This window comes from Anoplopoma fimbria, chromosome 17, assembly GCF_027596085.1.
Source record: "Anoplopoma fimbria isolate UVic2021 breed Golden Eagle Sablefish chromosome 17, Afim_UVic_2022, whole genome shotgun sequence".
NCBI classification, from domain to species: Eukaryota; Metazoa; Chordata; class Actinopteri; order Perciformes; family Anoplopomatidae; genus Anoplopoma; species Anoplopoma fimbria.
Genome location: NC_072465.1, coordinates 22,785,330 through 22,850,233, shown reverse-complemented (window position 1 = coordinate 22,850,233; position 64,904 = coordinate 22,785,330). Strand labels below are relative to the sequence as shown.

General features: G+C 38.2%; 3 protein-coding genes and 1 pseudogene across 3 annotated transcripts; 3 read left to right on the top strand and 1 right to left on the bottom strand.

The window, feature by feature from the left end:
* The first annotated feature begins 6,852 nt into the window (after positions 1–6,852).
* Positions 6,853–15,396, top strand: LOC129106373 (immunoglobulin-like and fibronectin type III domain-containing protein 1; annotated as a pseudogene).
* Positions 15,397–21,312: 5,916 nt separating this feature from the next.
* LOC129106369 (immunoglobulin-like and fibronectin type III domain-containing protein 1) lies at positions 21,313–32,397 on the top strand (the record flags this gene model as incomplete). The annotated part of the gene is made up of 22 exons (XM_054617757.1): positions 21,313–21,439; positions 21,543–21,682; positions 21,967–22,066; positions 22,177–22,203; positions 22,531–22,576; positions 22,666–22,861; positions 23,890–24,003; positions 24,412–24,574; positions 24,703–24,975; positions 25,196–25,564; positions 26,425–26,549; positions 26,718–26,859; positions 26,948–27,241; positions 27,357–27,656; positions 28,323–28,499; positions 29,143–29,271; positions 29,438–29,746; positions 30,342–30,427; positions 30,511–30,703; positions 30,825–31,121; positions 31,982–32,308; positions 32,393–32,397. Coding segments are annotated over 22 exons (3,939 nt in total), but the record flags the coding sequence as incomplete, so codon positions are not given.
* Positions 32,398–40,172: 7,775 nt separating this feature from the next.
* On the top strand, positions 40,173–48,128 carry LOC129106133 (protein phosphatase 1 regulatory subunit 12B-like). Its single transcript, XM_054617469.1, has 7 exons — positions 40,173–40,503; positions 44,538–44,554; positions 44,704–44,842; positions 45,768–45,869; positions 46,273–46,320; positions 46,429–46,479; positions 47,728–48,128. The coding sequence occupies exons 1-7, from the start codon at positions 40,375–40,377 to the stop codon at positions 47,812–47,814; spliced, it is 573 nt and encodes a 190-aa protein (XP_054473444.1). The 5' UTR covers positions 40,173–40,374; the 3' UTR covers positions 47,815–48,128.
* Positions 48,129–49,403: 1,275 nt separating this feature from the next.
* LOC129105990 (synaptotagmin-2-like) lies at positions 49,404–64,683 on the bottom strand. The gene is made up of 9 exons (XM_054617278.1): positions 64,529–64,683; positions 60,494–60,722; positions 60,254–60,411; positions 58,203–58,337; positions 56,953–57,120; positions 55,768–55,935; positions 55,251–55,368; positions 54,034–54,167; positions 49,404–53,903 (listed from the first exon to the last, which is right to left on the bottom strand). Exons 2-9 carry the CDS (start codon positions 60,696–60,698, stop codon positions 53,688–53,690), a joined length of 1,302 nt encoding a protein of 433 aa, XP_054473253.1. The 5' UTR covers positions 60,699–60,722; positions 64,529–64,683; the 3' UTR covers positions 49,404–53,687.
* Between the last annotated feature and the right edge of the window lie 221 nt (positions 64,684–64,904).

Sequence of the window (64,904 nt, the reverse complement as noted above, 5' to 3'; positions counted from 1 at the left end):
ATGGCGGCGCCGCTCTAACAATAGACGAACGACCGCTAACACAGGCTAACAAACAGGCACAACACTAATATACATCTTTCGGTCACATTTAACCAACATACTCAGTGTGACACAACTCATTGAACATACAGATTTATATCACTTCATTATTTACAAATATTATGATGTGCAGGAGCCAGAAAACCCAGGGGAATGTACTGCTATGCTATCATTCAGCTAAGCTAACGTTAGCATCCGACAGTCAGTCTTAATACCGAACTCACGTTGCTTCTAAACAAATAAATGAAACACAAATTTTAACAATTGTTCTATAAACATTGGTCTCTATTTAAATCGTGTTTATTTTGTATTTACATATATTACTAACCTGTGAAAACAGGAATAAATGAAGAAGGAGGCAGTTCTGTGGCGTCTCCATTGGTAGTTTTCCCGGGCTATGGGAAGACGTTAAGCGCTGCACTGCCACCTACTGGCCATAGGGTGAAATATACTTCTGAGGAAGTTAGTATAATAGATTATTCTATTATATTTGGCTATTTTAACTAACAGTACATTACATCATATATTAATCAAATAAACAAAAATGTGACCATACATTTTGTGTGCGTCACAGTGGCAAATCCAATAAATCAAGAAACTAACAAGTGTGTAGCGTTCTTTTTGGTCTTGTTTTGTCGCTGAATTATTCCTTTATTAATAACTTTGCATACATTTTTCACTTACTTCACTGACAAAAATAAAACTCGGTGGACGTCATTAGAGCAACAGTTGTTTGCACATGGCTCCAATATCTAAGCCCACATCATCACGGCCATCACATTAAGCCCTTATGAACCAAGTGGACGTTTCTATTGCATTTCCATAAATATCCTACTGAGCCTCCCAGTAAATTGTCTATAAGAAGATCCTCAGCTGCAAACCTTGAATCAGTCCAGTTAATATCTACAGTCAAATAACCATTAAAGGAAGAGGTTTAATGGATACCATTGTTTAGCCGCTTGTAAGTGTATCTTAAAGAACCACTTCATTTACATTACATACTTACAAGGCCATTCTGACAAGGCCAACACAAAGAACAGTCCATACTGCACATGATGTGATATCTATAAAACATAGGATCACTGCTGGATAAAACTTTCTGACTAAACAAATACAGCCAAGATGCTTATTTCATCGGATGGATCAAACTCACTGATAAGAGCAATATAATGCAGGATTGTTCTTTCCATAATATTTGATGCATTTGTTTTGTCCTCACCTTGTTTCCTCTGCCAGGTCAGAGGTGATATTTGTGACAATTCTCCACTCGTGTCATCAGGCTTTTCTTGCAGTTATGCCACAAGTCTCTTTTATGATGTCGGCGTTACTATTCAAACGGTCTTGATAAGTCATGCTTGTTTAACCTCTGACAATGTGAACCCCAAAGCCGGCTCAGTGCAATGAGTCCATCACACCACCACACCATCACCAACCATCTTTTTTATAATGCTACCAGAGGTCCAGTGTGACTCACCGAGTACCGCAGGCACGCTATGAGAATGGCCAATTCATTCATATCAATGAGAGATTATTTTACCAAATGAAATGTCTCGAATGTTTATTGGCCAATGAAGTCCATAGGACGGTGATCCTATTACCAGAGACCTTGTGAAGCTGCCAGTCGAGAGCTTTTGGTTCGAGGCATTGAGGCTTACATGGCTATTGTGGATCCATAAATCATAAAGCATTAACCATCAAGCACAGATGTACAGTAATAACTATCACTAATTCGTAATATTTTTAAGTGTGAACCTTGATATTAGAATATAATGTGCACCTGGCGTTTTTATATTGTCACCAGTTATGGTGGAAAAACTGTTGACTGGATGTGTCCAATACAAGACTGAATGAACAGTCATAATGTATTTCCAGTGCGAACTGCAAAGTGATCGCTTTCATAGGGATTGGTAAGACGAACCTCCACCCTTTAGCACTGCTGTAATATGGGTTTTTAGCAACTACATTTTACCCATATATGGGTTTCTACGCGCTCCAAAACTTTTATCACCGAACAAAAAGGGGTGTCACCACAGAAATATTGGACAGTGCGAAGAGTTCACGAGTTGAAGACAGATAGCGGAACTTAGACGAAGAACTGAAAGTAAGTAAAAAAATGTTTTGGTGCTAAATTTCTTGTGTCAATAATTTTCTTCGAATTAACACCCAAAATGGACAAACGCAACAACGTAATTTTATATGGTGTACCCTCATGCAGGACAGTTTTAGTCAACAAAGGTATATGTCAGGGCAATTGTATGATTATCTAAATATGGGATAACAGAAAGGTATCATTTGTTGAGAGAGGACATGTCATGACCAGCAGACCTGCTTTAATTTGTGACACTAGTTTACTTAAGAACACATAGTGATATAAGTGATGAGGAGGGTTTTTAAATGTTGTCATTTTTTGTACATTCTTTTATAAATGTATGTACAAGGATTTGTTTATCATAGCTAATCATTCGATTGGGTTTATGGCTATCAAAGTATTTGATTCTGCTGTTGCAAAAATCTACTAATCCTGAAGAAAAGCAAAGATCCGATTAGCATTTTTAAACTTTTTTTTTCATTTAATGACCTGCAGACAAAGACATGGTGCTATTTTATATAACCATTTGAAATGATATGGCTGGTATGTTAGCATAGCATCACTAACATGGGCCATAACAACAAGAACCGCCAAAATATACTTTACTGCTGGTACTGCCACAGGCACAGTGGCATAAAAATAAACCCTAAAATGTTATCGTGCTATATATCAAGAATGACGGCAGCGGAATTTTGATGCCCTGTCAAGAAAGAAAAAAAAATATGAATGGACCTGAGATCATGCTGTAATACGGATGTTAAAAATTTAAACCGTGTACCATATTTCAGACACGAATGTGACCTTACCAACTGGCTACCTATGACTGACAAAAGGATTGAGCAGGAGACTGTGATTAGTTTGCACTACAGGATGTGTTACAAATTAAAACCTTAATATGAATATCTTGCAGGCTTGTAGATGATCAAGGTCTTTTATTCTTTGTCACATTTTTCAGTTTTCCTCTTATTGTCCTTAAAATGAAAAGGCCATGTTAAAAGCCTTACGGCCATTATCTTGGTATACAGCCCCTTTTAGTTCTAATTCAAATAACCTCAGCACCAAAGTAATTAAAATGATTAAAATTACCATACATTAACAGTTTTTATGTCATTGCCATCAACTGGTACTTGACCTAAAGCTCTTGTCAAAGTAGGTTTATGTCACCACAAGTGTCTTTCTATAGGATTGGTTAAAATTAATCTGTATCTCATTAACTCTCCAGAGAGAGTTTGTTATTTAATTAATAAATCAAGTTTCACAATCTGTGCTTTCTCACCATCCAACACAAACAAATCTGATCGCTCAGGACAAGCAGTTTGAGTTTAAAGTTTACTTTCAGTCTTTTGCTGGTAGTAAACAACTAGGCACCTAAGTTGGTTGCATAAAAGAGATTTACAGATATGTGCGTTGGCTTAACAGTTTGATTGGGAGACATTCTTCCCCCGTCTATGTTTGGACCTGAGCAGTTAAATTGCTGGCACAGCCACTTGACTCTGCAGGCAGTTGGGCAGAGTCAGCCACTTGGTGGAATTTCACATTCCCACTTTACTGTGTGTCCCAGCATGTCTCCAAGTGTCTGCTCACGTCACATAGGAGTCAAGGCATCACCCACTCTGACAGGCTGATGTCATACGGTAACATAGACGAGGAGAACCTCTAAGGCAGAGTTTCTCAACCCTCTCTGGCACAAGTCCCCTTTTTTAGGTCTGCAGGGTTCTCATGACCCTTGTGAACATGTGGGGAACTCCAAGGGAACTACATAAATACTACTATTTACAACTAAAAACAATGCGTTGTTACAATTACTTGAAAATTTGTAGAAAAGGTATCAGCAACTATTTTCAAAATCAATTAATCATCGAAGTAATTTTTGCTATTTTCTGACTTTTAGTGAACCCAGCAATCAACAACAGTCCTTAACCAAGAATATAATAGTTAGTTGCAACTATCTATTTATCGATATATATATATCGAGATATATATGAAACATACGTTTTAAAAAATATATGTTGTATAACAATACACCTAATTTAAAAAAATAAACTTTTTCTCTTAGTATAATTGAATTTCTTCCTGAAAAACAATGTAACTGTTCCAAACATAATAGCTGCAAGAACCTTTTAACTGTTCAAATGTGTTCTGTAAATAATGGCAAATAACTGTCCTTGTGTTTTTATTAAAACATTAAGTGAAAGATTTAGTATTAGATTGACAATTTTAGGATATACTTTCTGGTGCAAAGTGTAAAATCAAAAATTCCCAAAAATACAATATAAAATATATGCTTGGTTTTGAATAAGGACAAATGAAAACTGATGTCGCTACAATTCTTACAATTTTTCTTTGTGTTTCAGCCAAAACAGATCAAAACCCTTAGTTGAGGAACAACCAACGACACTGCAATGAGTTCAAAAACAAACCAGGACCCAAAAGCCTTAGGTAAGTTTGGATAAAGCTTGATGAATATTCAATCTACGCCCTCTAACTGGAAAAGGTCTGCTGTGGAAAAGTGTTGACGAATGGGTAACCTAAAAGTTACACACATAAGAAGTAGTGAAAGTATAAGTCAACCCTTGAGTTTACTGTATGTCATCAATGGCACATCATTTATTTTAGAGAGCAGGATCTGGTTCCACTTTGAAGGTCACGTTGTCACTGCATTCTTAAATTGTCAAAGTCATTTAATTAATGTAATGCTTTTAAAATAATTGAATCTTTTTCTGTTTCTTTCTTTGATCATTACCACCTGCCTCCTTACATGTGTTTTGCAGCTACAGTAGATAGATGACGGTGAGGTTAGATAAAAGTAACCAGTAAAAGCTACTTCAACTTCCAAAAAACATACTTCAAATTCCAAAATGTGTCATTACTGTGGATGGCCAGATTTTACTTGCCTATCCAGGAAATCAAACAAGTTGTGGGTAAGACTTGTAAAAGATTTACATTTCAAACTGAACACAATAAAAACAGCATATTATGTTGGTAGTAGTAATTGCTGGTATTTGGTCTAAATATCTTTTTTCCAAAAATGGCTCCTTAGTGGCCACTAACTCACCAGATTATGCTGCCTCCCTTTCAAATTGACCAGCAATAAATCCCACAATCAAACACATATTGGCCAATCAATGCATAGCATCTGACAACAATCTGGCTCTTCTCGTCATTAGCACATACTTACCTAGAATTAGCACTTAATTAGCATTTATGTTCACTAGCTACTGAAGATATCCTGAATAAACATGCTGCCTTTACTTTTTATTGATTGTAACAGTGAATAAAGACCTGCCCGGCTTTACAGGAACAGTGTTGTTCCTTAATATCATTATCTTCTGTCTTGATCACCATGTGATGTGGTGGTTCACTTTTACACTAAGATCTGTAGGCTTTAGCTTCTATCTTGAGCTTTTCAACCTATTTTCACAGCGGAATCAGTTTGACATCATGGATGTATCCATCATACTCTTATGGTAGACTCTTCTATTTGAAATCACTTTTTCGTTTTTCCAAAAATGTAATAATATTACTCAGGGAGTGCAGTTAGTGACAGTGTGGGCTCCATGGTAGCTCTGACCGCTAGACAGAGTAGCAGCAGGGGGCCGGGGGCTTAGTAAAGGGTTAATTTTAGCCGGTGTTCTTATTAAATTAATCTGAATGGAATTAAGTTTTGGTATGGTATCTACATAGTTAACTCTGTTGTCTTGGGAACCCTTGAGTTTACTGTATGTCATCAATGGCACATCATTTATTTTAGAGAGAGCAGGATCTGGTTCCACTTTGAAGGTCACGTTGTCACGGCTTTCTTAAAAAGTCCTTTAATTAATGTAATGCTTTTTAAATAATTTAATTTGTTTACATTTGCCTTCTTACAGTAGATAGATGACGGTGAGGTTAGATAAAAGTAACCAGTAAAAGCTACTTCAACTTCCAAAAAACATACTTCAAATTTCAAAATGTGTCATTACTGTGGATGGACAGATTTTACTTGCCTATCTAGGAAATCAAACAAGTTGTGGGTAAGACTTGTAAAATATTTACATTTCAAACTGAACACAATAAAAACAGCATATTATGTTGGTAGTAGGAATTGCTGGTATTTGGTGTATTAGTTTGGGATATTTGTCTTTACTTTTTATTGATTGTAACAGTGAATAAAGACCTGCCCGGCTTTACAGGAACAGTGTTGTTCCTTAATATCATTATCTTCTGTCTTGATCACCATGTGATGTGGTGGTTCACTTTTACACTAAGATCTGTAGGCTTTAGCTTCTATCTTGAGCTTTTCAAACTATTTTCACAGCGGAATCAGTTTGACATCATGGATGTATCCATCATACTCTTATGGTAGACTCTTCTATCTGCTTCTCTCTGAAATCACTTTTTCCAAAAATGTAATAATATTACTCAGGGAGTGCAGTTAGTGACAGTGTGGGCTCCATGGTCGCTCTGACCGCTAGACGGAGTAGCAGCAGGGGGCCGGGGGCTTAGTAAAGGGTTAATTTTAGCCGGTGTTCTTATTAAATTAATCTGAATGGAATTAAGTTTTGGTATGGTATCTACATAGTTAACTCTGTTGTCTTGGGAATCAATGTATGTTTATAACTATGCCGGATAGTGTCATGTGGCTAAGGACCTGATCTAACTACAAGAATTGTGATAATTCGCAGTTTGGCCTATATGTATTATGCAGCAGTAAATTCTTGCTAAATGTTAATGCCCCATGGAGAATGAAGCATTACGAGTCCTTACGAGGTGTGATGCTGGCGCAGAAAAAGGAGTAACTGTGGGGGCGGGGGTTTGAGTTTTTGATTTCAACAGCTGTTGGATGAACTTTCTGTTGGATGCTGAGTCATCCTACTGTTGACAAGATGTGTCATCCATCTCTCTTTTGCTATCTCCACCACAACAGGAGGGAATTGTTATTGGCCCCATTCATGTCATTAGTCATGAACAAAATCTACTTATTTGATTTTTAATAAAAAATATTAGTACATTGGAGTTTATATTAAACTGTATTTCTGTTTTTTACAGTGGCTATCAAGAAAAGGTCCAGAGTTCCCGGGGTTATGATCACTCAGTATGTTGAGGTACTGCCTGCAGGGATGTCAACACCTGACTTTGCCCGGAAACCAATGCCTATGACTACTCAAGAGGGTAAATAACAAAAGCAATGTAAAACTTTGATTACAACAAAATGATCAAACACTATCTACAACTCTATCACTGTTCTATGTCTTTCTTTATTTAATTTTTCAGGTAAAAAAGGACTTTTCAAGGCCATGGTTAGTGGAGAGCCGGCACCAGCTGTGACATGGGGGCGTAACAAAGGTGAGGTCGATGACCCAGAAAAATACCAGACCAGATTTGATGAAAGAGCTCAAGAGCACATTCTTGAGGTGAGAAAACAGTATTTTACAAAAAGCTCTCATAAAACAGAAATGTATGTTTTATCCTTACATATATTCCAGTCTGTTGTCCTGTCCTCCAACATTTGCTGACCTGTATTAAATATGTCTATTTTAATTGAATTGTTGAAAAGTATGAGGTATATTTAATTAATTTGATTTGTTCTTAACTTGGCAGTACTCAATTAAAAGAGCTCATTGGTCTTGGCAATGTGAGACATAACTTGAGAGTCAGCACTAAATGTAATCTAACAATTATAATATGGCTCCATCAGATACCCAATGTAAAACCAGATCAAGCTGACACCTACAAATGCTTTGTCACCAATGAGTATGGACAGGCTGTCTGCTCTGCAACTCTCAATGTTATTGAAGGTAAAAGACAGTTTATTGCTCAGTCATATGTTCATGGTAAACTATTAAAATGATAGTGTAATATACTGGAGATTTGACTAATCACTAATGATTTCTTGTTTTTTTCCCAGTTGGTTTGAAGAAGAATGCCCAAAAAGGTATGAAATTTACCACTGATCTATGAAGAAGCTTACGTTTTCTCTTTCTACCATCGAGACATTCATTTTTTAGGATTACAGATAGTTCACAGTTGAATTTGAATCACAGAAGCAACAACAACAAAGTGAGTTCAACATGGTAAAATACTATGCTGTAGTAAAAAAGAATCTTTGCAATTGCAAAGCAAGACTTCCAGATTTACAAATAATTTGATCCAGGGTTTGTTGTTCTTTGGATTTTAAGGTTTATATAGTACCATATATAGAATTTAAACAAATATTATTGTGGGGTTATTTGCAATTAAGAAAACCTGCAGCTTATTTTTTTTCTCAAATTCACATTTCATTTTCTTTTAGCAAACGGACAAGCACCACAAGATTTCAGAAAAATGCTAAAGAAAACGTAAGTTCAAGTCAGAGTTCAACTGTTTTTTTTTAATATGTGATGTTGTAGATCTCCCAAAACATCTTACTTTATTCTTCTCTTGTCAGTGTTGTTGTCACCAGAAAGAAACAACTCCCACCAAAAAAAGAGGGAGAAATTGATCCTAAACTCTTGGAACTGCTTCTCTCTGCACCAAAGAAGGACTATGAAAAAATCTGTTTTGACTTTGGTGTTACCGACTTTCGCTGGTTGCTTAAGAGACTCAACCAGCTGAAAAAGGAAAGGCAAGATGAGCAGGCAAAGGTACTGTACTGTATGCAGTTTGTAACAACTGCACATGCATTCTAGATCATATATTTTGAACCTGCAAAAATGTTGGTTAGGTGTGAAGCTAAATTGCAAACTGATACATTTTGAGCTGTGAAAATGTATAATATTTGCTTAAAGTGTTTTAGAGCTGGATAGCAAATCTGGTGGCCCAATATCAGCTATAACAGTGGTTCTCAAAAAATGTTCAGCTAAGGATCCCTTACAAGTAAGAGAATATAGTGGTAACCTATTTTTTAAATTAAATTTAAATATTTTAATGATATTAAATAAAATGCTGCAGGGATGAGATATTTTTGTAGGCCAACCTTGGAAGTTAGCATTGCACCAGTTAAAACTAAAAAAAAGCAAATGTGATTTTTCCATTCGATTTTGGATAGTTGCAGAAAATAAACTCTGTGGCAAACACAAGTTTAGAATATGCTCACGTTATCAACGCTTGTTGATAACAGCATTCTTTAAGTCAGCTTCAAAATCCACAGTGGGGTATTTACTGATATATTTTATAAAAGTAGAACCAAACGTTAAAATCTCTTCAGTTAGTTCTAACTGCAGACCTTATTTAAGGCATCTAACAAAAAACCCATGAAAAAAAAAAATGATTCCGAGACAAGAACATCAGGAGTTTAAGGACTCATTCCTGCAGCACTAAAAACTTTTTCACTGAGTCACTGAGCGATAGTTTGCTCTTTTTGGTGAAAGCAGAAAAAAGAGTAAAGAGTAACTCCCAACCAGTCTGTGAAGTACTGTTTCACTGCCGTATCTGGTTGAAGGTTTCAAGCCTGTTTCACATCAGGAATTCTTTTTTTTCCCAAGGTTTGTTTTGATTAGTTTGCCTGAAGGTTTACCAGCGTATTGAGTCTTGAAAAAAATGAATTCTCCGTTCAAGGCTGCTTCAGTTGAAAAGTCATGGCTTCAGCAATGGAAAATCTACAGATACACAGGACATTTCATTTCTCTTTTTCAGGTTGTAGAGCAGCTGGACAATGTCAAACAAATAGAAGTAAAACCAAACGGGAGAGCTGAGTTCAGCCTGGACATGACACTACATGATCCAAACAGTGCAATTAACCTGTACAAGGTGAGTTAATATGTATTACAAGATAAACTATTTATAACCGGGGCGGCTGTGACATAGTGGAGAGCAAGGTAGTTCTCCAATCAGAGGGTCGGTGGATCGATACCCAGCTTCGGCAGTTGATGTGTCCTTGGGCAAGACACTTAACCCCAAGTTGCTCCTGAAGACTTGCCATTGGTGTGGACTGGATGTTGCATGAATGTTAGTTAGAGTCTGATGGTGGCACCTTGCATGGTAGCCTGTCATCAGTGTGTGAATGGGTGAATGATATGTAATATACTACTGATTGTAAGTCGCTTTGGATAAAAGCGTCTGCTAAATGACTGTAATTTAATGTAATGTAATAACCAATCACTATTCAAATACAAAGGAAATAAAACAATCTAATCTAAGCATTCTTCTCTAAAAAGGATGGGACAATGGTTCCATATGGGAATTTGAAAATTCAAAGCATAGCCTTCAGAAAACAGGGACAAATTATGTTTTCAGCATCAAAGATCCTCAGCCAGAAGATGCTGGATTTTACCAGCTCGATGTTGAAGATGCAAATGTTCTTACAACTGACTTTCAAGGTGAGTTGTAACTAATGCAACTGTAATAAAAACAGGAAGATTGTACTGGCAGTTGATGAGACAATTCAAGGCACGTTCAGGAATGAGAACTGTCAGTTTTTCCATATCCGCCCTTCCTCCTCTCTCAGTTCCTGCTGTGGAGTTCATAGCCAAGATTAAGGATGTGAAGGCCTTTGAAAGTGAGGACGCCATCTTTCAGTGTGTCCTGTCAACACCCCTCAACAGAATTACCTGGTCAAAACAGGATTCATCGCTTGAACATGGGGACAAGTATGAGATCACTGTCTCAGAGGACAAGCTAATTCACACGTTGAGAGTTAAAGACTGTAAAATGGAAGATTATGGAGTCTTTTATGCCATTGCTGGGATAACATCCAGCTGTGCCTCTCTTAAAATGGAAGGTGGGACATCCTTTTTATATATACAGACATATACATTAATAAATAAACCAGCAATCTCAGCTTTATAGTGTAATACCTGGATATGCACGCCTTCTATCTTTGCTTTATTCAGAAAATGTAAATGAGTAAATGATTCATTATCCGTACTTGTAGGTGCACGCTTGAATTCAGCTGATCCGAATGGTAAAGGACGCAAAGGCACCCAAACCGGGAATCAAGATGACCTGACTAAACTTGCATTGGAGCAGCAGGCCAAGCTACAAAAACAGAAAGACGACCTGGAGGCAGCCAGACGAGCGCAGGCTGAAAAGGACGGTGCGGGGGAGACGGGGGAGATGGAAGGGATGGTTCCGGTGACAAGACGGATGGAGACGAGGGTGGAGACGGCACAAATAAGAACCTCCTGACAGATGGAGATGATGGAAATAAAGGGAATGATGCAGATGATGGGAAAAAGAAGCGAGTACGAACTGGCCCTTTGGTTCCTGACACTGTTATAGGTAACGCAGTAGTTTTATTTCCAGCTGTCATTATGTGTCTCTGCTACTGCATACTGTGTGTTGTCAGCTTTGCTATCTGGGTCCGTATTCATCATGTGTCTCAGAATTATTCTAAGGTATAGCAAGGGAGGTTTGACTAGAAAACACAGTTGGTCCCAAACTAGAGTAAAATATGAGAGATAGTATGGGCCGAGGTGATGTGTAAGATAATTTAGGCCTATTGTTTAAAAGAAACTTCTCCAAATGTTTCTGTGTGGAGTGGGCAAAGGTCACATCTATAGAATCAGAAAGTTTTTAAGTCTTTAAACTTGATGTGGGATTAAAATCAAACTAATTAAATAGCTTTTGGATTTTCCAACAGATGACTGACTCACTAAAACAAGAAGTTCAGTGGCAGAAAATTGACCGTTGGGACAAATGGGACAATTCAATAGACACTTCGAATGGCCTTCGTGAAATTATTATTATTATTAATGTTTATTTAATAATCATAAAGGACTACTGTTATGAAACATATTTTGCAGTGCTGCATATTGACCACTAGAGAGAGACATACTGTAAACAAGAAAAACTAGAAGTGTTAACAGTGCCGTTTTGGAAAATAGAAAACTGCATGCACATTCAACATTGTTTCTACCTTTGTTTGCTCTGTTTACTCTACTCTATTTATTTGTATGGAATGGAATACCAAAATGGTCAATTACATACACATTTACTTTTACCAGAGGCTGCATGTGGCCAACAGTCATTATGTTTACTTTGTTCTTAATTACAGATCGTGGTGTTCAGTTCGTCTGTGGACTGTCAGATACTTTGGCTAATATTGGTGAACGAGCAGAGCTGTCTTGCAAACTAAGCAGTGAGACCTCTGAGGGACGTTGGTATAAAAATGGGAAGCTGGTAAGACCGTTATTTTTGCAGAATGTTGAGTATATAGAACTACTGCCATAAATATCCCTGTTTCATAGCTTGCAGACCTGTAACGACCCATCAAAGTCAAAAACGTATTAGTGCATTGGATACCTTAATGTTTGTCTGATGAATATTGAATCTTTTTTATCTGACAAGCTAACCAATGAGGATGGTGTAACAATTATCAAAGATGGAGCCTGTCACAGGTTGGTAATTGATTGCTGTAAAAAAGATGATGCAGCTGTGTACAGCTTTGAAGCTGAAGGCCGTAAATCAGAAGCAACGCTTAATATTCAAGGTCAGAATAAAAATCAATAACATGGTTTGGCATCAGTTGATAAATTAGCCAAACAGTTAAGGATTTTTGACAAAAACTTTTTTCTCTGACATTGAAGATCCACCCAAAATTGACGATCATGCGCTAGGAAAATTCACAAAGCCAGTCATTATAAAGGCAGGTGAAAATGCAGAATGGAAGTTGCCATTCTCAGGTGGGGCTCCGATGATAATACAGTGGTACAAGGATGACGATGAGCTTTTGCCCGCTCTCAATGTGAAAATTGAAACATCAGCTACTGAGAGCAAACTACGCCTTCTCAAGTGTCAAAGGAAAGACGGTGGAGAGGTCAAAATCAAAATCAAAAATGAATTTGGTACAATGGAGGCTATTTCCAAACTTATCGTACTGGGTGAGTTGTCAAAAAGAGACACACAAAACTTGCCATGTGTTGCTAATTGTTCTGTATTTAAGGAGAGAAAAGCTTTTCCCTGTTTACCCAGTACGACTACTTTCATTTCATCAACAGACAAACCCACACCACCACAAGGACCGGTGGACATTATGGAAAGTGCTGTAACATCTGTTGAGTTCAAATGGAAACCACCAAAACATACCGGTGGCTGCCCGGTCACAAACTACATCATAGAACGCCAACAAGTCGGGCGCAATAAATGGTTAGATCTCGGTGAGATCCCCGGCAGCAACCCGAGTTACAAAGACTTAGATGTGGACCCTGGAAGGAGATACTGCTACCGGATCAGAGCCAAGAACGCACAAGGCATCAGTGATTACCTGCAGACAGAGGACATAGCAACTCGTGTATTACGTAAGTCTTTAGCTTGAGCCTCACTTTGGCTTCCAAAGGGCTATTTCAGCCACTGTATTTCTATTGTATTTGTTGATAGATGAACCCAAAACTCCAGGGCCAGTGGCGCTAGAGCAAACAGTCCACGGCAAAGTGTTGGTATCATGGGCTCCTTCTCCAGACCAGGAGCTCGACGACCGCCTTTACTACGTGGTGTCTCAATGGGACTCCAACACCAGAGTGTGGAAGAATGTAGCAGGCCGACTCTTCACTAACTCACACACCGTCAACAACATCCTTCCTGGGGTAGAGTACCATTTCCGGATCTACGCTAAGAATGATATGGGCCTCTCAGATCCATCTCAGTCCCCTACATGGGGTGCCAACAGCAACAGAGGTGGGTTATTATAGTTGTTTCCTTTAAATTATTACAATCCACCAAACCATGCACTGAAGAAGTGGTTTGACAATATAAAGTCAAATCTGTTTGTAAGGATGTTCTATACTCCAATAATATTATATCATTGATTAGAGCTAACCTTTTTAAAGTAGGCATGGGCTACGATGTTTGGCATTTGGATTCGGGTGAGAGGTTTTACTTCCCCGATATCCAAATTTACTCATCCGATATGGAAAATGTAGGCTTATTGAAAAATCAATAAAACAGCTAAGGATTCCCAGATCTCCTTCTACCCAGTTATACACAGATTGGTGACTCACATTGCAGCCTTATAAGGGATTTGCGACTAGAAGGCATTAATGACAATCTCCCATTTGCATGTTTTTACTGAATATCATCCAATCCCTAATAGGGAGTTTATTTGGGCAAGTGGACAAGCACTAACGTCATGCCCTGATGAAAGTTGAATATTCCAGCTTCTGTTTGTTTGGAGACATCAGACAAATCCTTTTCCATGATATAACTACATCAGTAACCATTAAACTCGTTAAAATCCTGAACAATCACACCATTCCAACAGTTCTGAAGTTGTCTGTTCCACTATCACTCCCTTAGTAACAGTTTAGCTACAGTACTCTATGTGCTCCCTGACTGCCCTGGTACACTAATAGCTTGCCTTGCCTGTTAAAATGCAATATATCAGTGGTGATTACAGTCCTAATTTGGAGTAAATGTGTACAATAAATTATGTACAGAGCCTCAACCCCAATTCAAGCCATGCTAGTAGGCTATTTAAAAAAAAAAAAAGGACTCTAAGGATGGTCGGTCCACAGTCAAGGTTTTCAATTATCCAGTAAAATATCTCCACGTCTACTACATGGATTGGCGTAAAATTTGATACATAATATCAATGGTTCCTAGACGATGCATCTTGATGATTTTAGTTGGACCCTGATTTTTAACCTAGCACCATCATGATTTCAAAATGTATATTTGTCAACTAGTAATTATGACCAAATATTTGAAAACTAATGGAATTCCCACCAGCCTCGACAGTAATCAACCTGCCAGAGTGGTTACAATGGCTGTAGATTCTTAGTCTTTGGAATCTCTGATTACTTCATTGCGTGTAATCTATTATTCCAGAGCTGGGGAATACAATAGAATGTCTGAAACATTTCTGGATCCTTATCGATAAAATTATGATGTGACCTAAATGACATTTTCAATACCTGATTTGTTTTCCCTATCAAGTTCCAATACCTTCAAACAGAGTTAATTCATCAGGGGTCAGCTTTGAGAGGCCTCCATCCATCTTGGTGCCTCTGAAAGTCCACGCACCACCAAAAGGTTACCAACTCTACATGACATGTGCTGTCCGGGGATGCCCTACGCCAACTGTATCCTGGTACCTGAATGACGTCTGCATCAACTTTGACAAAAACTACTACATCACCAACTCGTTTGGTGTGTGCTCCATGTCCATTCTCAGAGTGCGATCAAAAGACAGCGGTGTCTGTAAAGTTGTTGCAGTCAACTCTTTCGGCAAGGCAGAGTGTTCTACTAAACTTAGTGTTAGAGGTAAGGTTTAACTTTAGAGTTGGAATAGTTTCAGAATAATCCGTTGTGGTTCATGCTTATAATTATTATTTAATAATTATCATTTTTCTCTCTACTTTTTCTCAACAGATTAAAATGGCATGAAGACATTCAGCAGCCTCTCCTCATACTGACACGTTCGGGACAATAAGGAAGGGGAATGCTTCTTGTTTTACTTCATAAATGTATTTGAAATGTGACAATTTACAATTGTTACCCCATCATAGGAAATAATAGCACAAGTGAAGTGACACACTAAAGTGCAAAGATGTCTGTCAAATTTTCTCTTGTGGCAAATCCAATAAATCAAGAAACTAACAAGTGTGTAGCGTTCTTTTTGGTCTTGTTTTGTCGCTGAATTATTCCTTTATTAATAACTTTGCATACATTTTTCACTTACTTCACTGACAAAAATAAAACTTGGTGGACGTCATTAGAGCAACAGTTGTTTGCACATGGCTCCAATATCTAAGCCCACATCATCACGGCCATCACATTAAGCCCTTATGAACCAAGTGGACGTTTCTATTGCATTTCCATAAATATCCTACTGAGCCTCCCAGTAAATTGTCTATAAGAAGATCCTCAGCTGCAAACCTTGAATCAGTCCAGTTAATATCTACAGTCAAATAACCGTTAAAGAAGGAGGTTTAATGGATACCATTGTTTAGCAGCTTGTAAGTGTATCTTAAAGAACCACTTCATTTACATTACATACTTACAAGGCCATTCTGACAAGGCCAACACAAAGAACAGTCCATACTGCACATGATGTGATATCTATAAAACATAGGATCACTGCTGGATAAAACTTTCTGACTAAACACATACAGCCAAGATGCTTATTTCATCGGATGGATCACACTCACTGATAAGAGCAATATAATGCAGGATTGTTCTTTCCATAATATTTGATGCATTTGTTTTGTCCTCACCTTGTTTCCTCTGCCAGGTCAGAGGTGATATTTGTGACAATTCTCCACTCGTGTCATCAGGCTTTTCTTGCAGTTATGCCACAAGTCTCTTTTATGATGTCGGCGTTACTATTCAAACGGTCTTGATAAGTCATGCTTGTTTAACCTCTGACAATGTGAACCCCAAAGCCGGCTCAGTGCAATGAGTCCATCACACCACCACACCATCACCAACCATCTTTTTATAATGCTACCAGAGGTCCAGTGTGACTCACCGAGTACCGCAGGCACGCTATGAGAATTTCCGTTTATACTTTTGGGAGCTAATTGTAACGGCCAATTCATTCATATCAATGAGAGATTATTTTACCAAATGAAATGTCTCGAATGTTTATTGGCCAATGAAGTCCATAGGACGGTGATCCTATTACCAGAGACCTTGTGAAGCTGCCAGTCGAGAGCTTTTGGTTCGAGGCATTGAGGCTTACATGGCTATTGTGGATCCATAAATCATAAAGCATTAACCATCAACCACAGATGTACAGTAATATCTATCACTAATTCGTAATATTTTTAAGTGTGAACCTTGATATTAGAATATAATGTGCACCTGGCGTTTTTATATTGTCACCAGTTATGGTGGAAAAACTGTTGACTGGATATGTCCAATACAAGATTGAATGAACAGTCATAATGTATTTCCAGTGCGAACTGCAAAGTGATCGCTTTCATAGGGATTGGTAAGACGAACCTCCACCCTTTAGCACTGCTGTAATATGGGTTTTTAGCAACTACATTTTACCCATATATGGGTTTCTACGCGCTCCAAAACTTTTATCACCGAACAAAAAGGGGTGTCACCACAGAAATATTGGACAGTGCGAAGAGTTCACGAGTTGAAGACAGATAGCGGAACTTAGACGAAGAGCTAAAAGTAAGTAAAAAAATGTTTTGGTGCCAAATTTCTTGTGTCAATAATTTTCTTCGAATTAACACCCAAAATGAACAAACGCAACAACGTAATTTTATATGGTGTACCCTCATGCTGGACAGTTTTAGTCAACAAAGGTATATGTCAGGGCAATTGTATGATCATCTAAATATGGGATAACAGAAAGGTATCATTTGTTGAGAGAGGACATATCATGACCAGCAGACCTGCTTTAATTTGTGACACTAGTTTACTTAAGAACACATAGTGATACAAGTGATGAGGAGGGTTTCTAAATGTTGTCAATTTTTGTACATCATTTTATAAATGTATGTACAAGGATTTGTTTATCATAGCTAATCATTTGATTGGGTTTATGGCTATCAAAGTATTTGATTCTGCTGTTGCAAAAATCTACTAATTCTGATGAAAAGCAAAGATCCGATTAGCATTTTTAAACTTTTTTTTTCATTTAATGACCTGCAGACAAAGACATGGTGCTATTTTATATAACCATTTGAAATTATATGGCTGGTATGTTAGCATAGCATCACTAAGATGGGCCATAACAACAAGAACCACCAAAATATACTTTACTGCTGGTACTGCCACAGGCACAGTGGCATAAAAATAAACCCTAAAATGTTATCGTGCTATATATCAAGAATGACGGCAGTGGAATTTTGATACCCTCTCAAGAAAGAAAAAAAAATATGAATGGACCTGAGATCATGCTGTAATACGGATGTTAAAAATTTAAACCGTGTACCATATTTCAGACACGAATGTGACCTTACCAACTGGCTACCTGTGACTGACAAAAGTATTGAGCAGGAGACTGTGATTAGTTTGCACTACAGGATGTGTTACAAATTAAAACCTTAATATGAATATCTTGCAGGCTTGTAGATGATCAAGGTCTTTTATTCTTTGTCACATTTTTCAGTTTTCCTCTCATTGTCCTTAAAATGAAAAGGCCATGTTAAAAGCCTTACGGCCATTATCTTGGTATACAGCCCCTTTTAGTTCTAATTCAAATAACCTCAGCACCAAAGTAATTTAAAATGATTAAAATTACCATACATTAACAGTTTTTATGTCATTGCCATCGACTGGTACTTGACCTAAAGCTCTTGTCAAAGTAGGTTTATGTCACCACAAGTGTCTTTCTATAGGATTGGTTAAAATTAATCTGTATCTCATTAACTCTCCAGGGAGAGTTTGTTATTTAATTAATAAATCAAGTTTCACAATCGGTGCTTTCTCACCATCCAACACAAACAAATCTGATCGCTCAGGACAAGCAGTTTGAGTTTAAAGTTTACTTTCAGTCTTTTGCTGGTAGTAAACAACTAGGCACCTAAGTTGGTTGCATAAAAGAGATTTACAGATATGTGCGTTGGCTTAACAGTTTGATTGGGAGACATTCTTCCCCCGTCTATGTTTGGACCTGAGCAGTTAAATTGCTGGCACAGCCACTTGACTCTGCAGGCAGTTGGGCAGAGTCAGCCACTTGGTGGAATTTCACATTCCCACTTTACTGTGTGTCCCAGCATGTCTCCAAGTGTCTGCTCACGTCACATAGGAGTCAAGGCATCCCCCACTCTGACAGGCTGATGTCATACGGTAACATAGACGAGGAGAACCTCTAAGGCAGAGTTTCTCAACCCTCTCTGGCACAAGTCCCCTTTTTTAGGTCTGCAGGGTTCTCATGACCCTTGAATGAACATGTGAACATGGGGGAACTCCAAGGGAACTAGATAAATACTACTATTTACTACTAAAAACAATGCATTGTTACAATTACTTGAAAATTTGTAGAAAAGGTATCAGCAACTATTTTCAAAATCAATTAATCATCGAAGTAATTTTTGCTATTTTCTGACTTTTAGTGAACCCAGCAATCAACAACAGTCCTTAACCAAGAAAATAATAGTTAGTTGCAACTATCTATTTATCGATATATATATATCGAGATATATATGAAACATACGTTTTAAAAAATATATGTTGTATAACAATACACCTAATTTAAAAAAATAAACTTTTTCTCTTAGTATAATTGAATTTTTTCCTGAAAAACAATGTAACTGTTCCAAACATAATAGCTGCAAGAACCTTTTAACTGTTCAAATGTGTTCTGTAAATAATGGCAAATAACTGTCCTTGTGTTTTTATTAAAACATTAAGTGAAAGATTTAGTATTAGATTGACAATTTTAGGATATACTTTCTGGTGCAAAGTGTAAAATCAAAAATTCCAAAAATACAATATAAAATATATGCTTGGTTTTGAATAAGGACAAATGAAAACTGATGTCGCTACAATTCTTATAATTTTTCTTTGTGTTTCAGCCAAAACAGATCAAAACTCTTAGTTGAGGAACAACCAACGACACTGCAATGAGTTCAAAAACAAACCAGGACCCAAAAGCCTTAGGTAAGTTTGGATAAAGCTTGATGAATATTCAATATACGCCCTCTAACTGGAAAAGGTCTGCTGTGGAAAAGTGTTGACGAATGGGTAACCTAAAAGTTACACACATAAGAAGTAGTGAAAGTATAAGTCAACCCTTGAGTTTACTGTATGTCATAAATGGCACATCATTTATTTTAGAGAGAGCAGGATCTGGTTCCACTTTGAAGTTCACGTTGTCACTGCATTCTTAAATTGTCAAAGTCATTTAATTAATGTAATGCTTTTAAAATAATTGAATCTTTTTCTGTTTCTTTCTTTGATCATTACCACCTGCCTCCTTACATGTGTTTTGCAGCTACAGTAGATAGATGACGGTGAGGTTAGATAAAAGTAACCAGTAAAAGCTACTTCAACTTCCAAAAAACATACTTCAAATTCCAAAATGTGTCATTACTGTGGATGGCCAGATTTTACTTGCCTATCCAGGAAATCAAACAAGTTGTGGGTAAGACTTGTAAAAGATTTACATTTCAAACTGAACACAATAAAAACAGCATATTATGTTGGTAGTAGTAATTGCTGGTATTTGGTCTAAATATCTTTTTTCCAAAAATGGCTCCTTAGTGGCCACTAACTCACCAGATTATGCTGCCTCCCTTTCAAATTGACCAGCAATAAATCCCACAATCAAACACATATTGGCCAATCAATGCATAGCATCTGACAACAATCTGGCTCTTCTCATCATTAGCACATACTTACCTAGAATTAGCACTTAATTAGCTCTTATGTTCACTAGCTACTGAAGATATCCTGAATAAACATGCTGCCTTTACTTTTTATTGATTGTAACAGTGAATAAAGACCTGCCCGGCTTTACAGGAACAGTGTTGTTCCTTAATATCATTATCTTCTGTCTTGATCACCATGTGATGTGGTGGTTCACTTTTACACTAAGATCTGTAGGCTTTAGCTTCTATCTTGAGCTTTTCAACCTATTTTCACAGCGGAATCAGTTTGACATCATGGATGTATCCATCATACTCTTATGGTAGACTCTCCTATTTGAAATCACTTTTTCGTTTTTCCAAAAATGTAATAATATTACTCAGGGAGTGCAGTTAGTGACAGTGTGGGCTCCATGGTAGCTCTGACCGCTAGACAGAGTAGCAGCAGTAAAGGGTTAATTTTAGCCGGTGTTCTTATTAAATTAATCTGAATGGAATTAAGTTTTGGTATGGTATCTACATAGTTAACTCTGTTGTCTTGGGAATCAATGTATGTTTATAACTATGCCGGATAGTGTCATGTGGCTAAGGACCTGATCTAACTACAAGAAGTGTGATATTTCGCAGTTTGGCCTATATGTATTATGCAGCAGTAAATTCTTGCTAAATGTTAATGCCCCATGGAGAATGAAGCATTACGAGTCCTTACGAGGTGTGATGCTGGCGCAGAAAAAGGAGTAACTGTGGGGGCGGGGGTTTGAGTTTTTGATTTCAACAGCTGTTGGATGAACTTTCTGTTGGATGCTGAGTCATCCTACTGTTGACAAGATGTGTCATCCATCTCTCTTTTGCTATCTCCACCACAACAGGAGGGAATTGTTATTGGTCCCATGTTTGATAGTGCAGTTGACATTGAGGCCCCATTCATGTCATTAGTCATAAACAAAATCTACTTATTTGATTTTTAATAAAAAAATATTAGTACATTGGAGTTTATATTAAACTGTATTTCTGGTTTTTACAGTGGCTATCAAGAAAAGGTCCAGAGTTCCCGGGGTTATGATCACTCAGTATGTTGAGGTACTGCCTGCAGGGAAGTCAACACCTGACTTTGCCCGGAAACCAATGCCTATGACTACTCAAGAGGGTAAATAACAAAAGCAATGTAAAACTTTGATTACAATAAAATGATCAAACACTATCTACAACTGTATCACTGTCCTATGTCTTAATTTATTTTTATTCTTCAGGTAAAAAAGTACTTTTCAAGGCCATGGTTAGTGGAGAGCCGGCACCAGCTGTGACATGGGGGCGTAACAAAGGTGAGGTCGATGACCCAGAAAAATACCAGACCAGATTTGATGAAAGAGCTCAAGAGCACATTCTTGAGGTGAGAAAACAGTATTTTAAAAAAAGCTCTCATAAAACAGAAATGTATGTTTTATCCTTACATATATTCCAGTCCGTTGTCCTGTCCTCCAACATTTGCTGACCTGTATTAAATATGTATATTTTAATTGAATTGTTGAAAAGTATGAGGTATATTTAATTAATTTGATTTGTTCTTAACTTGGCAGTACACAATTAAAAGAGCTCATTGGTCTTGGCAATGTGAGACATAACTTGAGAGTCAGCACTAAATGTAATCTAACAATTATAATATGGCTCCATCAGATACCCAATGTAAAACCAGATCAAGCTGACACCTACAAATGCTTTGTCACCAATGAGTATGGACAGGCTGTCTGCTCTGCAACTCTCAATGTTATTGAAGGTAAAAGACAGTTTATTGCTCAGTCATATGTTCATGGTAAATTATTAAAATGATAGTGTAATATATTGGAGATTTGACTAATCACTAATGATTTCTTGTTTTTTTCCCAGTTGGTTTCAAGAAGAAAGCCCAAGAAGGTATGAAATTTAACACTGATCTATGAAGAAGCTTACGTTTTCTCTTTCTACCATCGAGACATTCATTTTTTAGGATTACAGATAGTTCATAGTTGAATTTGAATCACAGAAGCAACAACAATAAAGTGAGTTGAACATGGTAAAATATTATGCTCTAATAAAAAAATCTTTGCAATTGCAAAGCAAGACTTCCAGATTTACAAATAATTTGATCCAGGGTTTGTTGTTCTTTGGATTTTAAGGTTTATATAGCAATTGTATTTATTTGCAATTAAGAAAACCTGCAGCTAATTTTTTTTCTCAAATTCACATTTCATTTTCTTTTAGCAAACATACAAGCACCACAAGATTTCAGAAAAATGCTAAAGAAAACGTAAGTTCAAGTCAGAGTTCAACTGTTTTTTTTTAATATGTGCTGTTGTAGATCTCCAAAAACATTCTACTTTATTCTTCTCTTGTCAGTGTTGTTGTTACCAGAAAGAAACAACTCCCACCAAGAAAAGAGGGAGAAATTGATCCTAAACTCTTGGAACTGCTTCTCTCTGCACCAAAGAAGGACTATGAAAAAATCTGTTTTGACTTTGGTGTTACCGACTTTCGCTGGTTGCTTAAGAGACTCAACCAGCTGAAAAAGGAAAGGCAAGATGAGCAGGCAAAGGTACTGTACTGTATGCAGTTTGTAACAACTGCACATGCATTCTAGATCATATATTTTGAAGCTGCAAAAATGTTGGTTCGGTGTGAAGCTAAATTGCAAACTGATACATTTTGAGCTGTGAAAATGTATAATATTTGCTTAAAGTGTTTTAGCAAAATCTGGTGGCCCAATATCAGCTATAACAGTGGTTCTCAATTTTTTTTCCCTTACAAGAAAGAGAATATAGTGGTAACCTATTTTTTAAACTTTTAGTCTTAGTTATGTGAAAGAACAATATGAGAAAAATGTATTAAAAAGACATGTTTTAAACATATTTGCAGATTCTTTGTTTTTCTCAGATTATTATATTTTAAATTTAAATATTTTAATGTTATTAAATATAATGCTGCAGGGATGACATATTTTGTAGGCCAACACTTGAAGTTAGCATTGCACCTGTTACCGCAACAAAAAGCAAATATGATTTTTCCATTCGATTTTGGATAGTTGCAGAAAATAAACTCTGTGGCAAACACCAGTTTATGATACTCTCACGCTCTCAACGCTTGTTGATAACAGCATTCTTTAAGTCAGCTTCAAAATCCACGAGTGGGGTATTTACATAATTTATAAAAGTAGAACCAAACGTTAAACCCATGAAAAACAAAAATGATTCCGAGACAAGAACATCAGGAGTTTAAGGACTCATTCCTGCAGCACTAAATTATCTGAAAACTTTTTCACTGAGTCACTGAGCGATAGTTTGCTCTTTTTGGTGAAAGCAGAAAAAAGAGTAAAGAGTAACTCCCAACCAGTCTGTGAAGTACTGTTTCACTGCCGTATCTGGTTGAAGGTTTCAAGCCTGATTCACATCAGGAATTCTTTTTTTTTTCCCAAGGTTTGTTTTGATTAGTTTGCCTGAGGGTTTACCAGCGTATTGAGCCTTGAAAAAAATGAATTCTCCGTTCAAGGCTGCTTCAGTTGAAAAGTCATGGCTTCAGCAATGGAAAATCTACAGATACACAGGACATTTCATTTCTCTTTTTCAGGTTGTAGAGCAGCTGGACAATGTCAAACAAATAGAAGTAAAACCAAACGGGAGAGCTGAGTTCAGCCTGGACATGACACTACATGATCCAAACAGTGCAATTAACCTGTACAAGGTGAGTTAATATGTATTACAAGATAAACTATTTATAACCGGGGCGGCTGTGACATAGTGGAGAGCAAGGTAGTTCTCCAATCAGAGGGTCGGTGGTTCGATACCCGGCTTCGGCAGTCGATGTGTCCTTGGGCAAGACACTTAACCCCAAGTTGCTCCCGAAGGCTTGCCATCGGTGTGGACTGGATGTTGCATGAATGTTAGTTAGAGTCTGATGGTGGCACCTTGCATGGTAGCTCTGTCATCAGTGTGTGAATGGGTGAATGATATGTAATATACTACTGATTGTAAGTCGCTTTGGATAAAAGCGTCTGCTAAATGACTGTAATTTAATGTAATGTAATAACCAATCACTATTCAAATACAAAGGAAATAAAAAAATCTAATCTAAGCATTCTTCTCTAAAAAGGATGGGACAATGGTTCCATATGGGAACGATGAAAATTCAAAGCATAGCCTTCAGAAAACAGGGACAAATTATGTTTTCAGCATCAAAGATCCTCAGCCAGAAGATGCTGGATTTTACCAGCTCGATGTTGAAGATGCAAATGTTCTTACAACTGACTTTCAAGGTGAGTTGTAACTAATGCAACTGTAATAAAAACAGGAAGATTGTACTGGCAGTTGATGAGACAATTCAAGGCACGTTCAGGAATGAGAACTGTCAGTTTTTCCATATCCGCCCTTCCTCCTCTCTCAGTTCCTGCTGTGGAGTTCATAGCCAAGATTAAGGATGTGAAGGCCTTTGAAAGTGAGGACGCCATCTTTCAGTGTGTCCTGTCAACACCCCTCAACAGAATTACCTGGTCAAAACAGGATTCATCGCTTGAACATGGGGACAAGTATGAGATCACTGTCTCAGAGGACAAGCTAATTCACACGTTGAGAGTTAAAGACTGTAAAATGGAAGATTATGGAGTCTTTTATGCCATTGCTGGGATAACATCCAGCTGTGCCTCTCTTAAAGTGGAAGGTGGGACATCCTTTTTATATATACAGACATATACATTAATAAATAAACCAGCAATCTCAGCTTTATAGTGTAATACCTGGATATGCACGCCTTCTATCTTTGCTTTATTAAATAAATGTAAGAAAAGTAAATGATTCATTATCCGTACTTGTATGTGCACGCTTGAATTCAGCTGATCCGAATGGTAAAGGACGCAAAGGCACCCAAACCGGGAATCAAGATGACCTGACTAAACTTGCATTGGAGCAGCAGGCCAAGCTACAAAAACAGAAAGACGACCTGGAGGCAGCCAGACGAGCGCAGGCTGAAAAGGACGGTGCGGGGAGCGGGGGAGATGGAAGGGATGGTTCCGGTGACAAGACGGATGGAGACGAGGGAGATGGAAGGGATGGTTCCGGTGACAAGACGGATGGAGACGAGGGAGATGGAAGGGATGGTTCCGGTGACAAAACGGATGGAGACGAGGGTGGAGACGGCACAAATAAGAACCTCCTGACAGATGGAGATGATGGAAATAAAGGGAATGATGCAGATGATGGGAAAAAGAAGCGAGTACGAACTGGCCCTTTGGTTCCTGACACTGTTATAGGTAAAGTCCTTCTGCATTGTGTGAATACTGATAAATGTGTCACTTCATTGCATATATATATAACGCAGTAGTTTTAGTTCCAGCTGTCATTATGTGTCTCTGCTACTGCATACTGTGTGTTGTCAGCTTTGCTATCTGGGTCCATATTAATCTAGTGTCTCAGAATTATTCTAAGGTATAGCAAGGGAGGTTTGACTAGAAAACACAGTTGGTCCCAAGCTAGAGTAAAATATGAGAGATAGTATGGGCCGAGGTGATGTGTAAGATAATTTAGGCCTATTGTTTAAAAGAAACTTCTCCAAATTGTTCTGTGTGGAGTGGGCAAAGGTCACATCTATAGAATCAGAAAGTGTTTAAGTCTTTAAACTTGATGTGGAATTAAAATCAAACTAATTAAATAGCTTTTGGATTTTCCAACAACAAATGACTGACTCACTAAAACAAGAAGTTCAGTGGCAGAAAATTGACCGTTGGGGGTTATCACACAAAAAAATGGGACAATTCAATAGACACTTCAAATGGCCTTCGTGAAATTATTATTATTATTAATGTTTATTTAATAATCATAAAGGACTTTGAAGATCTACTATTATGAAACATATTTTGCAGTGCTGCATATTGACCACTAGAGAGAGACATACTGTAAACAAGAAAAACTAGAAGTGTTAACAGTGTCGTTTTGGAAAATAGAAAACTGCATGCACATTCAACATTGTTTCTACCTTTGTTTGCTCTGTTTACTCTACTCTATTTATTTGTATGGAATGGAATACCAAAATGGTCTATTACATACACATTTACTTTTACCAGAGGCTGCATGTGGCCAACAGTCATTATGTTTACTTTGTTCTTAATTACAGATCGTGGTGTTCAGTTCATCTGTGGACTGTCAGATACTTTGGCTAATATTGGTGAACGAGCAGAGATGTCTTGCAAACTAAGCAGTGAGACCTCTGAGGGACGTTGGTATAAAAATGGGAAGCTGGTAAGACCGTTATTTTTGCAGAATGTTAAGTATATAGGACTACTGCCATATATATCCCTGTTTGATAGCTTGCAGACCTGTAAAGACCCATCAAAGTCAAAAACGTATTAGTGCATTGGATACCTTAATGTTTGTCTGATGAATATTGAATCTTTTTTATCTGACAAGCTAACCAATGAGGATGGTGTAACAATTATCAAAGATGGAGCCTGTCACAGGTTGGTAATTGATTGCTGTAAAAAAGATGATGCAGCTGTGTACAGCTTTGAAGCTGAAGGCCGTAAATCAGAAGCAACGCTTAACATTCAAGGTCAGAATAAAAATCAATGACAAATAATAATAAATTAGCCAAAGGGGTTAAGGTTTTTTGACAAAAACTTTTTTCTCTGACATTGAAGATCCACCCAAAATCGATGATGATGCACTAGGAAAATTCACAAAGCCAGTCATTATAAAGGCAGGTGAAAATGCAGAATGGAAGTTGCCATTCTCAGGTGGGGCTCCGATGATAATACAGTGGTACAAGGATGACGATGAGCTTTTGCCCGCTCTCAATGTGAAGATTGAAACGTCAGCTACTGAGAGCAAACTACGCCTTCTCAAGTGTCAAAGGAAAGATGGTGGAGAGGTCAAAATCAAAATCAAAAATGAATTTGGTACAATGGAGGCTATTTCCAAACTTATCGTATTGGGTGAGTTGTCAAAAAGAGACATACAACTTGCCATGTGTTGCTAATTGTTCTGTATTTAAGGAGAGAAAAGCTTTTCCCTGTTTACTAAGTACGACTACTTTCATTTCATCAACAGACAAACCCACACCACCACAAGGACCGGTGGACATTATGGAAAGTGCTGTAACATCTGTTGAGTTCAAATGGAAACCACCAAAACATACTGGTGGCTGCCCGGTCACAAACTATATCATAGAACGCCAACAAGTCGGGCGCAATAAATGGTTAGATCTCGGTGAGATCCCCGGCAGCAACCCGAGTTACAAAGACTTAGATGTGGACCCTGGAAGGAGATACTGCTACCGGATCAGAGCCAAGAACGCAGAAGGCATCAGTGATTACCTGCAGACAGAGGACATAGCAGCTGGTGTATTACGTAAGTCTTTAGCTTGAGCCTCACTTTGGCTTCCAAAGGGCTATTTCAGCTGCTATGTGATGAAATTCCCTTAACTTCTTGGGAAGCCGGTACACTATTAATAAAAGAAACAAGTAAACAAAGATTACATTTTTTATTTAATTCTATTTAAAGAAAATGCAATATTTCATGATTTCATTATTCACTCTGATACTATTCCTACCGCCATCGCATATAAGAGGATTATTATTATTGTGGATACTCATTTTTGATTCTTCCACTAGGAATTGCCAGAAATCAGTGTCAGGCTTTAATCATTTGAACATGGCCTAATGACAAACCTTTACAGAATGCAATATGGAATTTCTTTTGCATTAATTAGAGGAGAACATAACTTTATCCAACTCCCAGTGGAAGTACTACAAGTTTAAATGTCTAGCTTTGAGGCCACACTCACAGCGAGTTGCAGACACTCTGTACACTGTGTGCCCATCAAAATTAAAACACTCTTTTCCAATACATCTATATTTGCCGGACAATTTTCAGCTCTCTTGCTGATATTATTTGGTGAATAAAACATGGTGTACTCTTGTGTGTTTTAATGTTTTCATTTCGGAAGTAATAAAAATAACATTAGAACAACATACCATAACACAGAATAGTCAAAATGTAATGTTTCCTCCACAGGTTACCCCGGATCCCCAGCAGCACCAAAAGTGGTCAGTGTCTTTAAAGATTGCATCAATCTGGCATGGTGTCCTCCATGTGACACTGGAGGAACCAAAATAGTGGGATACAACTTGGAAAAGAACAAGAAAGGCACAAATTACTGGAGCCTTGTCAATCAAGGGGGGCCTATTACAGGTATCCAAGCTGCAGAAATATACTGAATAACCCAGTATGAATATTAATGCCTGCTATGCATAATAGAGATTTAAATCTCACTGGCCTCTGAACTCTGTTGTATTGAGAATGTGCTTTTGAAAATCAGACTACAACATTTTATTATAAGCAAAGCTGCATCTTTCCAATAACAGTATCAATGTCACCCACCTCAGTACATTAAACATTACAAAAACAACATACAATCCTTCTGCAGTGCATAACAAGTGGGCTGTATTATCTAAGGCTAAGGTTCAGCAGCTCTAATACAGGGTACTTCCTATATGCATGATGCATTTTACACTGCATGAATTAGCCTAGCAGCTAGCAGACTTATTAGTTAGTTACTTTTCCTTTCTCACAGCTCTTCTACTCTTTTGTTGTATAATCACTGCATCTCACAACAGAACAATACCACAGTTGAAGTTCAGCCAGCTAGAGCTAATGACAGCAAAATGCAGTAAAGATTCAAATTGAGCTGAAATTAAATCAAACTTCGAAATATGTTCTGTCATTGATGCAGAATCATTCAAGTCTGCATCACGATGCAGTAGAATCGAGAAATTTCTATACCTCTAATTTTACATTTATAGTATGACAAGAAAACATCTTTCTTTTTCCACAGATACAAAGTATGCAGTGAAAGATGTTTTTGAAGGGGCGGCATATGAATTCAGGGTGTCTGCTATCAACCTATCTGGTGCTGGAGATCCTAGTATTCCATGTGACACAGTTATCGCAAGAGATCCAATGAGTAAGCCTGTCACACTGAGTTGTTATACTTTATTGCAGTTGTCTCCAATGAAAATGATGCAAGGCATCACTGTGAACCTGTTCTACATAATGCTGTCTGTACCTCTTTGGTTAAGATAAAAGCATGGCAATGTTGAGCCATTAACCTCTAATTTCTGCATTTTCAGAACCTCCAGGCAAAATCACAGACCTGAAGTTAACATCCTCCAATTACACCACATTTTCACTGGCTTGGACTAAACCTAAAGAAATCAAAGGGGTAGAGGATGAAGCCCAAGGCTACTACGTGGAGATCAGACCAATAGAACACCTTGAGTGGACTCGTTGTAATGCCATCCCAATTTCTATAACTTCTTACACCGTGCGTGGCTTGAAGGCAATGGCCAGCTACTGGGTGAGAGTAATTGCCACCAATTATGGAGGCGATGGAGAACCTCAAGGCTTCGACAATTACGTCATTGCCATGCCTCCTCCTGGTAAGATTTGTTGTTTTCTATAGTGTTTGTATAGTGTCTAACAATATTTTATTTTTGTATACATGGATATTGGAGTTAAAGGGTGGAATTAATGTGACATGACAGTTTAAGGAGCAATGTGCAGGATTTAGTCCAATCTAGTGCTGAGGTTGCAGATTAAATCAGACTAAATACTCCTCCGCTCACCCCTCCCTTTCAAAGCGTGTCGGAGAACTCGGTGGTCTTCAGGTAATGTAAAAATCGCGAAAGGCTCTGGCTAGTGCCAGTGTTCGGTTTGTCTATTCTGGGCTACTGAAGAAACATGGCGGTGCAACTTGGAGGGGTCCGTGAAGAGGACCTACTCCTTACGTAGATATAAATGGCTCATTCTAAAGGTCTGTCGCCATTTTCTTTTTAATCCAGAAGTGAAACAAAAGGTCGGACCAAAAAAACTGGTGCCAAAGTTAATAACATACAGCTGAGTGCACAGAATTTTTTTAAATCAAAGAATGAGAATATTATTTCAAGAAGAATGAAAGACTACCAGTTTGCTAAATATAATACAATGTATAATTACAAGAATCTAAACATTTCTTTCTAAATTTTACCCTCACAGTAAGGCCAAAGTTTAAAGATCGCAACATGAAGACCTTTGTGGTGGTAAGATCTGGAAACACAGTCCGTCTGAACATCAACTTTGAGGTATTGTGCAGGAAGTTTTCCTCTTAATGGGTTAATTGGAAATGTATTTTTTATAATTAACATATCTTTCTTACTGCCAACAGGCCTCACCCCTGCCAGAAATCTTGTGGCTGAAAGATGGTACTCCGGTGTCCAAACATGTAACTATTACCAACTCTGATAAAGGCTCTCAACTGTTGATCCCCACATCTGAGCGGTCCGACAGTGGCATCTACACCATTACTGTCAAGAACATTGTCGGCCAGGAGAGCGTCAATGTTGAAATCAGAGTCACAGGTGAATCTCAGTGTGCATGGCCATGAAATTAGAAATTGAGCTGGAGACGGCAAGTCCTGTTTGTTGCATAGAAGACACACATTTGTAACTCAGACCTCTGTCTCTCTAAATCTGGATATAGATGATCCCAAGCCTCCAGGTCCAGTGGAGCTGGATCAGAACATCCCAGGAACAGTGACTCTGTCCTGGACTTCCTCTCCAGATGAGAAGAGGGATGACAGACTCCACTACATGGTATCCAAGCGGGACTCCTTCAAACGCACTTGGAGGACGGTGGCAGACAACCTCTTCAACAATAAGTTCACAGTTATCAATATTTTGCCTGGACGGGAGTATAACTTCAGGGTTTTTGCTAAAAATGACATGGGTCTTTCACCACCTTCTGAATCCCCTGTGTTTGGAACCATAAAGCAAAAAGGTTGGTGTCCCTGGTTAAAGCACAAAGACATCTGAATCTATTCTCACTTTGCTGTGCTCACTGAATCATGGTTCCTATGCTGAAGTACATATTAAGGTTCCTAAAGAAGCTGCCTGAGTATAAAACCTATATTCTCAAATTTAAAACCATACCACTGCTCACCAAACCAGATCTCCTGACTGTTAACCCTACTGATCCCTCAGGTAAATACTGATCTTGGATAGACTTGCACCTTATAAATGGAATGAATTACTGGGGATTTTAAAACTTGAATGTCTCACCCCAATGGGGGATTTTTCAAACTTTTAACTATTTATGAATTCAACCACTTAGTCAGAACAGTATTGCTGTAATAACACTTATAGAGAGCCAAATTAAAACTGGAACAACTAGGCTATGTTCCAGACATTAGGCAGTCTTATTCAGAGACTAGAAATCCAAGTTGACATGGAAGCCTTTAGTTCTTCCTTGCCTCCAACTACTTCCCTGACAGGGCTGGATGTAAGAAGAACAGATTTTGTAGCTGCGAAGGCTTTCTCGGTCAACATAGCATGAATTGAGGAATTATTGCCTCATTTGACAACATTTACCATCAACACTGATTGGACATCCACCTAAAAGTTGTCAAATTTTCCCACAAATATAAGGGACCTTTAGTATTTTGAGTACTAACATAACATATAAATAGTTTTCCTTTGTTAAATTCAAAAAGGGTTCAAATTCTTATATCAAATGCTCTTCGCAATCCATTTTTCAGAGACAAAAAAAAGAACACTGTACAAGAGATTGCATTGAGTTATAAGTTTGAAGAAAAGCGTCCATTTGTGAAACCCTAAACCTTGCATTTCTTTGTGTTTCAGGAAAGTTCAACCTAAACATGCCAGAGACAAAACCCCTTGACTTGCAGTCACCACCTTCATTTATCGTTCCCCTGAAAAAACGCACAGCTCCGCAAGGTTACGAGAGCTACATGAGCTGCGCAGTCAGGGGGGATCCAGCTCCACGGGTGACATGGTACTGCAACAATATCAGCCTGAACACAAACATCAACTACTACATCACCAATGTGTGTGGAGTTTGCTCCTTGCTTATACTAAGGGTGGGGCCCAAAGACAACGGGGAATACAAAGTGGTCATTGAGAACAACCTGGGGATAGCCGAGTCCTCAATGACACTGATTGTCAGAGGTAATATCACTAGTATGAGATTAAAAAAATTGTTCAATTGTTCATTTTTTTTCAAACTGAGAGTATCAATATTTTCCTTTACAGAGTGAAGAAGAGCCGCAGCTGCCGAACAGAAGCTGAACCCAAAACTTTCTAATGTGTTTTAAATCAATTACCCAAAGTGTAGTGACAACTCATTCATTATAAAATTACTTCATTTCCAACCAGTGTGATGTACGACTATTTAAACAGGTATCATTAGAAAGTACCAAAAAAAACATGAATTGTCTATATTGGGAACATGTTATGTCCATGTACTATTAAACTATGGGGATATTTCACCATCCTGCTTCTATTTACTGAAAATTAGGTCAAATACACTGCAAAATGACATGTTATATGAATATCATTATTTATTTGCCTTAAAAAGATGAATATCGTTATTTATTTGCCTCGCCCTTTAGGAGAGGAGAACAGCCACTAAATACTGAGGAACTATTGACAACTAGAAGCCCTGGGACAATGTTTTGTTTGTCTCTCATGCATGAATACAGATATGTTACACACAAGCCCCTTTAGCAGCTTAATGTTGTTATAGATTTAGTGCAGCTGCCTTCACTTTCTAGAACCAGAGGTTGGCGCTGGTTTAATCACTGTTTTTGGTTCTGGACAATGAGAATTAGGGTAGAGAGACACTGTGAATCTGCTGTTTCTCTCTTGCAGTAGACCGGGGTGTCTCTACAAATAGAGAGCTGTTGCCATTGCTTGTGCCTTACATTAAATTGCTAAAAGACAGACCCTGTGAATTGTGATTATTGCACTGTACACCACAGTCAGATTTATTACACACAAAGGCAACATGATACACATTCCTGCCAACGGTTTCACGCTTTTCCACCGATCCATTTTTTGGTGGCCATGAACTAGTTTGAAAATGACAGCTGTCAGTGAGTTTCAACCTACAACCAGGCTCAATGGAGTTGCTATGCATTAGAACTGGCACCAGAAGTGGGAAAATAAATGAGTAAATGTAATCAAATGCTTTACATAAGTAGTTTTGAGGTACTTGGAATTTCATTGAGTGTTTTCAAGTTCTACTACATTTCTATTTCACTGCATTTCAGAGTGAAATGCAATATATTTTTATTCCACTACATTTCACTGACTGAGTTAAATTGCATGTATATTTATAAGCTCATCAGACATGATGAATTAATATAAACAACAAAAGGGGCCTATACCAGGACCAGCTTCAAAAGTATGCTGTTGCTTAATGATACACACATTTTAAATCTCTGAAAGTTGTTTTGTATTGAGTTATTTTATTATTATAATACTTCTATAAGTTTTGTGGATAATGCTCCTGCACTACCTTTGCATCAAATTGAGTATTTTTACACTATGGTATTGTATTTCAGTGGTGGAAGAATGACTTGCTGTCACAACCCCCACACCAGCAGTTGCTGTGGGAGTTTGGTTTTTTTTTGGGGGGTGGGGGTCCAATGACTGACTAGGTCAAAGGGTCTAGTAGATGATATATTTGAATCTTCAGAAGGAGAAGCCACCCTTTCGCAGAGTCCAGTTCACTGAAGACCTGCAGATCTCCAAGTCCGTCCAGTCCTCCTCTCCTCCTGCAGCCATGACCAAGCGCAAGTCAAAGAAGCCACAAGAAGACACCTCCATTTTACTGGAGTCTTCAGTGTCACCGTCCAGGAGCAAGACAGACTCCCAAACTTCTCCAGCTCTGTTGTTCATTATCATCTTCACAGTCGGGGCCTCTATAATGGGATGGTTTTGTGTACAGCAGCAAGAGAGCCTCAACCAACTGTCAGAGTCGTTTACAACAATGCAAAAGAGAATTGGAAACCTCCAGCAGGTGATGGCGATGAATGACCAACAGGTAACGTTAAAAGTTAACTTTAACTTTGTTTTTCTGTGCTTTTCTGCTGACCTGGTATTTATCGTGTAAAAAGGTCAAATAAATCAACTTTTTCTTTCTTGGGGGGTTTGCAGAGGGGGCTTATTATCAGTGCATCACTTAAAATGTTAAATGCTGTCATGAAAACGTACATTTACTGTTTTATTTTTGTATTTATCGTGTAACAAGGTCAAATAAATTTTCTTTCTTGGGGGGGTTTGCAGAGGGGGCTTATTATCAGTGCATGGCTGTGCAACAGCTGCGTTAAGCTAGACAAAGAGAGGAACGATACCGGATGTGGATGATACGCCTTCAAAATAATGTAATCATAATTTTCGTTTTTGAACGAATTACTACATATAAACAACCACACAAATAAAAACACGAGTTGCATTTAAAAAAAAACTGCTTTCATTCATTTGTATTTGGCGGCGTTTAGAGGATAATGTGACTTTCTAGTCTAGGTCTGGGACTTTACTTTGAAAAGCTATGGATGTACGATATTTTAAAATGGTGAGCTTGACACTCACACGTGTTAATTTTAGCACGAAATGACTTTCAGTGGCATTTAGATCCTTTTGTGAAATATTAATAGTCAATGATAGATATATTTTATTATTATCAGATGTTATTGATACTAGCTGCTCTGTCACCATGTGTAAACTTATCATGATAGTAGTTTTACTAGAAAATCAATTAGTTTGAAATGTCTGGTTTATTTAATACCTGACAAATCATTGGTGCAAAAATCCTCTAAAACTCCCAACACTGCTCAGGGATTTTTAACACTACCCACAATTACCCCAATACATCCTGGTTTATTAAAAAAGATACCTATCAGGTTATTAACAATATATTAAGATTTTGCTGACAAATTTAAATCATCTAATGGAAGGCTATATATATTGGCATATTGCTCCAACCCTACTTGCTACAGCAATATTACAGCTCAGTCTGACATAAATCAATGACATATAGAGATTTCAAATTTTTGGACTGAATTTAAACCACATGGTTAAATCATTTCTCTCACTCTCTCTAGGCTGATAACGGTTTGGTTGTGGAGGAGCGGATCTTTGCCCTGGAGCAGGGCCAGAAACAGGCCCAGGAGAAGGCTGATGCCGCCCTGGCCACCTCGAAAAAGCTGAAGAACTCCGACAACAACGGGCAGCTTTGGGCCCTCAGCGATGAGATGGACGCTCGACTGACCGAGATAAAGCAGGTCGCCCTGTCCGTCACAACTCTCCAAGACATGTTCATGAACCAGAGTGATGAGTTTGAGGCTGTGAAGGAGAGCGTCGTGGCCGGTTTGAGCTCCAGCTCAGCTCTGGCTGAAAAAGTGGCTGGGTTAACCAGTTCCATGCTCAGTGCATGCTCCAGAGTTGAGGAGCAGGTCGCATCAGTGGAGGCCCTTAATGCTCAGCTAGAGGGGCAAGCCTCAGACCTGAATGAGCTGAGAGAGTCAATGCACCTTCACAAAGATGCACTTCATGCAAACAACCAGGAGATGGCTGCAATAAAGTGAGCTCAGTTTGATTTAACAGCTACTATATGCATTCCTTAACAATATTTAAATTTGTAGACTTTCCACAGAAGGGTAAATGTATCTATTGTGTGTGTTTTTCAGGGAGCTGGTCGAGGCTAAGCAGGTCATGCGTGCCCAGGCATTAGAGGAGATGCTCAGTTCAGTGCAGATGACTCTGGATGAGCAGTTTATCACTTCACAGACCCTCCGCAGCACCCTCATGACTCATCTGGAGACTTTTCACTCCCAGGTAAAACCCTGCTACTTATTCTAAGACTATCCTTTGAAACACCTGATGGATTAAAGTATTTAGTGACAGTGTATCAAGCCGAACTCCATTAGGATGAATAATTTATCACATATCTGTCTATTTCAGCTGGCGAATGCACCTTCTCAGCCACTGGAACAGGAAGTAGAGGCGGGCGTTATAGAGGAGCAAGAGGAGGAAGAGGAAATTACACCAGAGGAGCAAGAAGACGAGGAAAATACAGAACAGAGTGAGGAGCAGGCAGTTGCTGGGGAGGCAGCAGAAGAGGAGATAGCAGAAGAGGCTGTAGATGATCATGTTTTGGAAGGTTCTTTGGAAGGTTCTAAGGTTCTTTGGAAGGTTCTTTGGAAGAGGAGGTATTCGAAGAAGTTGAAGACACTGTAGACGATCATGTTTTGGACGATTCTTTGGAAGAGGAGGTATCCGAAGAAGTTGTAGAGACTGTAGTGGAAGATTCTGGTGAAATAAATAGTGAGGTCTTCATAGACGAAAATGAGGAGGACATGTAGCACTTGAAATGCTCCTGGAAATCATTAGTTCACAAGACTGTGATTTTTAAGTCTTATCAGGATCAATGGGAACCATTTTTACACGCAGCACACTTTCTTGCAAATAATTTAAAGTCATTGTTTTTTTTTGTTTTTTTTAATTTTATAAATGTAAGTCTTGACAACAAGTATCCATATATGACTGCTGATGTTAGTTACATATAAAATGTATTGTCAGCGGAAACATGGGAAGGATTGAAAGAAAAAAATGAAAGTCACATAAAGAGGAAGTTTCTTCGTCAGACCTGAAAATGGATTAACAATATCTGTTAAGTGTTAATTCAAATTACACAATTTATGTAAAGTCATTTCAACAAACTTACTATCAAGATGTCATAGAACTGGCATGTGACAAAAAACATTTGAAATCATAATATGAAATTAATTTAACTGTATTTTATCGGTTCACCAATGACGAGATAAGAGTATGAGAGTATTAAATGTAAAGTGTTTTTTGCAATATGAAAGAGAACATGATTGTGACTGTACTTATAGCTTGTAATTTAACATAAGTAAATATGTAGTGCTTCTCTCAGGAAGTTATTTATGGTACAAGTGTGCATGCTGGGCACATGGGTACATATGATTCCATTGGTACATACTGTTCTCTAGTCATGAGCCTCCATTGTGAAAAAGTTAAAGTGCTATTTCTGCCAGCAGATGGTGCCTGATTACTGCCGTGATGATAAAGAATAATCAGCAAACAAAACTTTCTTTCTAAAGAATGGGAAAACCGAGTGGTTCATGACTTTTATCTTGTTTGTAAGGGAAATTCTATTTACAACTACTGACCTCTGGCTTCATACATTAGCCTTCTCATGTTACTACAGTTCCCCCTCAGTGACCAGCTGTCTGAACTGTCACTGATTTGAGATGACTCTTGCATTTTACAGACTGTAATAAACTATGGCAATTCAGCCCTGAGACCAGTTGACTTGTTAAAGGAACAGTGTGTAGCATTTAGGGGGATCTATTGGCACAAATGGAATAGAATTTTCTTAAGTATGTTTTCTTTTGTATATAAACTCCTGAACTCCTACACGCTTGGTGTAGGATACGTAAGTTCCTGTTTGTTACAATATGCAATCTCACTAGATGTTGGCAGATCCTAAACACTAGACCCAAATGGTGATTTTTTTTTTTTTATTCTATTAATGAGTCATTACATAAATCTCTCACGACACAAAACAACAAAATGAGAGCATGATGACAAGGTGGAGACAAGCTGACAGTTATATTTAATGTAGAAAACATGTATCAAAACTTAATGGGAGGTTTAACTGTTGAATGTTAAACACATCATTTTTATATCTTTTTAAATTATGATGTTCTTCAACTATTAGGCTATATGTGTAGCCTAAATATGGGAAAACTAAAAACAATAATCATGTTTGTGCAGAACATTAAAAAAATTCCATAAAACAAAATAGAAGAACAGACATTCACATTAAAAGCAACATAGCAGTATGGTCTGAGCGGTGTCCATCTTTATGTGTACGGTAGCCATTGCGAGTGCTTGAGGGGCCAAACTTCTATACGAACTAAAACGACTTACAGCAAGTCGTAGATTCACTTCGGTCAGGTTTTGCTGCAACAAATAAAACAAGCAGTGGACTGGTAACATTTAACAACTTAATTCTTCATTCACACACTCTTGTAACAGCTTAGGAAAGCACATTGCCATCACCAGATCAATGACAACTTTGGCTTGTTTTCTTTAACCAGTGTAGCATTAAAGCGTGGTGGAATTAACAAGCTAACTAGCGGACAGTTAGCTAGCTCAGACTACTGAGGGTACAGAGCTGTGCGTTTAGCCGCAACAACACTTAACTGACGTGTGTTGTCACCATACAAACTGACAGCAATCCCCATTTTCTTTAGTACAAGTCAAATGACGACAGAAAACCTTTCAAAGTCAGTTCTACTTTTACTATATTTCTATGAAAAAAAACCTCTATCCAAAAACATACTGTGGAGCGATTGTTAGCGGAGTAGCACATGCACTCATCAGTATCACTGTAGGAATGGAAATTTGTAAAACCCATTCGTCTAATTTAATTCTGTGTTTGGTTTGCAGCAGGTGCAGGACGAGGCTCGCTCTGACAGCAAACTCTGACTCTGACGCTGGAAATAATTAGAAGCAAACTGAAAATGGAGACATGGAATTATACATCTGGTGTGTATCACCACCTGAGACCACTAAAACGTCAACTCGCCAACTTTCAGATTGTTTAAGATGTATTTTTAAGCCATACCAGATATTTTGTGGGAAACTTTACAGTGTAGGGTTCTTGCTTTGAAATATATTTGTGCCATTCCAGAAGCATTTACTGAATGAGTAACACAGATAGCACCCCCTTTTTAGGAGAATAAATTGCAAACAAATGACCTGTGCTAACATAATGAACGCAACTGCATCACGTAACATACTCAGAAAGGTATGTAAACTCGTCTTAACTGTCAACACATGCAGCCTCCAGCTTGATTAAATTAAAACAACAGGTCTAACCCTAAGAACAGTATATGTGTGCCTCTTTTATACACTCTTATCTCACTCTGACACAAACATGAATGCTTGTCCATCAACTGCATGTATTTAAAATTGTATTTCTATTTTCAGATGTAGCTTCCACCAATTGTTTTAATTGAGGGGTTACTATTTTAAGCAGTGTTGTTTGCAGTGGTGGTATGAACTAAGCATATTTACCCAACTACTATGTTTAAGTACATTTTGAAGAACAAGTGTTTTCCTGTTGTGCTACATGATATTTTTACTTCACCACAATTCAGAGGGAAATGTTTCATTTTTACTCCACTACATTGATTTGACAACATTTGTTACTAGTTACATTGCAGATTCTGATTATTATTATAAAATCTAATCAACTTATAAAGGATGATTTATTATTATAGATAACTGTAAGATACCGAGCAGTGTATTATGTTGTTTGAATTAGTTCCAACTTTACAGTCAGTACAATCAGTATTTATAATCCGATATGATAAACATGATTTTTGGACCATTCTGCATAATGAAGACTTTTATTTTTAGTACTTTAAGCACATTTTTATGCTTATACTTCTGTACTTTGGTATTAAGGATGTTTACTTGTAAGAAAGTAGCTTTGTGGTAGTGCTACTTCTACTTAAGTAAAATATCTGAGTACTTCTTCCACCACTGGTTCTTAAAGTTTGCTATTTGTACCAAAAATATAATAAAATCACACTTACTTGTAAAAGGAAAATATGTCAATAATAAGCACACCTTCCTGTGCATTACACACAAGGAACCAAAAAAGAGGGCTTAGATGTAAATAATACACACAATATATAAAAAACATCACATTTATATCGACAGAAACTACCCTAAAAACACTGAGACTAATGCTCCTTTACTTGTTCCATTTTTGGCTGAATGACAGAGTCCCTTGAGAGCCCTTGTGAACAATACTGCTGTCAGATCCTTGTGTCCACACACCCATATACACACACACAGACACACACACACACACACACACACACACACACACACACACACACTACACACACTCTACACGCACACACACTACAGCCCGCCTACTCCCCAGTCCCACGACTTCCTCCACAGCTCTCACAGTTGTGCAGTTCTTTCACTCTCATCACATATTCAACGTCTCACCATCACATGAAGATCACACTTGTTCACTTTAACTAAAGAAACAGCCGCAGAATTTTTATCAGTCAGTGGATTAATAGTAGATCCCTTTACATCTTCTTTGCTGCTTTTTTTTGTTTACGACAAAAACAAAAAAAACTTTTTGGAAGTACTTTGGACCAAATAACAGCTGCATGCGGACGCCAACAGCTTTGGGAGCGATGTCATCTCTACTTTCTCACAACAAAGATCAGCCACGCATCAGAAAGTCGCTCTCTGACTCCTCTCCAACTTCATCCACTGCCACCACCAAGAGCCCGAGGGTAAGGCCGGCCTGTCTTTAATCTCTCCAGTGTCTGTTTAGTTAGAGGAAATGCCACGGCTGACATAGTGCAAACACTAACATTAAAGTTCAGGCACTGTCAAACACATGTCTCTAACGAGCCACAGAGGTAATCCTGTGTGTTTAAACTCTGCCTTTTAATCTGACAACAACATTGTTTACACATGACAGCTGTTGGAAGTATTTCTCTAAAGTCCTCCAATTCAATTAACGCTGTCTATGGCCTTATCATTATTGCAGTTATTTCATTTATATTGTGCTTCAATCAAGAAAATGTATGTAGAAGCAAAATCTCTCAAGAGATGGCAAAATCAGTGACTTTTCAAGCTATTATATCAATTTACGCATTTATTTGGGTTCTATAATGGACAATTAATTACATACAAACAGGATACTGATTGTGTTGTTTCCATTTGCCAGATTTATCAGCATAATATTTATAAAACAAGCACTATACTTGCTGATTAGAATGACTCATGTTCTATCTCCAACTTTAAACTTTACAATTGTGTTCATTGGTTCTTTCTAAAGTGTTTTTTTAGATTCCTTTTTTGGGCATTTGCCTTTATCCCTATTAGTGTACCAGGGGCATTGTGGTTACATGGTATGCATCTTAGACCCCTAAGCCTCCACATAATAAAGATTTATCTTTTCTAACACTTTGACATGCTTCTAAAGATGTGAAACTAAATGAGAATGGAGGAACAAAACTTGTAAGTGAAACCAAAGAAAAGTTGTGACGAACATTTAGCCTTATCTGTAGAATCCACTTGGGAGAGATTAATGGAGAGACACAGAGAGAGGGATACAGGAAGAGAGAGAGTGAGAGAAAGAGAGCAAGGGGTGAAAGACAGGATGACAGGGAACAGAGCGGAGGAGGGATAGAGCGCTTAGTCTTGGCCTGTGGGAACTCAGACGCAGTATTTATGGATGTTTATCTCTCTGCTAGTCCTACGGGAAGCTCACATTTTCCACTTGGGAATAGCTGGTCAGCAAGCAAGAAGTTCCTCTATGGATCTAGAAAGGCTGGAGGACAGCTTAGTGACAGAGTCGCTCACATACACGGGACACAAAAGCATGTGTTTCCATCAGCATCTGTTTATAAGTGCTGTCGCTTAATCTAAACCAGAGCTTTTTCCAAGTCTGCACACTGTATATCATTAATTGCCGTTTACCGAGCATATCCAAGTGTCCAGAGAGAGGCTTAAAGGAGCTGACATCAGAGCCTGGGGAAGATCCAGAGATCTTGTAAATGTCTGAGCAGAGGCATATCGCTGTGTTTACACATAGTGTCACTGAAAGCCCTGTTTCTTCTTTAAAGGAACCCTCTCGCAATCTCCATGATTTAAACTGTACACCAGTCTGCCTTCTGCTTTAGTTTATGTGACTGTGACAATAAGGCTTTATTTCTAAAACAATAGACTACAATTCATAAAGGAACTTCATGTACTGGCTTAGAAGTTATGTCAGCAGCACTAAGTAATTCGGTGCATCATAATTATGATACATGCTGATGTAAAATTGCTGCAGGCTGGATAATGATCTCTTCTAAATTAATACATATTGATTTTTAGCATTAGTGAATGTAATAAAAACTGAAAGAGCGTGTCATATTATCTTTTCTTATGATTAATATGAGGGCATTAAAAGATGGAGAGGATGGGTTTAGCAGCTTCACAGAGGATATAAGACAACACTGTTTTATATCTAAATGCCATTTTAGCTTTTATGTAAAGCACTATGAACTGCATTGTTGTTGAAAAGTGCTTGTCTTCAGTAATGCTAGCAGCTCTGTGAAGCTTTACTAAGGCAGAGCTTATGTCATTTCTAACATCAGCAGGCTAACATGCTCACAATGACAATGCTAACATGCTGGTGCTAATTAAGTACAAAACACAAGTACAGCTGAGCTGATGGGGAAGCAATTTTGCAGGACCGGGCGACTTCATTGTCTGCTCTAGTAAACATTATCTCAGCAAATAGTTGTTTGCTGCTATATGTATGCTCTGATGTTGTGTAGTGCTCCTTTAAGACAATAGAATGCATGAATGAATGTACGTGTGAATACAATTTCATCACAATCCATCCAGAAGTTGAGATATTTCAGTCTGGACTAAAGTGGTGGACTGGTCGACAGATCAACATTGCCATCCCTAGAGACACGCCAAAATAATATAGAATAACTTAATCACTTGTTTGGTAGTACTGAAAACATTTTTAGCAACCCTGGCTCCTACAAAGTTACATTTTCAAGTATTACACTCGCAAGTTGAAACAAGTGGTTAATGTTTTAAACTGAAAAAAAGGAAAACAAAGACGCTACAAAACTTTGTTACGGTTGAGGCAACAAAACTACCTAACATACGTTGGCTTAAATCACTTTGAAATTCAAACAAAACTGAACGAAAGTACTTGGCTCTGTTAGGAAATAAAACTGCTACTTGGTTAAGTTGAGTCAACTCAAGTATTTGGATCATAAACAACGGTCTCTTGGGTGAAACCCCAATGTTGTTTTTTCTATCCATCCACTAACCGGACCCTCTCCCCATGCAGACTTCTACAGACTCACTTGAAACTTATTTGAGAAACTTCAACAGCAAACAAAATCCTTGACTTAATACGTTTTCCTTCCATCGTATATTTTGACATGATTTGTACATACTTGTTTGCTTCAATTTTGACAACATCTACGTCTTGTTCCAATCAAGTCTGAACAGACTTGTAAGTAGCTTTGGACAAAAGCGCCAAAGGATTCTAATGTTATCCATGCAATATATATAATAAATAAACATGAATATGTTTCTGAATTAAATCTTGCCTATATGTATAAAAAAAAAAAAAAAAAAAAAACAAATACAAGGAAAAATCTGAAAAAAATGGATTTGAGAAACATTTGCAAGATGCAGAAGAAGAAATGCAGATGCTTCCATTCAGGGCGCCATGGTTGTTCACGGAATAGTTTGTTGGGTGTGAAAATGATGTATGTAATCATAAAATATGTTGTCGCAGTCACCAGTTTAAATCTTGAATAAAAACCTACAGGAGATGTTGGACCAATGCATCGTACGGCACTTTATGCCTTCATCATCAAAAGCACTAAATAATGAAATATATTTTGGAAGAATAGTGTTGTAGTGCGATCTATTCCATTGTGGCTCAACATCTTACTAAGACACTATCTGTATTATTGGGTTTTTTTATGACTCTTACTGGTGATACAAGAACTTAACCTCTGTTCCTTGTAGTCATCAGGCTACAATTTCTCATCTTTCTTAGGGAGTTTTTATTGTTTAGCTGTTGTTCTGCTCTCCCGAGTGAAAACCTCTCACTAAGGACTCCGTATAACCCTTCGAACTTCAGCAGGCAATAATGAACACATTGTGAATGCCACTGCCAGAACTATTACCTTTTTTGGATGTGTTTAGTTATCTCTGCTTGTCAGTTTATTTCACAGATCACTTCCTCTCTCCTTCTTTGACTCGGCTTGGTATTTCAGACCGCCATAAACCTTTTCTTGGAAATCTGAAAAAAATAAAAAAAGTCTTTCATGAGGAAATTCCTGCATGGTAATGTCACTTCAAAGAACCACTGAGCTTTGCTTTCTAGATCTATTGATAATGAATGTACTTGCTGACATTGTACGTGTCATAAAATATGTCCTCTGCGCATTGCAACTGCATATTTACAATGTTATGCAGAGGAAATGGTCAACATGGTACAAAGAACAACCTCGTTTGCTTCATAAATCTCAAATCCCGGCCAAACAGCCTGTCAAACAAGTGATGAAGTCAAGCTGTGTGATGTCGTTATTTGGGCGGTAATGAGCATCCAGAGGACTGTTTATGATGGGGTTGAATGACTTGTTTATGCTAATGTAACATTTAAGCTGGGGCTAACTTTAAACCTTTGGTAAGATAATCAGAAATGTCCTCATAAGATAACATTGGTGTGGTTGTTGCATTTCTGGTTTTGGCCAGATAGCCGGTTCTAAAACGATTCTCCTCTCTCTTTCAGCACGAGAGACTGTCTAGGTAAGCAAATCTTATTCAAACTATTAATATACAAAAGACATTCAATATCCCCAGAGAGACGGAAAGTTTCTCAGTGACATTAAACACTGACAGCAACTTAGCTTAACCTCAAAGTTGAATAGGTAATAATACCTCTCTTGTGTTTTCAGATTGAGCTCGTCTGGATCCTCGGACGTCTCCAACGACTCGTCAACAAACCACGCTGAGTCGTACTTCTTACGGCGAGAGAACAGACTGTCTGCAAGGAAAAAGGCAGAAGAGGAGACAGCAAACAATGACTATAAAAAGGCAGGTGATGCACTTTGCATGTTGATAATAATTTCAGACTGTTGGCATTTTTCACCATTTTCTGAAGTTTTATAGACTAAAGGATTGATTTGTAAATCATAATCTCAAATCAAATCTCATCAACAAAGCCAGGGATCCCCACAGACTCAGACACTTATATCCCCAGGACAATCACACACATTTACATATCCTTGCACAACTCTTCACTTTAAATATAAGCTTGACACTTTAGTAACATAATTATTTCAACTTTCTCTTAGTTTGTTTGTTTGTTTATGCTACGATTGCATCTATCTACTATGTTTTGTCACTATTGCACAATGTTCATTGGTATGCACCAATCACCAAGCCAAATTCCTTGTATGTGAAAACATACTTGGCAATAAACCAATTCTGATTCTAATTCTGATTATGAGCTCTAGCTTATAAAACTACTGAACTTGTTGTTGCTGGAATTTCATATCAGTGAATAAAGAAAGTGACTTTTATAAATGAGACTAACCTCATAGTTTGACCCCATAATGGCCCCACAGAGAGTCAACGGGTCACCGAAGTGAATTGTACAAATGTGAACCTCTGATGGAAATAATGGATATCTATACAAACCTGTGTGCCAAGCAGCCAGTAGGTGTTAAGATACTTCAGTGGATACACGTAGACTTTGACCTGCAATTGATAAACTCTCAGGGAACAAACAGAGTCATTAGGATTCACAGCGACATAGATATCTACACCACATTTCACAGAAGACAAGGTTAAGATAAAAATGTCATCCTCATGCTCAACAACAAATATAACATGTATATTAACTGTAAAAACTACCACACAAACCCTCAATTTAGCTGTTGATGACACTGTTTGTTTGTCTCTACTCTGTGAAACCTATGAAACACTCCCTTTTTGCTAACAAGTTCATATTTTATAGATGTATGAAAAGGCACTGGCCACCAATCAAAGGCTCAAGTCCAGGCTGGAAACCAGTAAACAGGAACTGACCATGATTCAGGACCAGCTACAGAGAGCACAGGTAATATACAAAGCAGTTAATGTGCCAGATCCAGATTTATGAGAGTGAAAGAACTGATGGAAATGGTCTCTGCTGTGGCATCTGAAAAAAAGTACCCAAAGGTTTCTGTAAATCATCATTCAGATTATTTTGTCAGTGCGCACAGAAATGTCTCCCATATAATATCAGGTAATGCTGTAATGGGAGAGAAAAGTGACATGACAGATAGCAGTTATACAAGGAGGCTGCAGTTTTGGAATAATAACGCTGAGTCGCTTTAGAGTTTCTGTGTGCAACAGTGGTTATATTGGATATTTTACATGAGACACATGTGCCCACTGTTATGAAAATGAAGCACCTATATTCGTAAAGCTTCAAGGCTTTGTACTGTAATCTTTTTGTAAAAATGTCATTAATGCCTAAGGGAAGAGCGGGAGATTGTGGCTCCAACGTGCTTGAGACAGAAAAAAAGGTATGAACTCAGGATTATACAAACACTTATAAACATTTACAGTTTGTATTCAAAGTGTTTATCTTGATTTAAAATGTTCATTTTGTTGTTGAATGTTCTTCTTTATAGGAAAGTCGGAGTCTACAAAAGAGGATATCAGATATGGAAGAACAGTTGAAGGTAATTCAGATATTCTATAAATTAGTTTTTGGGTTTTTACATTGAAATTCACTTGGGTTTTTTTTCATATTCAGTCTCCCTTTAAAGATATAGTAGTTAACAAAATAGCAAAATCCCTTACACAGGATCAAGTAAAGCTTATTTGACAGGAGGAAAACAACGACCGATCAAATCCAAACAATGTAAAGTGTCTGCGGGACTTGGAGCGGCGGTGTTAGCTGCTCTGTCTGCGCTGGTTTTAGCTGACATCATTTGTCACCATTATGCTCCGCTGGCTGTGGAATGTGTGAGCGTTTTGACACTGCAGCGAGTGAGCCATCAGTATTCATCTGTAGTCTAACCCTCACAGATGTCTGCTGTGTTTTGCCCAAGAGGATGCAAACAAAAACCTCTTGTTATCCGTGAAAGAGAGGTCTAAACAAACACGGGATGCTGGTTTTGAAAATAGATATCCACCACAGAGAAGCACTGTTGTTGTGTGTATTTAAATGAGCAAGTCTGTTCCAGTTGTGTCTGTGTGTCGCTGGATGCAAGTGTTAAAAGATTATGTGTGTTACTGTGTATGCGATTGTATTTGTTCTCAGATGCCCTGATCTATTTAGACTAGAGTACACATTTTCTGTGAAGCTAATTTCCCTTCTGTATTAGTCATCTGGATTCAGTTCAACTAAAGCCAAAATGAGGCTTCAGCAGTCTGAGTTGGTCTTCTGAAGTTACAAAAGTCCCTCTTCTTATTTCAATCTCTCCAATGCAGCTCAGCAAAAATACAACAAAAAAATACAGACAGGGGGGTTTGTACAGTAACTTTGGAAAATACCCACTTGAATTTGTTGTAAAGGACCGATGAAGACCCTTGGTAGCTTTAGCTGAACATTGGAATGCATTTTTAGTTTGCCCCAAATTTTGATATAATGGAACCTAAAAATCTTGTTGGTATCAAAACCAGGATTTTGTGCATGGTAGATGAAAATACTACTTTTACATTAATTTACTTCAAAATTACAAGTTAGAAAGATCTACAAAAATGAGCTGTACAGTTAATATGGCAACAATTAACATACAGCATGTGTGGTTGATCTGTAGTCTATTCAAAGGCATTTTTGCTCACTGTTTGTTTAGTGTTTTAATTTCTTATATTGATTCATCAGTAGAAGACCACAATAAGACATGTCCCACCCGCCCTCCAGGTTATGAGCAACATGTCATGTTACATCTGTGCCCACTTTAATTTTTATCAAATTTCTTTAGGCCAAAGCAGAGCTGAAGACGGAGAACCAGAGACTGAAGGACGAGAATGGAGCTTTGATCCGGGTTATCACTAAACTGTCCAAGTGAGACAGGAAGCAGGAAGGATGAGAAGAAGAGGGACAGATACCAGAAGCCATATCTACACCTGCATTCTTCTTATATTCATCCTATCCTCAGACAGAATGTATGTTCATAGATTTCTAATACTTTTGGAAACTGTAGTCCTTTGAGTAGCTAACATTTGCAGGGATAAAGACACATTTTACATCACATGTGAAAGCTTCATGTTACTGTACTGTATCTAAAGTAGTAGCACATTCATAGACAGAAAATATATTAAATTAAAATTCATATTGTGTATTCATAACATATTTCTACATAAAGGCAAATGCCAACACGACCACTTCATGTGTTTTTCTTCATTGTGTTAACATGAACAAACTGTCCAGGAGTAAAGCATTTATACAACTGCGTAATTATCTCAAGGAGATCCCTCTATACATATATGGACAAAATATTGCAGGTATTTCCACCGAGGTATTACCATGGAAACTACAATTTCTTTTTCCATTCCATATGCAGACCTTGAATATTGGCTTTTAGTTTTCAAGGACAGAAGATGATGGATGAGCTACATTTCTTGGAAGCGTGGGTGCGTCATCTCTAATTCAATAGCTTTACCTTGAAGTATGATGTCACAAATGACAATCTTTTCATCTTCACCTGGAATTAAATAATACAAAAGAATAAAAACATTGCTTTATATCTGTCAGCACTACAGCAAAATTAGACTTGCATGTAAAAAATATGAATTATGTAATGACAATTCACAAAACAAACTCACCTCAAGGGTTTGTATATTTAGTAGCTGTTCTGGTGCTTTAAGTCCCATAAAAATAGTTGTTTGCTGCTTTTATTAATGCTCTGAACCCGGTATAGAAAAATCTTTCGACTCAACAAACGAGAAGTTCCATTGAATATCATGTTATATGACCCAAAGCTCCAGAACAGCTGAGACTGTTCTATCAACTGCTGTTTCAAATGTCAATAAGGAACTCTGAAGCTAAAGTGCTATAAAAAAAAACATCCCAATGAAATGAAATGTCCCTTCAATTTAATTTTGGAAACTTAATGAAAACTCTAGAAGCACAACTCTGGCCATAATTTATCTTCTGATTTCCATTCAGAAGATGTAATGAGCCTCATTTATAACCTTACATTCATGGGTCCCCTGCCAGTGGGAGATTTCATTTTCGTGTCTGTTCATATTTGATTTGGATAACTATATATCATTAATAATTTGGAGAAGACCATTCAAATTAGTCTCAACAGTGTGCTTGCAGTATAAGATTACATGCATATTATCCCAAAGTCAGATTTACACAAACTTCAGTGAAGCATCATAATTCATCGCCCTGCAGATGGGTTACATTTTATTTAGTTTGTCATCCATGTTCTATCTTCCCATTTATTTTACATCCCAAAAATGGCTATAAAATGTGCTACTCAACACTCTTCCAAGTATTTTTCTTATGCTGTATATGATGCCACCCACTGACCGAAAGCGGAAGAGCACCCTCTGATCCATTTACACACCACACAGGACGAGGCTACTTAAAATGCCTTTATTTCCTATGATTACATTTTCACAATACACAGATATGTCCTGACCACATCCCATATTTTGGATTTCCTTGAGTAATTCAGTTCTACATAGAGCGACATATGAGTACAAGTGTTGTGGTCTTTTTGTTCCCTTTTTTTTTTTTTTTTTTTTGCTGGAAAACATGGATTTTTTTTATGGAAATAAATCATGCAGATCACATAAAGGCACAACTATTGACACACCTCTACAACAAGACAAAAACAAGAGTCAAGAGAGACGTCCAAGCATTTCCCTTTGTCTCCGTTGCCCGGATAGTGAATGCCTGACGGAGAAGGTTGGAGGATGATCAGGTCTTTGGGTGTTCTGTATCATGGCTATGTTTGCATTAGAGGACTAAAGAGGAACCGTTATTGAAGCAGCAGGTTGGCAGTATTGCATTGCGAATGATGTTCTGCTCTGTTTGGGTCTGCTCTGTGCTTAGCTAGCCTGTGAGACCCAGGAAGACGGGGATTTTGTTGTCTGCATTGCAGAAAAGTGACAGACTCATATAGTCCATTAACAGAACACCAATAAACAAATATGGCCTCTATTGGTCCTATTGCAAATACATGAAAGTGGGAGACAGAATCAGATGGCAGCTCTTATATACGTAGATGAGAGTGATTATAATTAATGACCCCAGGAAACGATGATCTGAGACACATTGTGGAAAAGAATAGTGTAGCATATTGAATGTGTGAGGTGTGTATTCCTCTCAGCCCATCGAACATAGAGACAGGCTGTCATGAAGATTATGATTGTTCATCTTCATGCACTGTATGTTGTAAATAACGATTTATCGACCAGTAAATGACAGCGACTCAAAAAAAAAAAGCACAAGGGGTAAACAGATCCCCACATTAGAAATGCCATGGTAACACACAGCATCAATAACTCAGAGCATGCGACAGTGACACCAAACCAGCTCATCCTATCGCAATCCATCAGTCAAACTGTGCGTTCACTCATGAAGTGACATTTGGAATGAAAAGATTATTGATTGCCTAATTACATGACTGGAGCTCCTCTGCAGCAATAATATGTCACAGAACTAATCCAGCAAAGCAATAGTAATAAAAAAAAAAACTCTACAATGACATTAAAAATAAAGTTACGTTTAGTTTATAAGCAAATTACTGACTCATTTCATACGGTAAAAAGTATAATTAGACAGGATAGCAGGTTTATTTGAAAAGCAATAAGATGAGAAGGTACAGTTTAATGAAGTACGAAATGAAAAAGGGGCTACAAGTCAATTAAGTCGCCCGATGTGTCTGCTTTTAATACACTTTAAAAGACTTGACACCCATCTGGCAGGAGTAGATGAAGGAAACACTTACGGTACACTGAGATAGAAAATCAAGGAGGCGGCAAATATTCTCCTTTTTTGAAATATATATACAGTCCATTGGTTGGTGACCAACACATACTGTATATCAAGTTCAAGCAGACAAATAACTACATAACTTGTAGCCCAAGCATATCGTAACATATCGTAGCACAGAGGACAAACGGTGACAGAAAACCAGACAATCATGCAGTATTATGGCAAACAAAGCGGATCACAAAGCAAACCCTGCTTCAATCCCGGGCGTTAAAGGGAGCCTGTGAACCCCAACATGGGTTATTCAGACATACATTCAGTCCCATTCAGCAAAAATACATACTCTTTGCAGTCAGTGCATACTCTTTTTTTACTCCGTTTTATTATCAAAAATGACACAGAACACAAACACACGTACACAATATAATTATGGTTCCTCTTTAAAACATGCTACTATTTACATCATCTTGTGAGTACATGCTGTAGCCTATTAACAAATTTGCGCGATGCATAATGTGAACATTGGGGAGAAGAAGGACTTTGCATGGACCAGTCAGTGTGCTGCTGTTCACCCTCCTGCAGAACTATTTTTTACTACTCGTGACTATATATGGTCCTGTTAAAGCAAGAAAGGCTGTAGTAATTTGAGTTTTATACTCAACTGAACACCTAATTCTAAAATGTAATGATTAATGATACTTAACATTGAGATTTATATACCACTGAGATTAAAATATTTGAACATTTCCCTTTGAAATTCATCTTCCTGCATTCATGTGGTTTAAATTCCCCTCTTTGACCCTCTTTGTAAGCTGGGCACTAACGAAAACTTTTTTTTAACTTTTCATTTACAAATTCTGATAGAAAATGATTCAAGAATGCTTATTGTAAAGTCTCTGATCTGAACATTCCTTGTGTCGATTATATTAGTGACAAAACCTAAACAAGTTTCCCTTCATCGATTCCGACCGTCATGTTCCAAAGGTGTTATTTTGAAATGATATAAACAGTATTAATAATATAATAGATACTGTTATATCACTAAGAGACTGTGCAATATCTTTTTTATACTAGATTTTCTTTTGTTTCATTTTCTTATGCTCACTTAAACTATTAGGTTTTTGTGACCAAAATATACTAAAGATCAGCATCACACATATTTGTATTTTTTTTTGTCTCCTTTTTTCCCCTAATGCTGACTAGGGATTTATTGCCTCTTTGTTCTTTTTATCTCATCATAAATCCTTCAGGCTTCAGGTTATCCTTGTTCATTCAGCTTATAAGGATTATAGTTGAACGTTCATTTTGGGAATTGAACACATAAAATCAATTAGTCTTTGAAATTTCCATGTGGGGCATTGAAATATGTTTTTTTACAATGCTATAAATTCAGTGGTATTAAAAGTATTCTGTGTTAGTATTGAAACTTTACAATAAGGTGTTGAGTTGCTTATAAGATTTAAATCCACATGGGCTTATTTTTTTGCCTCCGTACCTCTGCACATCAGTCTAACACAGTATGTCTATGGTGAAGTTTTAACGCCATCAAGTATTTTGGCTCCAGGTTTACAAAGCTTGTGTCCGATGAGTGAGCGATCCAAACAACATGAAATACTGCGAGGCATGATACATGCTAGATTCTGCAGCTCTATTTGGTTCAAGCAAAATTGTCCAAGATATGTTTATTGTATTATATGTTTTGATGGAACACTTGCCCTGTGGGATTTATACAAACCTGCAGTTTTGTACTTGAATTCTTGCTCTCCTAAAAAGTGCAGCTACATCTTACATTTCAAATTCAGTTCTCTATAAAAACATCTTGTCTTTGACAGAAATCCTTGTTTTGTTTCACCAGAAACTTTTTAAGTATTGAAGTGTACTGCAGTATGTTTGCTAAACTACAAGATTCGTCAAAGAAAGACATGTAATCCTTTAAGTGGGTATCAAAACAAAAAATGGGTTAGATGGCACTGTTTTTAGGGAACAAGAGCAGAATCTAAAAGAAGCACAGTCATGATTGGTTTAAACATCATTGATAAGCCTTCTCCTATCCTTACTTTATCTAAAGATAAGTAAGGTTTTACATCCAAGTTGTCAACACAGCTCAAGACAGATTCCAGATGTCACATTCACAGTGTCCTTGACTACTTCTGAATGACTTTCAAAAGTTTATCTTCAAAATAAAAACAATGAAGCTTACTGTATTTCTGTCATATCAGGAAAAGGCACCCTTGTATTCCTGTCCTACATTTAATCTGTGTGAGGACACAGATGTGTGTGTTGAACCTAAATGCATAGACGTGCCTTCACGGCAACACGAAACAAGCAACTTAGATCAACTATTCCACACTGTATTCTACCGAGCTGATTAAACGAAGACAATCATTTATGCAGATTTATCTTGAAAATATATTGCAACATGGATCGTTGCATTCAGTGACTTTGACCTCATTCATTCTTAATTAAATATTTTTGCATTTATAGACTTAAACAGACTCTATGCAGGAAATAATCCAATACTACAGTACTTTCTATTGCAAGTTATAGCACACTTATTAGCAAGATACAATACTGGGCGTGGTATATGCAGAGCAGCGGGGAGGTAAGTAAAGCATGCCCTATAAACTAAAGCTTTATATCCAGCATTGTCTTTACCAAGACTTTCGTTCAGTGTCAGCACCCTAAGAATCAGTTTCTAAGTTTCTTCAAATGAAAGAGCTGTCTTCAAATGAAAGAACTGTCGATCATTCATGGACCAGTCACTCAAGAACTCAACGCCACTCTTCCCAGCAAACACCAATGTGTGAAATGTGAAGCTTAAAAAGAGTTTGTTTCGACTTAACCGTGAATGAGCGGATTTTCTAAGATGTCTCTTTTTTGCTGAGCAGGTTTCATGACGAGTAGTCACGTGTTAAGTCATGGGTTTCATGCAAAGTAGGGAGCGGGGGTTGGATTTTCTGAGTTAGTGCATTAGCTGGTTGGTGGAGCACGTTACTTCTTTGCATTCAAGGATGCCAGCTGACCATCTATATCCTCCTCTGGCTGCAATGGATGCCACTGGGCAATGGGGCGGCGCGGATTGGTCAGCATGTCGGACCAGTGCTTCAGGCCGAGGCCAGTCGCCTTACTGCCCACGAAGATCTTTCCAATGGCGTCATTCTTACCAATCTTGTCATAATCAAACACTGTGACCGCCACTAAGATTTTCTACGAAGGGAACAAGAGAGAATGTGTGACTTCATATAAAAAAGCCTTCAAAAATGCATGTTGAATTACTTTCAAAGTGGAGAAACAACACCACATATTGTAGAATATATTTGTTTGACTTGCACCGTACCTGCATCTGTTCCAGTGGGATTTCAAAGCTGAAGGATTCATTATAATAAGGGTTTAGGGTGTTCTTCTTCACTGTAGTCTTCTTTTTCTTCAGACGCTTACCCCCCTGCAGCAGCTGGATCTTCACATAAGGATCTGCAAAGGGCATTAATATGATCAGCGATAGAAAACATTAAGTCATTGTAAGTTAGTAGTTCTTTTTGTTTCTGCTATATTTACTTCCCTATATTTGTTGAAACTCTTTTTTACATCCTGACAGCAATCAATAAAGCAAACGCTCTGCCTAAAAAAAAAAATCTTGTATCTCTGGTTGTCTCATGACTCTAATAAGCCTACTTGCCCCCCTGCTTGTCTATCTGTGGGTACTCATTTCTCTGTATCTGGGTCTTCCACACGCTGCTAGCTTAACAGCGGTTAGCATTAACATTAGCCAAGTTTGCTGTTTACGTTCATGACAATTTGAAGGGAATGGATCTCACTAGATTTCACTACTTTTGGAGCTAGTGCTGCTAGCAACTAGTCAAATAGCAACGAATGGTACTGAGTGTCCCTGGGTCTCTTCAAAATGAACTTTGGTCTTCACAGGAAGATTAGGTTTAGGCAACAAAACTACTTAGTTAGGTACAGGAAAACAACCTGTTTTTTGTTAGCTTGACTGACTAGGAACTCCTGTCACTACTGAGTGACAAACAAGTCGTGTGACTAATGAACCTAATGACTCACTAAACAAATAGTCAATGTTAACTTTTAGTTTTGCACAGACTGCAGTCTTCTGGACGAAAGTCCTGTGTTTGTTTTACCAATCCACCTCCCCTCCCACCAACCCAATTTGGACTATCTGGCTCAGATGCATTGTCGTTATTTGACGAGTTGGGAGTGAGAATGGTTGTCTTTCATTGGAAAAATATTGGCAACACTTGGCTGAGTTTTTTGGCTGGATAATTTAAGAATCTAGCATATGCTTGCTAGTTTTTCAAGATTACCAACCCTAGCTTTATTACTTAATTGAAAGCGTGCAGAGCCTTCTTTTCTCCATATTTGGTGTTTTAGGCTTTCTTGCACATAAGAACTGCTTAATATGTGCAGTGATCATTTAAAATGTGTTCATTGTTATATGATGTTTTTGTTATATGACAAACACAAATCGAAGTGTAAACTGTTTCCAACAGTACTAATCCCAAAAATCTCATCTGTTTATCAATTGTAATTTTTCTCTACCAGATAATCCACAGGCGTCCATCTTCTTCAGGTTCTTTGCCTCCAGGATGCAGACGGTGAGTTTCCCGGCGGTAGGGACGTAACGAAGGGAGATGCAGATGTCTCCAAGTTTCTCAGGCTGATCAGTCAGCACAGAGAGAAGAGACAGAAATGACACAAGCTCATCAGCCGACAACAGCAAACTGCTTGTTTTAGGACATGATGATGGATGGAGATGAAATTAAGGTCTTTTTGTCCTTGTGGTAACATTGACAAATGCTTGCTTAATAGCACAGTTGTGCTCGGAATGAGGACCGTAATGATTTTCAACCATCCATTAAGGTGAATGATGGTGTTTTTGGCTTCAAAGGGTAATTTTTCGATTAAAAAAGTCACATATCTCAGCATCAGAATTACAAGGTTACTTAATTGTATCAAGAAAAGATGAAAATGTATTGGACAACTATAATAACAGCTCAATTAATAATCACAGTCTTCTTTAAAAGCGAACTTTCAAAAGTTTGATTATTAACAGCACCTCTTCTTGATCGGCGCTCTCCAGATCCTTCCACTCCTCGATCGGCCGCCCGAGGTCGATGGTGTTCATGGGAATCTTCACCTCTCCAATGACGTCATGTTTGGAAAATCGGTCGTAGTCGTAAACAGACATACTCAGAGTCTTGCCACCGAGCTCCTCGTAGGGCACCTGATTGACAGACAGAATGCTTTGTTGTTTTATACCTATTGGTTTTTTTCCATTTGTGATTATTTGACGCTAAACACCTCTTAAATCCTCAAATAATGAGTAAGTGAAAAAGGTACAATTGAAAAAAAGTATAAAAAAGGTACAGTAAAAGAAATAAGTTTTAGAAAGTTGAGTCTAAATATGTATTTAAGGTGTTAAAGAGGAATTTTGAAAATTCATCACATGGTCCAGTTTTATAAAAATGACCAACAGGTAAGCCGTGTTGACCGGATAAGCTTAATTACATTATTAATACATATGCATGGTGTTTTTTCAGCTAGTATGGAAAATCAGTGAATGAGTGAATTCTTAAAAGCTGCCAAGAAATTGACGAATAAAAAGTGGAAATTAAATACAAATTATCAAGACCAATAATATAATTCAATGATTTCCATGAAATCATCTCACTATCTAAGAAAGATATTAGAAAAGATGCTCCAGCTGACTGAAACTTTCTGAAATGAAGATGAGGACAGTCAAACATGCTACCATCCTTTGCAGAAACCGTCTTATCTGGTTCAGAGAGTAAAAAGTCCCTGAAATAAGCCTTTACAATGAGCATCTCCTCAGCTGTGTTTGGGTGAGGATATCAGTCGTTCTGCAAAATATATATATATTTTTTGCTGCTGCTGCTGCAAATTTGCAGGCAGGCAGCGCTTCCAGGGAGTCCCAGAGCCACTTGTAAAGTCTCTGTGGGATTTATTAGCCAGGACAGGAAAGAGCAGCATGTAATGAAGGCTGCACAGACCCTCAGAAACACACTAAAAGGGACAGGAGGGTCAGGAGGATTATTTTTGCAGCTCCTTTTATATAAAAACACAAACCTCCTCACTATTATCCACAAATGTTTGTCTCTGATTGTCTCCCTCTTCTGAATCGATTCATTCTAAAGCAGTGCAGACTGGAAAGCAGGATGCACACCTGCTCTGCAACAAATTCTCCAACAGCAGACATATTTTATTTCCGGCCAAGACTTACCTTGAATACAAATGTCTCATTGAAGACAGGGTTCAGTGTTTTCTTGTGGACCTTGGTGTCATACTTCTTCTTCTTTTCAGGTAGGAGCTGGACTTTGACGTAAGGATCGGAGGTTCCACCTGAGTCCATGGATAGGAGATCCGCAGCTTGAAGGATGCCAACTGTGAGCTGTGTGCAGGTAGAGGAGGGGTGGGCAGGATTTAAGAGATGGGAAACTGAATTTTATCAGGACAAAGTTTGTGGGATTTTTCATTTATGTCAGGGTCACTGCTAGAGAGATTGGTTATATAACATCATCTGACAACTCAAGCCTCACAATCAATTTCCACAAACATCTTGCCCGACTGGAGTCGTTTCTTGAATTTGCGAGAGTTTTTCCTCAATGTCACACAACTGTCATCTTGTGATTTTTCTGTACCATAAGATCTGTGAATATATGTTTGAGCTATATACTATACTATTTCAGGGACATTTGGAACAGACACATTTGAAGTACACCTATTGTTCTTGTCCCTGCTCAGTTCTATCTTGACTTAATTTAAGGAATTTCGTCTTTGATTCAGCATTCAAACACTCATTAATTCATCTCATATACGACCAGTGTGTCCATATACTGGAGAGAGCATTACAGTTATGATGATAAAGTTGCAGAAACTTCTTACCAATCTCATATCTGTAACATTAACATATTAGATTTTAAAACTTAAGGAGTGCTGGTTTAAATTAATTTTGTAACAGTTGGACAAAGCTAGGCTAACTGTTTTCTCCTGCTTCGAGTCTTTGTGCTAAGCTAAGCTAACCAGCTGCTAGCTGTTACTTTATTTTCAGCTTGCATGCATTGATAGGTTGCTGGCCCAAATGTAGTGGACATGATAGGCTTTGTTCTGTGTTGTATTGTGAAATTAGCTAGTAGCTTAATCTGGTACAAACATCTCTTCTTTTTTTTAATAATGAATGTATTTTTGTACATCCCTGATCCCTGATCCCTGATATAAATACACTTAAAAAACTAAACTAAACCACTTTTTTTTTTTCTCTCAGCAAGAAATCTAATCCTGTATTTCCTAAATGGTGAACCACTTATTTACATACTGGAAACTCTCACGTAGATAGGATATGAAAAATATTCACTATAATACATTCTAAATCATATCTGATTGTTCACGATGTTTAAAAAAGTTTAAAAAGACTTATATTTCTTATGAGCCTTGCGTAAATGTGTGATGTATTCACAAGTGACAACCACAGACCTTTGCATTTTCAAAGTCATAATCTATAGAATATTGCAGCTTCCCCAACTTCTCTTCTTCCTTCTCCTCTTCCTCCTTCTCCTCCTCCGTCAGTCCGGTCTCTCCTTCGTCATCATCATCTTCGTCCTGGTGTATCTGTGGTGTGAAGGTGACAAGACAACAAAACAGGGTGTTAAAGGTCAGGGAGGTCGGGGGGGGGGGGACAGACTAACAGGGCTCCCTACAACAGCCAGCATGCCACAGACACTGGAGCTCCAGGAAGTTTTTACGTGGGAGATACATGTTTTGGTTACTGCTTACCTGCACAGCACATGATGATAACAACCAGGGATTTATTATTTACAAGGTGAGAGACCCATTCCTACATGTTCATATATATTTTTTCCCCTCACATCTTGTCCTCTCAGGGTTTTTTTTGGCATCAATTCCTTCAACATGCTTGTGCAGTACAGTGACAGCCAGAGTCAGTGGAGGCTTTGCATGCTAGTTCCACTAAGAAGGGTGCAACAGCTTTCCAATGAAATCAGATGTCAGCATATCTCTTTTGTTTGTCAAAAAACTTTGATTTCACCAAATCTTTATATAAAAAAACTCCAAGAAACTAGCTCACAACAGCAAAGGCAATGCATATTAAAATGATAAAACATAAATAAGATATAATATTCAGTGCAAGAAGCTGGCTTTCAAATAATGTACTGCTTTGTTAAACCCTAAATGTTTCAGGATTAAAATTTTAATAATGTATAGTCTTATTGCTGCAGTGTTATTATTGTAGTTAAATTAAAGCCCTATTGCCAAGGCAACCTTGACTTTTAAATGTCTTTTACTGTTTTTTTCCAGGCCATCCAGTGTCTCCACATCCTACCTCCTCTTTGGGCATTATAATGAAAAGGAGAGATTTGGGAGTAGTTTTTCTCTTCATGCAGTTTTATCATCACCGTTTCCATGTCTCCCAAACAACCAACCATGCCCTCTATCACATGCACAGATTTATGGTGTTAAAAAATGTCTTGCATATCATCTCTTGTCCAATACTTTCCATATTGGTGTGAGTTACAGTTACATTGTCCCAGGAACAATGCATTAGATGGTTAGACTCTCCTCTCTGGGGTTTATGGAGCACATCATAGCTTTCCATTGTTACATTCCCAAGCTGTCATATCAACAATTAAAAAAAAGAGTTGCAAAGGAAGCTACTACTTTCATTCCATGAAACCCCCTCCGCCCGGGGGCCAGAGAGCGTCAACGTGAGCTATCCACCTACCGTAGAGCGGGAGTCCACCACAGTCAAGAAACACGAGGCACACATAAGACAGACACAAAGCGGGGGAGAAAAAAAGGAGGAGAGAGGAAGAGATTCAACTCACAAGACACCAAACACACTACAAGAAGAGAGGCAGTCACCACCACCACCACAATTGTGATGAGGAATGACACTCTTGTTTTTGTCTGGGGACGATAAATTCACATCGTGGACACAAGTAATTGATTGTTTTAATTAACTGTCACTGGAGTTCAGGGCAATCTATGGTGATGTTGGCTGATTAGTTCTCAAATACATCACTGGCTTTTCTATCATTTATCCTTTGATTTACTGTACTTTGCTACGCAAATCTCGCTATATTTCTGCAGGTGTCAGGACTTTATTCATCATCTTTAATTATAAAAATGCTTATTTTTTTTACTTTGCAACTTGCCAGAAGAAACTTTTACACTTTATGGTGCTCATTATTCTTTGCCACCCAGTGACAAAGTGTGTCATTTTTCACCACTGGGCCACAATGGAGTACGTCACGCATTTGAACGACCACAACAACAACATCAAATAAATGGAGGGGAAGAGCGCTCTCCTTGTGTCCTCTACAGCTCGGGCTACAAAAGCTGCTGGTAAAAGATCACATTTGGTTAGCTAGAGACATATTTAAATTAATACAAAAGAAGAAATACACTATGAAGAACAATAAAAAACTTGAATAATAAATGAGATGTGGAAAAGAAGAGGCCAAACATCACCCAGAACATCAGAACGTATGAAGCACAAGGAGTCATACCTCGCCCTGCATGTTCTTCATGTTGAAGCCATCCTTGCCCTTCTTCCCTTTCTTGTTCTTCTTCTTCTTGCAGCAGCATTTTTTGATTATGCAGAAGCAGCATGTGAGGATAAGCAACGCAGCCACCACAGCAATTGCGATCAGAGCCCAAGGAGGTACTGTCAGTTTCAAAGACAAGAGTCAGATAAACAGCATTTTGAATCACAGCAGGAAGCAGGGATGCACTGCAGCATTACTTACATGGGATTTTATCAATTTCATTCAAGAATTTGCTCTTGATCTCCTCAAACATGTCGTGCTTGTTGATCTCTGTGTTGTTGGAGCCAGAGGTGTCCGGCACCGAGGTGGAATCATAAGCCTGGGTGGGTGCCATGATCGCTGTGGTGGCACCGGTGGGCTCGGCGGCCGCCACGGCCTGTGGCTTTCTGAACAAGTTGAACTTCATTGTCAAAGACTAGGTGCAGCGTCCCTGAGGCACAAAGATCAGACAGAGAGGAAAGATGAGATACGGCTAAAAAATTCTAGTGTCATGACATCACTGGTGAGATATGAAACAAAAGGGAATTAAATCTTATTAAAAGACTCTCAGGATATCTCCTGTGGCTTGATGTTACAGAAGTTTACTGAATTCCAAACACATTAAAATGTTGTAAGCATTTCACTATTTCTTCTGGCTGAATTGTACACTGGAAAAATAACAGAGCAGTTAACTTAGCTTAGCACAAAGAACGGAAATGGGGAAACAGCAAGCACAACGGTTTTCTTTTGAGAGAAAAAAAAAAGGTCAATCAGCATCTCTAATGCTCACTATTTAAAATGTCGTATCTCGTTTGTTTCATAATAACTTCAACTGAAATATGAATTTGTTGTGGAGTTACGTGCTGTAGCTATTTCTTGATGAACTGCAGTTCATCCCTCTGTGCAGCGTCTTTTGTCTATGGCCCTGGTTGCCTGGCAACCTCACAGTGTTTAGCGGTTTGTGAATCTAAGGTGCGTTCAGAAAGAAAGCGGCACGAATGCATACAAAGACGAGAGTAGGGGCGATTTGACATGGGAAACCGAGGTGAAGATGCATCCGTTCCAGTAGAAAATGTTTTGACTTGAGCACAAAAGACTGGAAAGCCCAGAGCTTTATGAATCTACTTCATACACGCACAGAGATTAAAGGAAAAAGGAGAGACTTCAGAAAAATATCAGAGAGAATTCGAGTTAGTGTCTGAGCTGAACACAAACAAACAGTCATACACTCCCACACGGTGTCAATTGCTAGTTAGCTTACAGCTAATATCTGATAATTGACAGATTGGTGACTCAACACAAACGGTCCAGCAGTCAAATACAGGCAAAGGTGTAAGGTGAAAATTTGTTTAGCTTATGGTCTGAAACACTTTTAAAGGGGATGTAAGGAGCGATGCTAAACACACACATTATGCTGATGATGTGAGACTTTACTGCCAGTGTGAACAATGAGCAAAAACTTAGGTAATTTTATCTCTCCTATTAACACATTGATCTACCAGAACTAACCGAGATGCAGAAACAGGCATGGAAGTCTCGTAGGTAGAAAAGATCAATACATATCAGTTAAATATGAAGCTACAGCGAGGAGACAGAAAGACTTGAAACAGCTAGGGTGGCTGTGACCAGAGCTAACAAAATTTGGTTGCTAGATAAAACCACAACTCCTTTATACTGACTGAATTCTGTTTATGTGTTTGAGTCTAAGTTCTGTGTCCTTCCTTCAACTAAATCCATGCTAGGATGGACAGTCTCTTCATGATTGTAAATGAGAACAAGCTATTGTGAAGTCGGTGAATGAAACATAGATGTCAAGTATGCATATAAAAAAAGTTTTTCAAAACATTCAACCTGGTTCCAGCTTCTCAGTTGTGGGGACATGCAGCTTTTCTTTTTCTTAAGTGAATGTTAATAGATCTTTGATGATTGGACAAAATAAGACATGTGATGACACCATCTTTGGCACAATTGTCAAAGTTTTTTTTATATGTTATGGACTAAACATTTAATCAGTTTGTCACAGATTAATCATTGGAGCACTAAAGGGGAATAAATGTGACGTAGAAAATAATCTGATCAGTTTCAACACATTCAGAAAATAACAAGTGTCTCTTTACAATGGGTTCACCTTTTTTCTATCCTCTGGAAATTCAATCCATGGCTGACAAAAACAATTTATCTCTCAGGCTCAAGGTAGCATTATATTATGTTATTCTCCGTTTTCTCCTTGCAGAGTGACACCAGAAATCCATTAGCATTTATGAAGGTGTTCATTTTCTGGTCTTAATAACGCTCGGTTTATTAAGTCGTTGTTGTCGTTTTTCTATTACAAAGCAAAGCAAAACATATGCTGCAGATAACTAAATGCATCTGACAATTGTAGCATCAATTTACTTTGTATGAAATCAGAATCAGTGCATTACAATTTGGTGCAGGGAAAAAATGAATCATTCTTTTGCGGCCATTTATTAGGTTTGGATTATATCAGCAAGAATATTTTTCTGCAGTATGATACATTTCTGGGAGCCACTAGTGTGACCGACTGGACTGTGATTTGAACAGAGGCTTAATGCTTTCATGCCCCCCACCAGCTCGACATAACGCTAAAGAATAATTGGCAACTCAACAACCTTTTACTTGTTCTGCAGCTACAACATCTCTATCTTTGTTTGTCTTTGCTTCAGGGTGAAACATTGATTCATGTTTCAATTACACACAGAGAGCATAGTCTTCCTTCTACGACTGTTAATGAGTACTGTGTGGAGACAGAAATTAAACATCAAATAACATTCATAAAAAAATTGTGTGTGTGTGTGTGTGTGTGTGTGTGTGTGTGTGTGTGTGTGTGTGTGTGTGTGTGTGTGTGTGTGTGTGTGTGTGTGTGTGGGTGTGTGTGTGTCATAAACTCTCAAATGTTCATTGCTATTCAGAGGATTTTTTTTTTCCATCTCCATCTACAATAAAAGCACTAGAAGGAAATTATCCTTCTCAGTTTTAAAGAAATGAAACAACAAGTGAGTGCAGGGTCCACACACACACACACACACACACACACACACACACACACACACACACACACACACACACACACACACACACACACACTCACTCACTCGAGTTTACGTGTCAACTCTGAGTGATACAGTCTCATACAGTGAGTCTTTTGCCGTATAGACATTTCTATCTAAATATGCTCACCGTGCATGTGAGGGTTTCTGTATCACAACATGAAAGTGAACCAGCCGGCTTCTCTGTCATGCTGGCAAACACAATCATGATGTAACCTCATCTTCACTGAAGAGCAGGCCACAGATCGATACCTAATGCATTCCAACATGTGTATTTCAGCATGGACTCATCGTGAGGTAGGATTTGTGGTCAAATTCTGAGCCGCTCACGTACAGTACAGTGGAGGCCTGCGTGCTCCAGGCCGGCAGATTATTGTTGCTAAGCAATCCTGATAGTGTCTGTCAGCTATCCAGAATTGCCCACAACCTGCCTATAGCCGGGCTGACCAGCCAATCAAATAACCAATTGGCTCAAGGCCAGCGTCAAGTCACTGCCGGAGCGGTGGGCATGGGCATCTTATGAGTGCCGACTGCTCTGCTCTGCTGTGATTCATGAGGATTATGATTAAAGTTTTAGCTGCAGCAGGGGTCCCTTAATATCTGTACAAGAAATCATCACCTCTAATCACCTCTAACAAAACATGTGCGCAGTTGGAATGAACACGATTTTCAACCTTTATTCCTGATACGAAATAACTCAACACTATTAACTTTCATAAGTTTCACTCAATGTATCACTGATAAGGTTATTGGCTTAATGCAACATACACCAAAAACACATCCCTACCCCCTCTGCTTGTTTTAGCCTTGTGTTTACCTCTGTGCAATCAGCACATAGTCCTTATCTGCCTTTGATTTCTGCAGCTCACCACTGGCCAGCATCACTCAGCCACACACGAGCGCACACACACACATAAAAAAAAAAAAAAAAAAAAAAAAAAAAAATGAATGTAACACCAGACTGTGAGGATTTGCTCTGACACAAGAATATCCATGTACAGAGAACACAGGCACAGTGTGCGCTAAGAGTAATAGTTTATCGTGACACACTTAGTTTGAAAATGCAGAGAAGATCCTCTGAGATAGCTTATCTTCTAGTTGTACATTTCGATTGCATTCACGTCACATAGCTGCCCCTTAATTTAAAAAAAAAAAAAAAAAAAAAAAGATCCCCCAAAACCAAACTCACCAGTCAGATGTGGTATTCCCCTTCGTGAGGTGACCCATCCAATAGCAATGACTACAGCTAGCTACAGTCCCTCAGAGCTGTGGTAACATAGTCTGATCTCTCCCATAAGCAAGGACTGCAGTCTCCTCTCACTTCTCTCCACTGCAGCACTACACCCCTCCTCCTCCTCCTCCTCCTCCTCCTCCTCTTCCAATGCACACCATCTCCCCCATTTTCCTCCCTCCCTCCCAACACACACCTCCCTACTCCCTCTCTGTCTCTCTCCCTCAATGTACTCATGCACGCAGCCTCTTTACCTCTTTCTCCCCATCTTTCCCTCTCTCCCTCTCTCTCTTTGCTCTCCCCAAGCTCATTTGCTATGCTGCTCACACAGCTG

What these genes read in the sequence shown, in the direction of transcription:
- LOC129106133 (XM_054617469.1), top strand. Translation starts at nt 40,375, where the DNA reads ATGCGGACGCCAACAGCTTTGGGAGCGATGTCATCTCTACTTTCTCAC. An exon ending in ACCAGCTACAGAGAGCACAG is followed by an intron (nt 45,870 to 46,272) that starts GTAATATACAAA and finishes TTAATGCCTAAG; the next exon opens with GGAAGAGCGGGAGATTGTGG. An exon ending in TGCTTGAGACAGAAAAAAAG is followed by an intron (nt 46,321 to 46,428) that starts GTATGAACTCAG and finishes TCTTCTTTATAG; the next exon opens with GAAAGTCGGAGTCTACAAAA.
- LOC129105990 (XM_054617278.1), bottom strand. Translation starts at nt 60,698, where the DNA reads ATGAAGTTCAACTTGTTCAGAAAGCCACAGGCCGTGGCGGCCGCCGAG. An exon ending in TGAAATTGATAAAATCCCAT is followed by an intron (nt 60,412 to 60,493) that starts GTAAGTAATGCT and finishes TGAAACTGACAG; the next exon opens with TACCTCCTTGGGCTCTGATC. An exon ending in TCCCACTGGAACAGATGCAG is followed by an intron (nt 53,904 to 54,033) that starts GTACGGTGCAAG and finishes TTCCCTTCGTAG; the next exon opens with AAAATCTTAGTGGCGGTCAC.